General features: G+C 50.7%; 1 protein-coding gene across 3 annotated transcripts; it reads left to right on the forward strand.

Annotated features, from left to right (window-relative positions):
* Positions 1 to 22,306: 22,306 nt before the first annotated feature.
* Irf4 (interferon regulatory factor 4) lies at positions 22,307 to 39,448 on the forward strand. 3 transcript variants are annotated; one of them, XM_023562141.2, is made up of 9 exons: positions 22,307 to 22,721; positions 23,656 to 23,905; positions 24,723 to 24,909; positions 25,638 to 25,726; positions 26,371 to 26,509; positions 28,176 to 28,283; positions 30,719 to 31,072; positions 34,448 to 34,566; positions 36,487 to 39,448. In XM_023562141.2, exons 2-9 carry the CDS (start codon positions 23,690 to 23,692, stop codon positions 36,628 to 36,630), a joined length of 1,356 nt encoding a protein of 451 aa, XP_023417909.1. In that variant the 5' UTR covers positions 22,307 to 22,721; positions 23,656 to 23,689; the 3' UTR covers positions 36,631 to 39,448. The 3 variants fall into 3 exon arrangements, with proteins under 3 accessions (XP_023417909.1, XP_013000547.1, XP_013000546.1); XM_013145092.3 differs by having other exon boundaries at positions 22,312 to 22,721; positions 26,368 to 26,509; XM_013145093.3 differs by lacking the exon at positions 28,176 to 28,283 and having other exon boundaries at positions 22,308 to 22,721; positions 26,368 to 26,509.
* The last annotated feature ends 18,954 nt before the right edge of the window (positions 39,449 to 58,402 follow it).

Below are 58,402 nucleotides of genomic sequence, written 5' to 3' on the forward strand. Positions count from 1 at the left end.
ATACTGTCACCAAAGACTCACGCTGCCCCACTTAAGTGAGTCCCCTGACATTTCTTTGAATAACACCAGCAGCTGTCACTTAAAGCACACCAAAAGAGAGAGAGAAAAAAAATTTTGCTTTGGTAGAGGTTTGAGTGGGCAATGGGGAATTCTGAGTGGTTTTTAACCTTTTTCCTCTTTATATACATATTACACTAAGCATGTCAGCTCACTGATGGGAATTAAAGTATACCCTGACAGAAAAGGCAGACTGTAAGTCACACATACCGGTCACCGGCCTCCTCCTGGCCGGGTTGAACATGAGTGGCCATGCATGCACAGGGCTTTCCATGCAAGCGTGCAGACCAGAGCTGGTTAGGCAGCCCGTTGGGCTGTGTCAGGTGCTAACAGACACTGCAGCTGACTGACCAGCAAAAACACTGTGGGAGTGCTCTAACGGTCACCCGGGGACCGGAGTGAGGGGAATGTGAGCCCTCTGTCCTCAGGAGACCTTCTCATTAAGGAAATGGTCGGGATTAGTTTTCTCTCCTGCTTTGATTCCCTTTTTGCAATACATCCTCTAATGTTTCTTGTTTTTTATTTTTATTTTCTCTTTACAGAGCTAGCCTAGGGCCTGATTCATGCTAGGTACGATTGCATGGAGTGACATGTTTTATTGGCATATCATAAAATTCACTTATCAAAAATGTGCTCTTCAATGACTTTTAGTAAATCCACCAAGTCATATGGCTGGCATCCTAGTCTGGCATCCTAGTCCAGTCCATTCTAGTCCAGACTTTTTCACTCCCCTCCAGCTGGCTCTCGTCCACTCTCAGGCACCCCCATTCCCACCGCCACACTGGCCACACCAGCCTTTCTGTCTGTAGATTTCCTGCGAGCGACACTGCACGTGAACAGAAGCATGGCTTCTTTACCTCAGCAGAATATTTCAGGGATACAGCAACACTGCGGGCTGTATCAGCGTCTCTTCCCTTTTTTACTGAAGAGCCTGGTTTGTTTTTTACAGGGATTAAATGCTGATCACCAGTGGGTTAGACTAGAGGTTCTCAGTGGGCAGCCTGCACCCTCAGGGGACATGTGGCAATGTCTGGGGCCATTTTTGGCTGTCACACCTGGGATGGGGCTGTTACTGGCATCTGGTAGAAAGAGGCCAGGGTGCTGCTGAGCAATCTGAAGGGTGCAGTCCCCACCCCGAGAGGAGCGTGAGGCCCAAGTGTCAGCACTGCCAAGGCTGCAAATGCGCTTTAGTCTTTATTGAATTTCCACTTATCACGGGGTGGGGATGCCCTATAAAATCAGTGGCACACGATGTAAACCCTTCCTGGGACTGCACTGCCTGTCATCACATTGGAATTTCATCTAATCTTTATGTGTGTTTAAAAGACAAACTGCTGTGAAATGGATATTTTTTAACCATTTGGGTCATTCTGGGCTCCCTCAGAATAGTATTTGGTAGCTCGTCCTGGATGCTGGACAGGAAGGTGGGAAACCACAATACTTGTCTCCTAGTTGAGCGCTTAACACAACCTGGTTCTGACCCCGCAGTGGAAGAAAAACTGCACGGGGTGTTGGCTGGGGCGGCCCAGCGGCCAGCGGGCGGGCGTGCGCAGTGTCCTGGGCTCTGGCGATGTTTTTGGTCCCTTATGTTATTCTCAGTGTGGAGAGTAAAGTTTACACGGGGCGGAGTTGGAAGTAGAGTGGATCTAAACAAACAAAACTCAAGAGGTTCTTATCACTCCACGTTTGGCACAGCTTAAAACCTCTCTGGAAGGAAGAAGAAATCAAGCAGAATGAAAATATTTTCTTCTCTCTGAAACCAGGGACTGCTGGCTGCCCTATTTTTAACCCTTTGGTGCACCCCAGACACCGAGAGGCGCAGCTCCATCCCTGGGCACCGGGAGCTGCGCCCGGTGAATTAGCCTCAGAGGGCTCTGTGTGCAGAGAGGAGCCTGACACAGCGGAGCTGGGACCTCTGGACACCTGGCAAATAAACAGCAGCATGTTAGCTTCTCCCAGGGAGGGAGAGAGAAGGCAGAAAGGGCCCGGGGAGGAGGAGGCTGAGGCAGGAGGACGGCACGCTCAGGCCTCAGCTGGAAAATTCGCAAGATCCTGTCTCAAAAAATTTTCAAAGGGTTGGGATAGAGTTCAATATTAAGGCCCCAGAACCATGAAAGAAAGAAAGAAAGAAAGAAAGAAAGAAAGAAAGAAAGAAAGAAAGAAAGAAAGAAAAAATGAAAGAAAGAAAGAAAGAATGAATGAATGAAAGAAAAGAAAAAGAAAAAGAGGAGGAGAGGGGAGAGTTAGAGAAAAAGACAGGGAGACAGGTGAAGCAAATCCAAGCACAATACACATACATCCACTACATATGCAAACACACACAGACTGACACACATCAGTGTTCACGCCCCATTTCCCAGAGTGGCTGTAAGCACTTATACACACTTGTCACCACAGGATGGGCATCGAGTCTGTCCCTGCAGAGGAAGCTCCTACTTAGAGCCTTAGGCTAGTAAGAGAGAGTTCAAATGTTCTCTGGGTCCAGACTTCCAAAGATAGCACAAAAGCAAGTCCTGACTTTAAAGGGACTAACAGTTCACATGTCCCTGCAGCCCTCCGCTTCAGGGCAGCCCAGGCTGCCCCAAATTACAGACACAAAAGTGTGAACCATCTGATCTTTCTCCCTCTCTGCCACTCTGCTGGTTTTAAAATAAAATCAGCAACTTTTTCTGAAAATAAAAACACTATATGCTCATTGCTGGAAAACGATATATGGGATGCAATCAAAAATACAGTGAATGTTTAATTATTTAAACTTTTACAATAAAAAACACAATGCCATTAATCATCCCCAAAACGCTCCCCGCGTCAAGCACACCTCCTTGTTCTGGCCACTTTGTGCAGCAGCTCTGGACGTCCTCTTCCATGCCTTCAGCTGTGCCAGCAAAGCTGCCCTGGCACCCTCCCCCAATTCCAGACATTTACCTCTCATGGTGGTTTTCACTTGTAGGAAGGTCCAGAACCTGCCAGCTCCGGATCAGGTGCGTCAGGTGCTGAGGACACCAAGTCCTGCTGTCACAAGGCTGCCTTGTTGATGGTGCTGGGTGGCAGCTTTCGCTGAATTCCGATAGCCTCATACAGACACACTCGGGAAGGAGGAACCCAGAATCGCTCCTGGGAGCGGCGGAAGCTGAGCTCGCGGTGAAAGCATGGAAGCATTTGAGGAGGAATTCGTGGCAATGTCTTTTTGTCATACTAATTTTCAAAATTTAAACATTCACCCTGTAACTTGATCACACCTTGTATGTATTCAGAAATATAAAGAAGGTAAAGATTGTCCCCACCCCTTACCCCAGATATAAGCAATCTTAATGTCCATCAACAGTGTCCTGCTGTCTGTCCACGCAGCCTGCATGGGTGCACAGACACAGCTGTGCACGGATGATGCTGTCCGCAGTGGGCTGTTTGCACATGGACGACGTCCCTGTCAGCACACCTGCTCTGCCGATGCCACTGAGGTGGTCACTTCGACTCAGAACCAGGACTTCCTCATCTACATCCCTGTGGATGTCACACTAGGAACCATTCTTCAGTGTGTGCGTTATTTCAACAAGTGTTAGCTGCGAGCCTGCTCCTCACCACGCGGTCTCCAAAATTCCTGGCTGTATCCCAGACCCCAGTCTGGGGCACACTTTCTGCTGGAAAAGAGGAGAGGAAGTGAGCGAGGATGAGCCCCGTGAAGAGCCGGGGGCTGGCGTCACTGTGGGCGTCACACACGTCTGTCCTCAAAAGTCGATGTGACTTTTCTTCAGATAATCTCCCCCAGCACCGTGGGGTCACAGGATCAGTGTGTTTAATATTCTCCTGAAACAAAAGTGAGGTCGTGCCCATACATAGGAAGAGGGGCAAGCTTGGCTTCCCACCTGTTTCGCCTGTCTGCCCCGTCTCTGTGTCCCTGCCTCTCTATCTCTCTCTCTCTCTCTCTCTGGAGCCGATGATATCCTCCGCAGTGGGACCCCTCCTGCTATGGGGAGGCCCTGCCCTTAGACTTCTGCTCCAGAGGTGCACTCCTGTCCCCTGCCCTGGGCTGTGCTCCCCAGGGGAGCTAGCCCCAGCCCCAGGCTGCCCTCTGCTTCTCCAGGCTCTCCTCTGTGTTGTGGGCTCACTCTAAGGTCTTCTTTGGGAACACTCTATTTTGTAAACAAGAGGGTTTCAGTTACTATTATGTTTCAACAGGCCACTGGCACTTTGGAAATGTTTGTCCCCTCTTAGGGCACAGTGACGTCAATTTGGGTGGAGAAATCCCTTCGCGCCTCCAGCCCTTGGCAGACACCGGCTTCCCGCAGTGACCGGGACGGCCTGCTGCCCCGTGCGCCAGCACCCGCTCTCCTACCTCACAGAGTGGGACTTTTGGTCCATTTTTATTTGTTTTCAGTTGACAAAGCCAAATTGGACTTATTTACAGTGTCCAGTGTGACGTTTGGACTGAGCCCTGAGCTCGGGAGATGACTACTCGTGGATCTCACAGCCTGCACTGCGTGCTTGAACCACTGGGAGCAGGGGTGAGGGTCTCATCCACAAGACAGCGAGAAGGAAGGGAATGCACTTGTTCTCCAGCTCACCTGAGCACTGCTCGAAGCGTCTGGTGGCGGTTTTTAACCCTCCCTGACCCCTTTGGAGGTGCTGCCGGTGGGCCCTGAAGGCAAAGGTGACCCTTGTGTCTTCACCCCATCAGGGTGAGCATAACTTTTGGGAAGAGGCAGCAACAGCCGCTCCCGTCCTCCTCCTCTTCCCCCTCTCCTGGTCGGGGCTGCCTGCAGGGTCAGCGATATGACCCACACTTCTGTGGCTCACTGGCCCCAAAACATCATCCCTGCAGAAACTTAGAAGCCCGCCATCCCCATCACAGTGTGTGTGCAGGGTGCGTTTGGGGGTCTCCGAAGTTGGGCAGAGCACACCCGAACCCTGGCATGCTGTGTGGCATGGGTGCTACTGAGTAAACCATTCCTTTGGTGAGTGTGAGGTCTGAGTGGAAGCGCAGGTCCTTTGCACACCTCAACGTGCAGTGTGCACCTCCCACCCACGAGACGGCATCGGTGCTGTCAGTGAAGGTGCCCATCACAGCACACTCCGACAGTGAGGTTCAGAGTCCGCCACTAAGGCTGGAAACTCACACTGCAAGCACAGGGCTGAGAACTTCAAATGCAGGGTGGACAGCTTCTCCTTGGGGTGACATGTGCCGCAGGGGTTTGTCCCGAGGGGTCGCTATCGAGGAGCCTGTAGCCTGGAGGGAGCGGCCCAGCTCCAAGTTCCTAGCTCTCATGTACTTTGAATGTTACCTTTCATTCCTGGTTCCCCTGCCAACTATTCATTTTGGGGTTGTGCGCTTAAAATCAGAGCTTGTGGTCTGCAGAAGGCAGCCACCTCCATGAGTCATGGCAGGCGCCTGGAAAAGCTCCAATGCCTCAGCTGGGGGACCCAGGCCCAGAACCCGCTACGGTGGGACACCTGGACCTCACAGACACGGTGAGGCCACTGCCCCTCTTCAGACTGAAGACTTCTCACGCTTGCTTTAGGGTGAACATAAACCATGAGCTGATGAAGAACCAAGCCCCCAGCCACCTCTGCCCACTGCATGCTGAAACAGACTGAATCATGTCCCGCTGGACCACGACAGCAGGTAACAGGTAACCCGTGCCCATGGGAGCCATGGTCCCCAGCTGGGCCATGGGTGTCAGCCCATTGCCTCCAACAGGTCAGAGGCTGTTCATTCAAACTGGCCAGTGTCCCCAGCACTGTGCAGAGGCCAAACAACCTCCCTGTGAATCAGCACAGGGGCACAGGCAGCTGAGATCCAGCCTGGGCTCTGCAGATATGCAAAGAGCTCACTGAAACAGTTTCCCGTGCAGGGCTTCATTGCAAAGGTGCTAACGAGGTAGTAGCGACAGTGAGTATAGCAGTAGGGCAGACCAGGCTGTTGCCATGGAAGCAGCAGCAATGGCAGCAGTCATAGCAGCAGCAGGAGAAGCAGCAGCAGTAACAGTAACCACAGCAACAGTAGCAGTAAAAGCAACAGTAACCGTGATAGTAGCAGTTAACCCAGTGGTAGTCATAGGAGTGGTTACAGAAACAGTAAGCTGGAGCAGTCATGACAGTGGCAGCAGGAGTGAACACTAGAGCCGTCTCGGGGGACACACATGGGTCCTGGCAGTGGCGGGAGCTGTGGGGGCCCTGGCAGCAGCAGCAGCAGCTCCAGGAGCGGCAGAAGCACCCTTACTGAATACCTCCAGCCTGGCGAACACCGTGCTAGTAGGTGTCACCTCCTTGACTCCCACAACCAACTGCACCCCCAACCTCGGTGGCTTTGGTCCCCCCAACACGTGTGAGTGCCTCTGCTTGTCTGAAGCCGCGTGGCAGTGGCGTCTGCCCCACGCACGGCCCCCTCCACCGCACACCCGACAGCGCAGCCAGCACCCTTCTTTCGCTTCCTCAAAGGCAGCCGCCTTCTCCCTTTGCACTTTCCACCTCGCCCAGCTCCTCCCTCTCCATGGCCTGCAGGGTGGAGTCTTCGGAGTCCTGCAGAAGGGCACTCACGAAGGGTGGGGCCCTCTCCGATGGTACCCAACCTACTAAGCTTTGGGGCCAGCAGAATAAATGAGCCAGCACTGGACTCTGTCGGAATAATGAGCATCAGTGAGTCCATACTAACATAAAAAGTGCATGGGCCGGCATGTGGCTGGGTGCTGAGGCACTTGTCTAGCATGTGCAAGGGCCTGGGCTTGGTCGCTGACACCCTAAAAATGTACAGAACCAGTGAGAGAAGGAAATTCCTCTGCCTTGCTCCCCAGGTTCTAGCATCTCTCTGTAGGGCCTGGCATAGACCTGGCCCACTCCAGGTCTCTGGTCAGCAGAGGAACAAAACACCAGCAGCACAGAAATGAGCCCACTTTGCCCCATCCTTAAGCAGGTGTGTAAGGAAGAAGAGTTGAGAGGTAGCAGCATGCTGTTCTCAGGTTTAACAGCTGAGTGCTTTCTGGTCACCTCACAGGGAGCGTGGGGTTCACAACAGGCGGCAGAAACCCCAGCTCTGCCTCTGCCTTTTCACCAGGAACTCCCACAAGCAAGCAGACCCGCCCTGGTTCTGATGACCCGCAGGGACTCAGGAGCCAGTGCTGACCCCTGAGGGCCCTGGAGAGCCTTGAAAGCTCTGAGCTTTCTTGTGACATATGGAGGTCTACTGTTTACACAGTGAATACATCCTTTGAATCCAAGCAGCAAATCTCTTCATTTATTTATCTATTTATTTATAACTGGACCAGGAATTGAACTCAGGACCTTGCACTTGCCAAGCAGACGTTGCTGCTGAGTTATACCCCTGGCCTCTCCTTTTTTAAGAACAATTCAATAATGGCAAATGGAGAGACTGTCCTGGCCTATCTTGGGTCATTCAGACTTTTGGGGAAAAGTTTGATTAGAATATTTTGGCAGTAATGAGAACAATCTGGATGCTTTCTTAAAAGACTTCACTTTGGATGAACTGAGCAGCTGTTTGCAGCAACCCTGACGTTTCCCACCTCGTAGCCAGCCTCAGTCCGAATGTGCTGTCTGCGATAGCCCTGCCTAGCACGGCACTGTCTTGCTCCCAATTCTTTGTTTATAAATTTGACAAATGCATGCTTGGGACTTCTTTGGAATCTCTGCCAGTACTGCGTGTCAAATGCCAAGCTTCTCAGTAAAACCACCATGAAGATGCCCTGTGACCTGGCCCTGTCTCCAGCCAGGTAGGCTCTGGACTTGTTCTCTCCTGGATCCTGTTTCCTAAAAACTGATTTTTAGAAAAATGAGGACAGAGGTTCAACTGCTGATTTCAAGCTCCCCAGGCTGGCAGAAGCTGGAATTGCTTCAGAGCCACCCAGTCCTCCTCTGGCCCCACTCCAGGTCTCAGTTCAGCAGAGGGACAGAGATCCACAACCAGCCACAGGAGCGAGCGCACTTCTCGTCCTGCTGGGCTCTGTGGGCTCCAGGGTGTGCCCGGTGCTGCTCTGGGGGCGAGGGTACAGCTGCACCCTGGCTAGCAAGCTCTCTGTTCCCCAGGGCCAGCATCTCCACCAGAAGGTGAAGACCCAGAGAGTGACAGGGTGAGGATGGATTTCATGGAAAAGCGGGTGATTCCAGGACCTGAGCAGGGAAAACACCAGATGAGCATGAGACATTCTCTGGGCCAGAAAATAAGGAAGTGCTTGAAAAAGAAGGCTGAGGCTTCAGGAGGCTGCGGAGCCGGCCGGGGAGCTCCCAGCGGGCCAAACTGGAACAAACTGAGCACAAAACAAGTAATGAGAAGACCGAATTCTAACCCACCAGCAAACATCTGGAGGTCTGGATTATGGAACTCAGCAGCTGAAGGAAGAGAGAAGGGAGGACCCTTCCTTGTGAAAACAAGTTAAGAAACGCAGCAGGAGTGGAGAATCAGCAACAGGCAAAGCGTACAGCCATCTGCAGGCGGACCTGCTGAGGGGCGCTAAAACCAAGGAAGCGGTTCAGCAGAAGCAGGGCACTTGCGCAGCCTCAGCTGACCTTCCCTGAGAGGCGGTTCTGTGAGAAGAGAACCAGCACCTACTCCACGGAGGAACCCGCAGACATCCCTTACCTGAGTGAGCAGGGCCAAGAGCAGCCCTGGCGGCCCCTGCCCAGGTCACACGCCCTGAGAGGAAGGAACCACACCACTCAGCGGGTTCTGGGAAGGGCGTGCTGACCTCAGTTTAATCAGAGGAAGCATCAAAGGCACACCAAGCACTGCAAAGCAGCAAACTGTCCAGCGCACAAAAGACTCGGCAAGACTGAGAAGCATTAGAAGAGTCAAGGGACCTGCTCTTGGAAAGGCCGACACGGCGCGAGCTGGGGCGAGGGATGCCCTTCCGTCCGGCACAGGTGGGGCACCTGCCTGGAGCTGCAGAGCCCGGGACAGGCACTGCCAGGTCCCTGCAGGGCTAAGGTGACCGGGAAGGAAGCAGCAACAGAACCTGGCTGCCACGACAGTGCAAACCAAAGGTTCTTATTATTCACAAATAGGAGGATACAAGATTTGCCTCACTGGAAAATTTGTGCAAACTTTCCACTTCACCTTGTCTTTTGGGTAGCTTGCTTTTAGAAGAACACCATTTAAGTTGGGGGGAAAATAATAAAAATAATTTTAAAAATAGATCCTTGTCCTTGGGCAAGCCTTGCGCTTGGGAGGAAAGCAAATCTCTGTGCTCTGTGGAGAGGGTGAGTTAATGCAGCCGCTGGGGAAAACAGTGTGCCTGCGCCTCCAGGGCTTGAAACCTGAGCTACCGTGTGACCCAGCGAGCCCGAGACGGGACATACATTGGAAGATGTGACACTGGTATGATAGACGACCTTCATCATGTGCTGATTCAGCTTTATTTGTGGCAGCCATGTCAGAAAATCAAACTCGGTGTCCCTGAGTGAAGTCATGAAGAAAGCACGCGCTCTATCCACAGAGGAATAATATGCAGCCTCTAAAAAGAAACATCATTAATGTGACAAAATAGTTGAACCCGAGGACATTGCTCTAACTAAAACAACCAAGCCCAGAAAGAGGAAGACCCGGGTTCTCACTGACATGGGGACTAGCAGGGAAGGAGCAGAAAGAGGCTGAGGAGAGGGACAGATTTTCTGCTGGGGCGTGAGTTCCGGTTTCTCTTGTGAGTATGACGTGCATTCAAAGGGTAGCAGCCGAGCCCACAGGAAAATGAAATCTTGTCACTTGCGGCAACAAGAACGACGCAGAGGACGTGATGGGACGTGAAATCAGCCAGGCGCAGAAGGATGAACAGCGCAGGGTCCCCCTGGTGCGCGGAACGCAGGGACATCCAGCTCGAGCGGAGCTCACCGGAGTGGACCCGGGGCTGGCCAGGGCCGAAGGACACAGCGTCACAGTTAGATTAAGAACAATGAATCATACATTTGAAAACTGCTTAAAGACCAGACAGAGTGTGCTTACCACAAATACATAAACGAAGATGGGACTCACTGACCAGCTTGACTGAGCCAGTCCACAACCTGCACAGATATTACAACACCGAGAACCCCACGAGTGCTATGGCTTGGATGGGTTCCCCAGCCCACCCTGCAGGCCCGGGCCTGAGTCGGGGCAGCCCTGCGAGGCTGAGGAGCCCCCAGGGAGCAAGGCCTGGGGGAAGGACAGGGGAGCTCTTGGGACGCTCTGTCTCTGTCTGCTTTCTGGCTGCCGTGGGTGCCCAGGCCCCCTCCAACGGGCGCTGCCACCACAAAGGACCCTGACACAAAGCAGCTAAGCCCAGGACCGTGGACTGAAGCCAGGGAAACCATGAGCCGAGGAAGCCTTACTTCCTAAATCTCAGCAATGGGATTGTCCTGGAAATTCAGTGTCAATGGAGAGAGAAGGGGGGGGGTTGATTCTGACCAAAGCAAATAGCTGAGATAATCATTCTGTGCTACTTGAAGGTATTAACTACATTATGGAAAACTATTTTGGTTTGATTAGAAAGTATCTTTTGGGCTGAGTATGGAAGTGCACACCTGTAATCCCAACACTTGGGAGGCTGACACAAGAGGATTGCTGCAATTTTGAGGCTAACCTGGTCTACACAGTGAGTTCAAGATCAGTTTGACCTGCATGGGGAAACCCTATTGCAAAGAAAAACAGAGAGAAAGAAAGAAAGAAAGAGAGAAAGAAAGAGAGAGAGAGAGAGAGAGAGAGAGAAAGAAAGAAAGAAAAAAGAAAAGAAAAGAAAAGAGAAAAGAAAAGATCTTCTGAAAATCCCATAGATGCCGCATGTGGGCTGAGCTCTGTCCTTGGCACAGCCCATGAAGTAAGTGGGCTAGATGGGGCCGTCCAGAAAGAGGACGCTGTGGTCGTGTTAGGGCTGCAGGCACAGCGGCCTGGTTCTTGCTGCTGAAGGACTCGCCTGGATCTTCGGGAGATAAGGCATGCGGGGGCGGAGACGGCAGCGAGGTTCTGGGGCAGTTGAAGAGGGCAGCGTAGGCCACAGGGTCTGAGGTCATGAGAACAATCTGTGTCAGGAAGATAAAAATCTCTCAAGCTTTGCTTCAGATCAGCAGGGCTGATGCAACAGCGCGAGGCCTAGGGACTCTTTGCGCAGGCGTCCAGCCAGACGCCGGCAGTAGGGCGCTGCATGCCCCAAAAGGGACCTGGGGGCGCGGGGTGGGGCCGTCACCTTGCAGTGGCTCAGCCAGAAGGAGGCAGTTGTGTGTCCACGGGAGGAGTGACCCTGGCACTTTGGGGACATGCAGCTCCTCTGAGGCGGAGGCCAAGGCAGGGAACCGGAGCCCTGCGACTGAGCACTGACTGGGGAGGAAGCACGCTCTGGTGAGCCCCGGTGTCCCGGCGCTGCGCCCAGATCTCAGAGTGGGGCTGCTACCACGGACTCCGTGCTTCCCTGCCACGAGCTCCAGCCACAGCCAGCGGCCAAGCAGCCCAGACAAGGGCACCGCGCAAGAACAGATGCGAGGAGCCGCCAAGCCATGTTCAAGGGCTCGGCTCCACCAGGGGACCCCAGGGCAAGGGCCGGGACGAGATGAGCTTGGGTGAAGGACTTGTCTGCAGATCTGCACCGTCCATGGCGTCATTCGGTCTCGCTGTCTGCTTTGGGTTTTTTTTGTTTTTGTTTTTTTTTTTCCTGAGAAAATATCACTATGGTTTTGCTACTGTGTGTTTATTCCCCCAAAAGTGTTCGATTCAGGGGAAAAAATGGAGATAAAACCATGTGTATACTCTGTGGCCCTCCCGCACATTTGGTGACATGTTGGGGATTTCCCTGGCCCTTGGACACTTTTCTCAGAGTTCCACTCAAATCATGCATGCAATTTTGAATCTGTTGCCTTCCCTTCACTTCATAGACTAAATATTTTCCCCAAACTCATGAAAAGTTTCATAAAATAATTTTCCAGTAACGTGGATGCCCCTCATCTAGGTGTTCTCCCGTGGATGAATATTAGGTTATTTCTGAGGTCTGAACGCTGAGGACAGGGTGAGTCTGTGTGTCCACTTGCACTCTGGTAGAGCCACATGTCAGGTGTGTTTAATTCTCGCATTTAAATGGGTCTGGATTTTATTTCCCTGCTCAGTGACCACTGGCTCACTCATTTCCTGGTCCAGAATACACCCACCGAGCACCCAGGATGCGCAGGCTCCATTCCAGTGAGGGTAAACCCAGAGGTCACAAACATGGCTGCTCACCCAGGACCTATGAGAGGTGGAGGCAGGGCGGGGCCTGCAGGCAGTGCCCAGTGTGGGCAGCCATCTAGTGGAGCCGAGGCCTCGGGGCTTCCTTCTGGCGGCTGTGCTGGAAGACGGAAGAGAAATGCTCCAACAGCCTGCATGCATCCTCAGCCTGTACAGCCAGGCATGGTCACAGCCCCACAGGAGTACGCGGTGCAGACAAGCTGGCCTTTCCGTCTCGGCCTGTGCCTGCTGCAGCCTGCCAAAGGGACCGGCCTTGGCCTTCCTGTGCAGGCGGCTCTAGGGCCTCAGGAAAGTGACCCACATCCACATAGGAAATGCCTCCCTGCCCCAGCCTGACAAGTTAGGGGCACAGAAGTATGGATGCTTGGGGTTCACCACAATGTTCGCTGTGCCTAGGACAGGTCACCACCAGTCCTCTGTCTCGGATGTGTCCCAGATCATCATGCCTGGCCAGGCCACCTAACCTGCAGAAGTGCACCTGGTGGCTTCTGGCCAGCAGGACAGCTCCACATCCACAAGCCCTGCAGGCTCAAGTTCCTGGCCAGGCTTCCACTGTCCTGCTCTGAGCTTTCCCCTCTGGCGTCACTTACTGTCTTCATTGGTGGTGGCACTGCCTTCCCCATGTGTGCAGCATTGCTGAGGCCCTGCCTCCATTTGCTGGCTCTGCCCATGTACCCAGGTCTCGTCTCCCACCTTCAAGAACCTTGTCTTCCCCTGGCACCTCCATCTCGCTCTGCTAACACTCAAGATGGGCAGCATCACTTCCCACAGCAGAACCTGGAGGAAGGGGGTGCTGGCTTTGAACTCTGGGCCTTCACATCAAGTCACCTCCCCAGCTCTTTATTATTCTCCATTTTGAGACAAGGCCTTGCTATCTTCTAAGTTGCTCAGGTTGGCCTTGAATCTGTGATCCTCCTGCTTCAGCCTCCCCCACAAAGGCTGGGACTGCAGGCCCCACCACATTGTGCCCAGCTCCAGGACGTTTAGCCTCTCTCACTGCTTCGCTTCCAGCTGTGCTGTTCTAACTGTGTGGGCCTCAGATCCTCCACCCCCGTCAGAACCCCCACCTGTCTGGTGGAAATGCAAATCCCTAGGTCCACGGGCTAAGTCCCAGCCCCTCGGCTGGGGCCCCCAGAAGTATCAGGCCCAGTGAGCTGGAGGAGCAAAGCCCTCCCGCACGGCAGGGCTCCTCGTTTCCATGGAGATGCTGGGGGGGGGGCTTCACACTCCTTCCTGGGCCCTGGGCCCCGAATGGCCAACCCGCACAGAGAGCTCCCTCACAGCAGCTGTTGCACACCAGAACGTTGGCCACGCTCATGTCAGCCTAGAATGATCTTTCCCTTCTCTCACTGTGTAGGACCGCAGGGTACGCCTCAGATGTCACCTTCTTCCCAATACGTTCACTAGCTCCTCGCAGGGCACCAAGGCTCCTCCCATCCCGGAAGCTCCTCTCCACCCGAGGCTCCTCCCCCTCCCCAAGGTTCCTCCCATCCCAGAGGCTCCTCCCCCGCCCCACAGCCCCGCCCCTGTCCAAGGCTCCTCCCATCCCGGGGCTCCTCCCCCTGCCCCGAGGCTCCTCCTCCTGGCCCAAGGCTCCTCTCTCTTCCTTTCCCTAGTGTCCTCACTTTTCTGCTTTGTGTCCCCATTGGATGACTTCCTGTGTCCACAGCACCCAAGGACAGCTGCTCAGGACTTCCTTAGCTGCCTCAGGCTTTGCTATTCTCCGGAGCCGCACAGCGGACACTGAGCTGAGATAAATCACAGACCTCAGAACACCAGGCTTTATTCAGACCCCAGCTGTCCTCTGAGCTTGAAATGATCACAGAGTGGGGCTGCCAACTCAGACTCTGCTTTTGCAAGCCTGGCTCCCAGGACGAGGCCCGGCCTGCGTCAAGACATCCTGATCCAATGCTTGAGCCTCGCGGGGCTGGAGCCACAGCAGAGCAGGAGCTCGAATTCCCAGGCATTGGAGAAGGACTGAAAGCAAATGGACCCACCAGCCCCGCCAGCTCCGAGGTGGACAGCTGCTCACATTCCCTACAGACTTGGTCACACAGGGGTCTCCAGGCCCGGCAAGGTGAAGTCCCCTGGCTGTGGCATGCGGGGACTTCCGCTGGGAAAGTGGAGACAGCAACAGAAGTCTCTCAGCCAGCCAGAAACAGAGTCTGTAACTCCTGAGGGACTCCTGGAACCAACCGCCCACCGTGCCGAGCCCTGAGGGCGAAGCGACAGGCTGCCTTCACCCTCGTCGGAGAAACCAGGTGCAACACCGGAGCAAGGTGCTGCCGCTGCCTGGATCCGTTCTGAAACCATCCCGTGGGCGAGGCAGCAGCACCCACCGGTCTTTCCCACCGAGAGGTCAGACACATCCCAGAACCTCACCTCGCTGATGGGACCCGCACTTGATTTTCAAAAGAAAATGTATTGAAGAGAGAGAAATTTCTGTGGGAAAAATATTGACGATTTCAGAATGTTAGAATGTTCAGTGTCCTTTTGTGGCAATGCTTTTTTTGTTTTAAGCCAGGAAAGAATAAAACTTATCAAATAAAGGAAAGTATATAATTCATAAAATAAAAACTTCCTCATATAAATCACAAGTTGGCAAACTTAAACCTGTTAAGCTTCCCAAAGCTCCAAACAGTTCCCTCCTGCTGGACCTGCTTGAGTGTCACCCCGAGCTCATGAGTGACCCTGACCACATGGGCAGAGGCTGCCGCGCAGGGCCGACTGCTCAAGGTAAAGCCAAAGACATCTGTCCTGGGAACTTAACCAAAACATTCACAACGTCATCATCCTGAGATCTTCTGTATCAACTGAATTTTTTTATTTAATGAATGAATCCAACTAAAAGCCCAGAACTCAATCCAGCAGACAGAAATAACTCCAAGTCCACAGGTTTATCTGAAGCATGCTCCCTCCAGCCTTCCCACGATGACTGTCATGAGCAGGAGGAAGCCTCACAGCAGAGATCTCCTCTGAACCAGCCCAGCCGTGCAGCTTCTGTCCGGGTTGCAAGGACCATCAGCTGTTGCAAGCTGTCCACTGTCCTTCCCTGCAAATGCCAGGGACCTTGTCAAGCTGTCCAACGCCAGAGGGGGGCACAGAGGGATGGCAGGAAAGGCCCTCGGGAGGAGGCCTCCACCCTGCCGATGTCTCCAGGATTCCGGCAGCATGGTCCTCCTGGGACCCTCTGTGGCCAAGCCTTGGGGCTGCCCAGCACACCTCCTGGGCATAGCCTGTCTCAACACATGTTGGAGCCTTGGAGCAGCCGGGGGCCTGGTGCTGTCCCTGGAAGCTGAATGTCCTCAGCATGACACAGCTCTGTGTCTGGCCAGTCATGAGGCCCAGGGCCTATCTTTCCCTGGATTCCCTGGGTTCCCTGGAGGACTCAAAGGTTAGGGATAACTCAGTGACTCCTAAACCTCCACTCTTACTATGCCGGGCTTCCAGGGAGACAGAGGGCCCCTCCAGCTCTCCTTTGTCACCCCTGAGCCATATGACTGGAAGGCAGCAGAGGCCGAGGCCTGAGACAGGAGGAGGGCAGGGAGGAGGGCCAGGGAGGAAGGCCAGGGAGGAGGCGCTGCATGTTGGGCTTCAAGTGTGGTACAGTCTTGTGGAGGTAGAGATGAGAGACAGACCCAAACCAGGGCAGGGAAGAGGAGCACGTGGAGGAGACAGAGGGGACTAGGTGGGGACCCCAGAAAAGCCAGAAGAGCAGTCTGGGCCTGGCGTGCAGGGCATCCTCAAGGCCAGTGGTTGATGCTGCTCTCCCTCCCAGTGGTCCCACTGATCTCGACATGGTCCTCTGTCAAATGGAACCATAACAGCTGGTCACCTCCCCATCTGTTACAGTGAAAATCATGGGGACACTGTGATAAAATTCATTTCAATACCTCTTTCAAATGTCAAGAACAAGGACCTGGCTGTCTCCTGCAATGGTGGCCTGGTGGCAGGTGGGAGGATGTGAGTCCAGCCCACCCTGTGAGGTCAGAAAGAGCAGGAATCCTTATCTGAAATCAGAACACTTCTGTGATCCCCATGAGAGGGCACAAGATTCCCAGAAATTCCCAGGCTTGGATGACTACATGGGCCAGCAGCAGAAGACGAAGAGAGGCTCCCACGGGACTCAAAGTGCAGGCCAGCATCTCAGGGGCCCTTGGGAGAGAGTAGGCACCCTCGGGATGCTGGTGACGCAGCTACAGGGTTGCTTCACAATGTTCCAAAACAAAGCAGCCTCTTGGTTCTTCCTTGCCTGGTGTCGATGGACGTGGTAAGTAGCCATGAAGAACCTGTGGATAAGGAAGGCTCCAGTGACAGGAGTTCAAGCCCTCAGGGATGAAGGCTTGGGTGGCGCTGGTTATCCTAGTCCACTCTCCACCACAAGACACCTGTGGCTGGATGCTGGAAGAAGAAGTTTCTGTAGCTCACGGTTCTGGAGATTCAAGAGCGGGTGCCAACATCAGGGTGGCTCTCATGAGACCGCATGGCTCATGGCATTGCAGTGGCAGCAGGACATGGAAAAGGGGAGACCACACAGGAGACAGGAAGCCAGAAATTGGGTGGCAGTGGGTCTCACACTTTTATTACGGCCTTCTCATGACCCTAGCCAGGCTCCCACGACAACTGCCTTGTCCCTTCCGGGGTGACACCTTTGGGGACCTAGTTCTTTCTCAAAGGGCTCCAACTCTTACAGGTCCCCCCTCAAACACTGTCACCCCAAGGACTGAGCCTCTGATCCAGGGACCCTGGGGGCACACCCCCTGCCCCAATCACGCCAATCGTGAAGAGACTAGCAGGACCATTACGGGGACCCTCGGCGAGCACCACATGGGCCAGGACCAGCTGTTGGGGCCGAGGCTGAGTTTCCTCCAGGACAGCATTGCCAGACCCATCACCTCTGAAGAACAAGAGGCTCTCAGTTCTGAATGCTGAGGCCCAAAATCATGGTGGGGGCACCTGGCAAGGTCTTCTTGACAAAGCAGAAGCTGGTGGTAGCATCCTTGGTGACAGAGTTAGGCCGCACGCTCAAGGCTCTCTTCCCAGGTTTTTGTTTTTTAGGGTTTTTTTTGTTTGTTTTTTTTGGGGTTTTTTTTTTTTTGGTTTTTTTTTGTCTTTTTCCTTTTTATCGGTACCGGGGATCGAACTCACAACTGCCTGCTTAAAAGGCAGGTGCTTATGCCGCTGAGCTCAGTCTTGTGAAGCCTCTATCACCAGCACAGAGCTCTGTCCTCATTCCCTCACTGCACCCTGCTGACTTCCTGAGAGCCCCAACTCCAAACGCCATTGGCATTGTAACCAGAGGAGTCAGTTTCCAGCCTGTGGAACAGACAGTCCCAGATATGCGTGCTAACTATCAAACAGGCAATAAATAGTTTCTGTAGTAAAGCTGTGCTCCAAATATTATTCACGGTTTATTTGAAATGCAAACTTAATTAGAAGGTTCAGGTTTTTATTAGCTAAAACTTGGAACTCCTCTCTGGAGAGAGGCTGCAGCTGACCTGCAGAAGCTGCTCCTGGGAGCTGGATAAGTCAGAGCGGAGCCAGACACCACTTTGGCGGGCTCTGTCATCCACTGCTTGTCTCCCCAGGGACTGGGACTCCTCAAGGAGGCGGCGCCTGCGGAGTAGAACCACTGTGCTCCTGCCCGCCTGTGCCCAGGACACCCCGCACCTGTGCCGGGTCAGCCTGAGGGCAGAGGGACCCTGCCCCTGCCCCTCAGCTTGGGCAGGCTCCGACAAGCTCCGAAAGAAGTCACTGAAGTAACTTACAGTGATGTTCCAAGTCACCTCTGGGCTGTGTGTAAGAGGCAAGGGAAACACATGGATTTGCGTTTAGATTTGGGGCCCGACTCTACAATGTTTCATTTTGTACACCTAAATATTCTAAAGTTTTAAATATCTCAGATCTGAGACACTTCCAGCCCCTGTGAGAGGCCGAAGCAGGTTAGGGTCCCAGCATTCTTACCCCAAAGCACCCCATGTACAGAGGTCCTTGGCATAAACCCCAGGGCACTTTTAGGAGTCACAGGTCAATGACGCCCAGGAGACAGTTGTGTTTCCAAACTTCTGCTGGCTAAGGAATTCAGCACAGCTGCAGACGCGGAGCTCAAATGGTTCCTTTATGCGCCTCCAAAATCTATTCCTGACCTCCGCTCTCACCATCCCCAGCTTCAGAGCCCCGAGCAGCACATCCACCCTGCCCTGGGCCTTCTCCTCGCCTTGTTGTGACACCCACCCGCCTTGCCCACTTACAGAGCCCGGGGCTCCTGCCACACCTGTCCCATGGCCAGACGAGTCCTTTGCTGTGGCTCTCACCTGGCTACAGGGGATGCTGGGTCATAGCAAAACTATTCACTGCCAAGCACCGGGCTCCCGCTGGAGCTTCCCACCAAGTGACCAGAGGGTTCCACATTAGCTCTCCTTTCTCAGCCGAGAGCCTCAGGGAGAACTCAGGCAAGCACAGAACACGTGCGCGCGTGCACACACACACACACACACACACACACACGCATGCAGACACACGCACTATCTCAGGGCCACGTTGTTACCACAGCATGACGTGTCCTCTCCTGAAAATTTCGCTCTTCCTCCCACGTGCCACGGCACCAGCAGTGACACCTTGTGTGTGACAAGCAACACTGCTGTTTCACAACACACAGCCACCAGAGAGCTGAAGTCCAGGTCAGGCCAGCGCTGTGTACTGCTGCGATGAGTATTTGCTTTTCACCTATGTTCCAGTGTCCAGAAAACTGCCCAAGCGATTGCAAACCACTCTTGCTGGCCTGGGCAAGGGAGCTGGCAGGACCCAGGGGTTCCTTTAAAGCCACGTCACCGAGTATGCAGCCAGCAGGTCCAGCTGGACAGAGGGAGAGAGAGCAGCCTGCAAGGAGGCTTCTTAGAATGCTGGCCCAGGAGACAGAGGGAACAGCTATTGTTTGTAAACATGGGGGGAGAGAGTGTTGCCTTCATGCCTTTGACTCTGGGGAACTTCTTAGGTAATCAATTAAAGTGGCGAATCCTGAATCCTGTTTCCGACAAGCCGGGGAGTCCGTGAGCCTCTGCCTGGAGAAAGCTGGGCGTTCACCCAGGCACCAAAGGAGCTCACAAGCTGCTTCCCACAGCCTGCGCTCTGGGACATCAAAGAAAACTCAGAGAATTTTGAAAATTAAATTAAGAAAGTGTACACAGCTCTATACGAACAAGCCCAGTCTGAGCATCATATTAGCGTCAGGGAAGAATGTATCCCCTTAGGAAGAACAACTTGAATCGCTTTTGGGGTGGGGTGGATGCCGGGAACCCAACTCAGGGTAACTGGATTCTCCTACTTACATGCTCGGGGAGAGCATTTCACATACAATTTCATTTCAGGGACCTCCAGGCCAGCTCCCATCTCTGACAAGCTTGTAGGTTGAGATTTTTGTTTCTCCAGAGTATTAATATTAGAGGACACAGCTGAGAATCAGCACCCACCTCCTCCACTTTCCTCAGAGTGAATGTAGTTCCGTGAAGGGCGGACAGTGATTAGGTCAGTGGCTTTAAAATACAGTTTCTTTGACTCCAAATTCATCATAAACAAACAAACAAAAAAAAAGCCCCTGAGAAATCATTAATGGTGGTGAGATCAGAAAGAAGAAAACTGCTTAGGGCTGGGAGAGGGTTCACTGGGCACCTGCAGCCAGCTCCCCCGCCCCCCACACGGGCAAGGGGTGTCCGCCACTCGGCCTTGAGCCAGGAGCACCAGGCCGGGGTGAAACCCACTGAGGACAGCCACAGCAGGCTCCGAGGGTGACCGGAAGCAGACAGAGAGGGGACACTGTGCGGATCTCTCTGACCTCTTACCTCATCTGAACAGTCAGGCCGGATCCTCACTGCCCTCCACACAGCGAGCTGTGGTTGACAGAGTCCGCCACCTTCTCCAAGGATCCGGTGCAACACAAGTGGCCCCAGTTCAGGTTCCCAGAGCAGGAGCATCGAGGACTCTCCAGGCATCACACTGGCCATCCATCACCTACCTCATTCACACCACCAGGAGCCAGAGACACCCCGCCCCTGCGACACACAGCTCCTCCAGGCCTTGGTGGCCTGGTTGAGGTACAGCCAGCGGCAGCACTTCTGCAGCCCGGCACATGGTGGTTGAGTGCAAGGAGCCCCAATGCCCCCCAGTCCAGAGCAGTCCTAAGGGCCTCACATCAGAACTATAGAACACTGCTAGGAGTTTTATAACCACAAGTGGTGTACTAACATTTCTCAAGGATAAAATTCCATTGGTTTTAACAAACTTTAGTCCTCCTCCCTTTTAAAGAATGAATTCATGAGGAAATGGTGCCCAGAGGTGCCCAAGAGCTGTCCACCAAGCTCTGTCCACCCAGCTCTATCCAGCCCGATCGCTTAGGTGTTTCTAATATGGGTTTTAGAGAAAACACTTTTCTTGCATGTGATTGAATGATACAGAATTACAAAAGACTGATCTTTAAATGCTGAACTTAGGTACGTTTAGGTTTTCTTACAGTCTCTTTATGATAAATGTGAACTGAAAATTTAAAGTCTGCATTCAGAGCAGGTCTCATGGGCAACAGCCTTTCGCCTGAAAAACTCACTGGAAAAGTCTCTCTGCAGGGCACGAAGACTGGCTTCTGTCTGGGTAGACACGAATTCACTGATTTTCATCCTCATTTTTGAAGAAGTGGTGACATTTGAAGATAAATGTCTACTATTACAGAAACAATGATTTTCCTCAAGCCTCAGTGAGGGGAGAAAAGAGGAAGTTCCAAAACTGTCATATTTTTGTTTGTTTGTTTCAACCCTGTCTAGGGATGTAAAAGCCCTTTGGTCAGCAGCTGGCAGCACCCGCCTGTCAACCCTGCTCTGGGACATCGGGCACCTGGGGAGTTTCGGTGACTTAGACAGCTCATTCTTTGCATTCATTAGGAAAAAAAAAAAAAAAAACCCTGCTTCTAGTGGCTGCAGATGACAAACAAGTAAACCAGAAGATGGCGTTCAAGGTTAGCCGTGGTTTCCTCACACAAGGTGGCTGTGTAAATTTTTTAAAAATCGTGCAGTGACTGTTGTTTTGAACTTCTAGACAGAGTGTGCATGGGTGAGGAAAATCCTGAACTGACTAACCCCAGTGCAGGGCCCACCTGTAGGGCAGTGCAAACGCTGTCGCCGTCATTTTAGTCCTCCCAGTCTTCTGCGCATACATTTGTGCACATTTAGGAACAAGTAACTCAGGTTGGTGAAGTAAGCGGGTGGGAGGTGCCCAGAAATATATGCTGAATGAATGAAGAAAGGGAAAAACAGGTTGTGGCCAGAATTTTTCTTTGAACGAAACCCTGTTGTTTATAACAGAGACTCATGGAAAACTTACTTAGGTGAACGAGCAACACAGCATCCTGTTACTTTCTGAGAAAGTCCGTTAGGGTTAGGGAAAGCACAGATCTGCCCGTCGCTGCCTCTTTGCTCTGGCCTGGACTCCTTTACTCCTCCAAGATAGAAAATTAAAAGACGAACTGAGAAATAAGTGAAATCAAAAGCTGTTCAAAAGTTGCAAGTTGACCACGCAAGGTGGTGATCTAAAATCATACAGAAACTTGGATTGGAGGGTTTACCTACAAATGCTAAGTAAATAAACACGCCGGCCGGCGCGCCCACGGCAACCCGAGGCAGGCTCTGGGGGTTCACTGTGGAGACTGAAGACGGCTTGGGAAACTGAGCCAGTCTCAGAATTGCTTGATTATTCTATTTTGGACATTAATGCTCCACTAAGAAACTGCTTCCCATAGGACACGGATTAGTGATGCCACTATGAAGTGAACTGCCGTTGGGGAGCAATTGTCTTCAACCCCCCATTTCTCTCGCGTTACCATCATTGAAACTCGGGGCGGGGGCGGGCTGCAGCGTCCCCATCCATTTGCCTAATGGAGCACAGTGTTGGGGCCACAGTTCATAGCGGAAGGGGTCTGGACCACGTCTTGTGTTCTTTTTAGCGAGGGCGATGTGGTCCCCGCGCGGAGAGGCAGGGCTCCCTCTGGCCGGCGACAGTGCCAAAGGCGCCCTGCCCCAAACTGGCTCCCCAGGGACGACCCCGGGATCCCCCGCCGCTCAGCGCGCCAAGTCCCTTGTGGGCCGGATTTCCACTACCCGGGGCCCCACTTCCCGCCCCTCCGTCCGCGCCGCGCCCTTCGCGCACGCAGCCCCTCGTGCAGGTCCGGGGTGGCAGCGCGCCGGGAGGCGCTCTCGGGCAGGTGCGCCAGGCCCCGCGGTTGTCGGGGTCGCTAAGGCTGCTGAGGTCTCCGGGTCCCGCGTCCGCACCCGACGGAGGCACGAGGGCCCCGCCCCGGGGCAGGCGGAGCCGCTCGCCCCGCCCTCCACGCCCTCCCCCTGGTGGCTCCGATATAAAGTTCCTCTTTCTCACCTCGCGCTGTTTCTGCCCTTGAACTGGGGTCCGCACAGCGCCCTGAGCCCCGAGTCCCGGCGAGGTAAGGCGTGGAGTTGGGCGAGACGCGGAGGGACAGGAGGTGACAAGGTCGGGCAAGGCCCGTACCCCGGCTGCGCAGAGTAGCCGCGGGGGCGCACTTGGAGAGGTTGGGGTCGCCGGGTCAGGGTCGCCCTCGAGGGCCCAGGAGGCTCCAGGCGCGTCCCTGACACAGTCCTGGTCGCCCCGCATGCGACGCGCGCACCCGACTGTCCTGGCCAGCGGTGGCCCCAACGGAGCCCGACGCCGGGGCGCAGGGTGCCCGGCCTAGGACCCCGAGCGCGCCCGATGTGGGCATTCAGCGTCCTGCGCGTGGCCGCGGCTTCCACGGGCCGGGCCGGAGCTGGCGTCGCACTCTCCTGCCTCGGCTTCCTCACTGAGCCGGTCCTGTCGCTTAGGGCCTACAGGGTCCTTCGAGCAGACCGCTAAGCATGAGGCAGAGGCCTGCCCTGGATGCAGGGTCAGGACCGGGGTCCCGGACCGGGTGGAAGCAGAGACCCACGCCGCCTCCCCGGGCCGCCTGCCGCTCCCCGATCGCGGGACTCCCTGGCCCCAGGCGCAGCCTCGGATGCGGTTTCCGAAGGACTTTTTAGTCCTCGCTGGCTGGGCCGCTGCGGCTCCCGGGGGCACAGTGAAAAGAGGAGGCGGGCGCTGCCCTCCCGGGCGAGCCCACGTGCGGGGCCCGGTGTGCGCGGGGCGGCGGGGCAGTGCGGCTCGGGGGCGCGAAAGGGGAAACTGAGATGAAGAGGAAACGGGATGCAGAGGCTCGGGAGGGGGCGGAGGGGAGCGGGAACCACCTGAGTGTGCGCCCGGGGCGCGCGGGAAACGGGGCGCTCCTGGCCGCGAGTGCGCGGAGCCCGGCGAGGGTGCACGGCCGGGTGGAGGGGACCCACGGAGGGCGGCCGTCCCCGCCCGGGCTCACGTCCTCCGCCCCGCAGCGCGTGGTGAAGCGGCTCCGGCAGCGCGCTCGGCATGAACCTGGAGGGCGGCGGGCGCGGCGCGGACTTCGGCATGAGCGCGGTGAGCTGCGGCAACGGGAAACTCCGCCAGTGGCTGATCGACCAGATCGACAGCGGCAAGTACCCGGGTCTGGTGTGGGAGAACGAGGAGAAGAGCATCTTCCGCATCCCGTGGAAGCACGCGGGCAAGCAGGACTACAACCGCGAGGAGGACGCCGCCCTCTTCAAGGTCGCCGGCGCGGGCCACGGCGGGCGGGCGGGCCGGGGGCGCCGGGGTCCCAGTTCTCAGCCACTGCGCCTCCAGAGGAAACCTGTACCGTGATACATGGATGCTGAGCCTGGGGCCAGGGAGTCCCGCGATCAGAGATTGGTCAGGCGGCCCGGACGTGGCGCCCGGGGGAGGCGGCGTGGATCTCTTTTTCTACCCAGTCCGGGACTCAGGACCCGGTCCTGCACCCCAGGACCTCAGGCTTAGCTGTCTCTGTGTTTCCTGCTGTTTCCCTGCTTTCCTGTCCTCTCTTCTTGGGATTTTCTCACCCGCATCTCTCTCTAGCTTTTTTCTGCCCTGCTCTGGAGCTCTTCGGCTGCTTCTGTCTCTGCTGTTCCTCACTTTCGGTGCCCCCCCCCACTGTCTCCCTCCTCTGTGCACACCCTGGAGCAGTTTCCCCAGGGAGCTTCAGACCTAGGCAGCACCTGCGTGGCCTAACGGGGACTTCCTCCGGGAATTTGCTGTCCCTACCTCGCCTGTGTGGCCCCACACTTATTCTGCAGGGACCTCCCCCTTGCAAGTCCCAGCCAGGGTGAGCAGAGCCCATTCCAGGCGCCTCCACGCCCCACTCCACCTTTCAGAAACACCCAGAAAATGCTCAAGCCACTCTCTCCCACCTGGCAATCAGAAGCCCTGGAGAATTACTTTACCTAGGAGGCACCTGGTGTCTTTCTGTGCCACATTTTGTGCCTCGGTATGAACTGGAAGCACCATGCTGAGACTGAGTTCCAAAAAGCGCCTGTTTTGACCTTCGCTTTGCTCCGCTCTGTCCTCCCAGGCGTGGGCACTGTTTAAGGGAAAGTTCCGGGAAGGCATCGATAAGCCGGACCCTCCCACCTGGAAGACCCGCTTGCGATGCGCTTTGAACAAGAGCAACGACTTCGAGGAGCTGGTGGAGAGGAGCCAGCTGGACATCTCCGACCCGTACAAAGTGTACAGGATTGTTCCCGAGGGGGCCAAGAAAGGTAGGGGCTTCCTTGGGCAAGGGGGCAGCTGATACTTACAGCCTTCATTTCGTCTGACGGCCACTTTCTAGTTTTGATTTTGTACAGCCCAGCAGGGCCTCTGCCCAAGTTCTGTGGTTTCTGAGTTGATAATATTGTGATCTTGGTGTAGGATTGTTTCATGGAGGCTAAGCCTCTGTGTGTGCGTGTGTGTGTGTGTGTGTGTGTGTGTGTGCGCGCGCGTGTGTGTGTGTCTCCCATTACAGGATGGACTAAATCGCCAAAAGAAATCCTGGAAGACTCATTAAAGCTCTGTATAGTTAATAGCTCTTAGTAACTTTTCTAGACGGGAAAGACTACTCCATACCCACAAAAGTGTTACTACTTATAATAATACAAATGTCAGCTTTTGAGAGGATAGTGGTGCTTGTTACAGTCCAGACCTGTGGTCCTCTCTTTTCAGCAGTGAGACCAGTGCTTCCCTGTCAGAGCTCAGGAGTCTGTGTTTCAGTTAATTAACGCTGCCCCTGGCGCAGCCTTTCGGTAGACACAGGCACATTCACACACCAAGTTTCAGCAGCAGCTTACCTGTCACACCCAGGTCAGACCTTGGGTGGCCAGAAGACGCCTTATTTGTCAGCCTCGTGTTATGCCTTCTAAGAATTAAGCCCTCAGGTATTTTTCCAAGATTTGACATTAAGTCAGTTCCTTTTTTCACTCTGCCATTTCCCTCTTCCGCAAACACACAGGAGCCAAGCAGCTCACTCTGGAGGACCCGCAGGTAGCCATCGGACACCCCTACTCCATGACCACGCCATATGCCTCCCTCCCAGCCCAGGTATGAGGAGGGCAATAGGTTCTGGAGGGCCTGGAGGGCCGGGCCAGGTCTCTGTGCTGGGCACAGCAGAGGACCCAGACACCGTAGAGGACTCAGTGCTGCAGGTGATGCATCCAGCGGCCACACAGTCCCTAGTCACTGTGGTCCGACTTCCCTGGACTGCCACCACCAGGAAAGACGGGGGTTGCTGCTGGCGGAGTAGGGTTCTTCCGGTTCTTCAGATCCTCTGGGAACCTGGCCTCTTGCAGCAGTTGAAGATTTTGGAAGCGAAGAGCACTGTCATGTGAAACCACAGGGCCGCAGATGGCTGCAGGCCTTTCTGATGTGAATGGCAGCTCTGTTGGGCTCACTCTGTGGGAAGAGAAGGCAGATTCTCCTGCAGTATTTTTGGTGCCGAGCTCAACCATCTGACGCTGCTGTTCCCCAGTCAGTGCTGCCCTCCAGGGTCCCCGTTGTGCCGTCCCATCCTGTGTGGCTCCAGCCACCCGCCCAATGAACGGACTGCACAACTCTTTTTTAAAAGACAAAATGATTTGGCTGCTGGCCAAAGGAGGGGTTCTCTGAGGCGTCTGAGAGGATGTGAAAGCACCCCACTTCCCACGCTGATGCTGTTGGGCTCACCGCCTCCTGTGTTCCTTTAGCAGGTCCATAACTACATGATGCCACCCCACGATCGCAGCTGGAGGGACTATGTACCCGACCAGTCACACTCGGACATCTATCAGTACCCCGTGCCATTCAGTCCCCGCAGCCACCACTGGCAAGGCCCAGCTTGTGAAAATGGTAAGGGGCACGCTGGGGCAGGGATGGGGAGTGGATGGGACATGGGCAGGGGGTTCCCCGGCAGTCCCCTGGGCAGCACCACAGGCTTCCTGCTCCTCGGCGGTGCCTATAAAGACCCAGTATACAGAGAAGAAGAGACAGCTGTGTTCTGTCAGTGCTGACCAAGCCCTCAGAGCCAGCCCTACCTTGTGTGGGTCCTTAATTAGATACCCAGACATCATTCCAGCAAGCTACGATTGCCCTTTAACAAACTAGAAGAGTTCTTGGAAGTTCCCAGAATGGGAGTAACCAGCCCGGGTCCCCTGGGAAGAGTGAGGGGCTGGGCTCCATTCTAATCTCCTGGTCCCAACCCCTCTTCCACGTGAGACAGGAGGTGGGCACCCATGTGCTGTTGACATGTTGTTCAAGTTTAATGTGGTAACACTTTTCATCATGGCTGAATCATCTTTATTTGTCATCGTAAGCAAAATGGGATAGATGTTGGCGGTCCCCCTTCCTGAATTTTCTCTTAGTGCTGATGGAGAGCCCCAATCTCAGCAGTCTTTTTCTGTCCACCTGGCCTTCACTCTGGTCCCCACTCTGTGGGGACACCAGGCCAGTCCTGAGCTCACTTCTGTCCCTGGACCAGCCGTGTGTCCAAGCCTCACTGTTCTTGGTGGATAAACACCAAAAAGAAGGGAAGAAAATGTTTCCACCAGACCCTGGCTGTACTGGGTCCTCAAGACCCGCTTCTTCAGAGTTGGGTGTGGTTTGCTGGCCAGCGGGGTCCCCCGGACTCCAGTGGGACCACACAGCAGATCTTGAGTAGCTAAGTGCAAAGAAACTTACAAGCTGCATGCAGTACAGCGAGTGCCTGCTGTTGGGGCTTCTGAACCAGTTGCTGGGGTGCAGGTCCTGAGATGTGTCAGCACCCTGACCCTCTGCTATGCTCTGGGAATGTCCACTCCCTCGTAACGTGACCACTTCCAGTCCTGTCCAAAGCACTCTTGCCTTCTGGCATTGGAGAAGTATATCGCTGTTCAGTGTTGGTACTGAGTGGCATGGTAAGCGGAGAAGTTCAGAAGTCCGTTTCTTGGGCTTTTCAAGGGTGATTTGCGATGAAGGATGCTGTTCCAAATCACAGTGCAGGAAGCAGCTAACATGTCTGGACCCCAGGTCTGTGTCCCAGGATCAGCTGGGGTCAGCAAATGAGCCGGTAGTGGGGAGGCAGTGCTCTGAGCTGTGTGGCATCCTGTTTCCATGCAGGGTCCACACAGTAGGGCTGCAGGCCTGAGCTCTGCTCTGATGTCTCCCAGACCCAAAGGAACCAGGCAGAACAGACCCGGCCTAAACACTTTGTGAGTGTGTCAGAGACACACCAGCCTGAGTTCAGGGCCCTGCTACGGGTTTGCTGGGTGGACAGGAGTGGATCTGCTGGTCTCTCACTGAGCCTCGGTTTCCCTACTCATAAAGTATGGGGAGAGTTGTGAGTTTCCTTGCAGCACTGTGCAGTGGCTCCCTCCCGCTTTGGCCTGGGTTTTCCAACTGGATTTCAGTTTGTCTTTGCCTGCAGAGCTTGTGCCCCCTCTGCCAGCTGGGCTCAGGCTGGAAGGTGACCCGGCTGGGCTCAGTGCATACACGTTCAAGTCCTCTTTAGACTGCTTCTGACTTTTATTTGCAAATGCAGGTTGCCAGGTGACAGGAACCTTTTATGCTTGTGCCCCACCCGAATCCCAGGCTCCCGGAATCCCCATAGAGCCAAGCATAAGGTCTGCCGAAGCCTTGGCCCTCTCAGGTGAGTGCAGCACTCAGGGCTGGATGCCCTGCGGGAGGCCAGCCTCTCCTCAGCTCCTCCGGCCTTTGGGTAGTGTGGGTGGGATGTAGATCCCAGCTCTGCATCCTCGGGTCTGCAGTGGGCTGCATAGATCCCAGCACCTGGGCTGTGTAGTCAGCGCAACGAACAGTGAGGGGTCCTATTTGGAAGCTTCTCAGGGGAGTGGGTAGTTTGCGCCCTGGTAACAGATCCTAGTGCGGGTTGGATGGAGGCACTTTAACCTCGCCACTGATGCCCACCTGAGCCTCCAGGCTGCACAGACACCCTAGTGTCCTGCATCCAGGTCCTTGTGGCCAGCAGTCTCACCGCACAGAACAGTTTCCTACGAAATGATAAAAATTTCCACTCTGAGAAGCCATCTGCCCCTCAGGGTCAGCCTCAGACTGGCTCTTGACTGCCCCAGTATGCTGCCTCTGGCCCCAGGCAGAGCACACTGTTGAGTCTTCCCAGCTCTCTCCAGACTTGCAGACAAATACGGATTCGGGGATTCAGTCTGACTTACACATCTGTTTCTAGAAAAATCCTCACTGGTCCACTTTGAGGAGGGCACTTCCTAAGCATTTGTCCTCCAAGACAATTTAGTCTTTAAATAGTATTTTGCATTGTTCTTAAATGCAAGATAGAATTTGAATCTATAGTAAAAATCAACAGCTTAGGCTTTGGGATTCTCACCCTGCCTCAGCCTCCTTAAAAGTCACTGGCAGAAAACATGAACTAAATTCTGCAGGTTTTAGGGAGAGGAGCTGGGGCCTTGTCTGCTGGCAGGGAGCTGCAGTGTCCCCTCCTTCTGAGGGAGGCATGTGCCTCTCCCTCGAGGCTGCTTACCCATAACTGAGGATCCCTCAGGGGGGGGAGGCGTTTCGGAGCAGAAGGGCTTGTGTTTGTTTTTAGAAACTTTCAAACCCTCTCTTAGCACCTAAGACTTGTGTGCTTGCCTGAAGAATAGGAAATAAACAGCTATTTATATCTCTGCAACCTCGTGATTTCTGACGACATTAAATGAAATGAAACCTGCCCCGAGTGTCACCTCTGATAGCCGACACCCACTCGCGCCGGCTTGCGTCTCACTGGGTTCGCGGAGGCAGAAATGGAAGAGACAGTGGTGTGGGTTAAATCTCAGAACCTGCCCTGAGGAATAAGAGGGTTTTGTGGGTTTCTCTTTTGTTTGCTGTGTATAATGCAGATTAATTATCAACCGTGGGTGCATCTATCCGAGAGCTGCGATTTCCAGCCATTGCGACAGACATCCCATACCAGACGCCGCCGGGTCCCCCGCGCCTCTCCCGAGCCCTCCGCCAGCTTCGCTTGCTCTGTCAGCCTGTGGGTGGGATCCTAAAGAGGTTTCTGAAACCAGTAAAACTTCTATAAATAAGTTCATCTTTTTAAGCTAGTTGTTTAAAAGGTGTAGGAAGCCCAGCCTTAGAGTTACCAGCCTAGTGAGACTGCAGCAGGCTTCCCGCCAGAGGCGGCGTGCAGGGCCCCGGCCCTTCGCTCAGGGAGCCCCCGCCTTCTGGCGCTGGCTTGGGATCCAGGTCCTCGCAGGTCCCAGGCAAACGCTGCACTGCGCATTATGTTCCAGCCTTAATTCCTTGGCTTCCCCTAGAATAAATTTTACGATAAGAGCAGCACATCCCCGTTGTAACAAACTAATTTGAAAACCAGACAAAAACAAAAGGAGAAAACAAAGAAAAGCATCCTATTCTACCGTCCAGCGCTCACCATTTGTAATTAAGGGCTTCATTCCCAGCTTGCCTGCTTGCTTTCTGTCCTCTATCCGTGTGTCATCCAGCTGTCCTGTCATCTGTCTCTCATCCTAACTCCCCAGCTGATGCTAGACTGATACTTTAGGGAGCTTACCCGTGTATGGACATACTTTGCTTTTTTTCTGAAATACCCTTAAATAATTTTTTGCTCATAGAAATTAAACTTAGAGTTCCCCTTTTCCAAAATCAAAAGATTTACTTCAAGAAGAATTTTCACTCAGTGACATCTCACTTCAGATGTAATTATTGTCACCATCATCCCCAATGTGACTCTTTACATTCTTTGACACAGGGGGTCTCTCATTTGACTTAAACGTATTTTGCAGAAAACTAACGAAATATATGCTTCCCCCTTTCTCAAAAAAACAAAGCAACACCCAAAGCACCCATGGCCGCATAATCATGAGCACTGCTGGCTTCTCTAAGTGAGTGTGCCAGGAGTGAGGCTCCAGGCGGAAAGGAGCACCCACCCACAGTGTCTCCCAGACCTCTGGGACCCGGCAGCTGCTCCTCTACTCCCCGAGCCCCTTGGGAAGCCAGAATCCACCACCGCGCTTTGTTCTGGGCAGTTGTGGGGTGTTCTGGGGGCGTCCTGGGCCCCTCAGCACTGACTGCAGAGCTCCATGTTTGCAGACTGCCGGTTGCACATCTGCTTGTACTACCGGGAAATCTTGGTGAAGGAGGTGACCACGTCCAGCCCTGAAGGCTGCCGGATCTCCCATGGACACACCTATGATGCCAGCAACCTGGACCCAGTCTTGTTCCCCTACCCAGAGGACAACGGCCAGAGGAAGAACATCGAGAAGCTGCTGAGCCACCTGGAGCGGGGCGTGGTTCTGTGGATGGCCCCCGATGGGCTTTATGCCAAGAGACTGTGCCAGAGCAGGGTGTACTGGGATGGGCCCCTGGCGCTGTGCAGCGACCGGCCCAACAAGCTGGAGAGGGACCAGACGTGCAAGCTCTTCGACACGCAGCAGTTTCTGTCAGGTAAGCTCGCCGGCGCTGGGAGAGGTGGCGATGGTCATGCTGGGTGCACGGGTCCCTGCTCCCCCAGGCAGCATTCTCCTCCTGTTACCCCCAGGAGGTAACAGGAGCCTGGGCCTTGTCCCAGGAGAGAGGCCCTGCCTGTCCAGTCCACATCTGCTCCTGTCACCTTTTCCTCTTGTGCCCAGCGGCCCAGAGTCCAGATGAGATAACTCTGGCCTAGTACTCTGCTTTCTGGTTCCCACAGCCGCCCTTTGTCACCATTCTGTTTCATTGGCAAAGATCTCATCAAGCCTAGCTGCTGCGACCTCAGCTCTTTTGAGGTTCCTGAAAAGCTAGAGGTTTTAGGTACATTGCTGACCTTCTTGGCTGTGAGCTGCATCACCCCAGATAGATACCACCCTGCAGGGGGACCCAGGGCAGCAGTGTCCTGAATCAGTGTAGCCAAGGGGAACTGATGGGTGGCCTCACCTGGCCTCAGGCCTTGGAATGCTTTCCAGAATCGGTGTGCTGTGTTGTTCTGGTTTTGATTTTAAGACAGTTCAGTTAGCCCTGGTCTGGCATCCGTGAAGTCAGTGGCCATGCGGTGGTGGGGTTTTTTCCACAGCATCCCTTAGCTCCAGGGGGAGGAGAGGCTGCCACCCACCTGCCAGTTCTGTCCCTTCCTTACCCACCCCTGTCCTCTTACAAGTGCCCTGTTCTGAGCACCCTGTCTTGGGTTTTTCACGAGACTCTCTGCCCTGAACATGGGGACAGTCTGTTATTTTGCAGCTTTTACACACCACAAAACAGACGAGTCCAGCTCGTCAGCATGCATTACACACGTGCTGCAATGCTGTGTGGTGAGGCCACCATTGAAAGCCTGCTCTCCGAGCAGTTCTCAAACGTGAAGTGCACCGTCTGCCTCAAAGTAGCTGAACTCATGGAAGCGGCAGGTCACTGTAGCTGTGGCCTGGACGATGCACGCTAGGCGTGTGGGATTTATTCCTCCTACATGGAAGTAGGTGCCTCTGGCCTCCATCTCCCAGTCCCCTTGTCCCAGCCCTGGTGACCACCAGTCTACTCCCTGCCCATGTGAATTCAGCCCTTTGGATTCAGAGATACAGGTTAAAGGCTTTCTAATTGGAACACTCTAGAAAACTGAGGTCATTCAGGATTTGTCTTTGGGCTTCAGGCATCTTTTACTGAAAATATGTCCTCACGGTCCATCTATATTGTTGCAAATGACAGGATTTCCTTTTTTAAAAGCGGAGTGGTGTTCTGTTATGTGTATATCACATTTTCTTTATCAGTTGGTGAATATTTAGGTTGATGTGCTATCTTGATGGTGCACAGTACAGATGCCTCTTAGACATGCTGATTTTGTTTCTGTGGAGTACATACCCAGGAGTGGAGTTGCTGGGTCCTAAACTTGATTCATGGCAGAACTCAGTTCAAGTGAAAATGGAAACCACCTGTGTGTCTGGCACTGCCAGCATTTATTTGGCCATGGCTTACGTGGCCCAGTTTTGCATAGATCCACGGAATTCTCCAGCAGTGCCTAGAACAAATACTCCCTCGGTGCAGCCTTCCCACAGAGGTGGGGAGCAGCAAGAGGCCGCTCTGTGGGACTGTGTGGTAAAGACCACATGTGGGACAGAGGACCTCTGTGGAGGCCGCAGAGCCATCCCTGCACCACTCCCGGGCCATGCAGCCTGTGCTGTGGTCAAGCAGGTGTGGCTGATGAGGAGCAGAGAGGAGTGGGGAGCTCCGAGAGGCCCGTTGCAGCACCTCTGCTGGCCTCTGGGTCTCAGAGCACTCCGTGTCCTGAGAGGGGGCCTCCAGGCTGGTGCTTCATTAGAGACGGTAGATCTTGGTAGCTGTAGCTCAGAGCCCTGATTCAGGCATTCCAGAAAGCCGGCACTGGCTTTTCTGAGTTCCTCTTGCATGTGTGTTGCAGGGAGCCAGCAGGTTCCCGCTGTGACAGATAGGGCTGCCAGATGCGCGATGGCCCAGACAGGCCCAGAGGCAGGTACAGGAGCCCAGCACCTGGGCTCGCCAACTCCCCAGCCTTGCACTGTGTGTTTATCAGTGGGCAGGGGCTCCTCCTTCTCTCTTGCGTCTTTCACCTTCCTCTATAGCTGGCGCCTGCGCTCTGCCTGTACCACAACCCCTGAGGGTCACAGAGGATGCTGTGAGCTTCAAAGCCGCAGCTGTGCACAAGGAGGGATCCTGCCGAACGTTTTCACGCTATCGAGCGTTAGAGGCCTGGCTTTCTCGGGGCGCAGTGCCCGCCTGCCCGCCACTGCCATGTGGGGGACCCCAGGCCACAGCTTGGGAATGTGCTTCACACAGTCTGACTCATTGGTGAGGTTTGATTTGAACTCAGGAAGAAAAAAAAGGTGCAGGAAGTCAAGTGGTCCTGTGAGTTAGCTAGAAACTCTTCAGTTGCACAGAGCAGTGGAAATCTTCGCTGTCTTACCCATTCAGGATTTTCACCCCGCTAGGGACGGTCCCCAGAGGCCTATCTGATGAGGATGTGGCAGTGCAGCTGCTCTGCGGAAGCGCAGAAGCTCCTGTTATTCTCGGGCCTTCTGCAGACAGGACTGACTCTGACAGAGGGACAGGCGTTGGCTCAGGGGATAGACACTGGCCTTTACTGTTTGTTTTCCTTGAGTTCCGGCCCCCACCTCGGGGCGTCTTGCCAGCAGTGTTGCCCTCTGCTTCATACCCATCAGGCAGGAGTAGTGGCCCGGGGCTGGGGGCCATGGGGCCAGGTCAGTGCCCAGCCCATCACTGTTCAGTTCCCAGGACAAGGCCAGAGATCTGCCCAGTCCCGCGCTGTGGTCAAGACGCAGAGCCTAGTGGGGGCAGTTGCCCGTAGCTGGTGCCTGAGAGGTCCCTGGGTTACTGATGTGTCCTCGGCAGCATAAACGCTGGCCTGCTGGCCTCCTGAGTCAGCAGGTGGAGCTTCAGGACGATGCTAGTGTGTGGGCACATTCTGATTTCCTAGTAAAGATGTCTCCGCGCGTCTGTCATGGTTTTGGCTCCATGTGGCCTCCTGCTTATCCTTCTCCTCCCTCTTCACCCCTCTCTGCCACCTCCGCCTGCCTATGGGCCGGTGCTGAGGAGCAGGGACCTCGAGCCTAGGCCCTTCCCTCCCCAGCCCCCGCCCCAGCAGAGGGAACCAAGCTGAGTGCCCGGCGGGCCACATACCAATGGTCTCGTGCACACAAGTGCATATATGTGTGCCTGTGCGTGTGGGATTTGGTATCTGAGGACTGCACAGGAAGGGCTTGCGTTGGTGATCAGGGGTCCACCCGCAAGGAATCACACAGCGCTCTTGCTTCTGTGTCGCCCTGGCCGCTCTGGTCGCTGACACCGGTTCTGTCTTCTTAGAGCTGCAGGCCTTTGCTCACGCTCACCACAGCCGACCCCTGCCGCGCTTCCAGGTGACTCTGTGCTTCGGGGAGGAGTTTCCAGATCCTCAGCGGCAAAGGAAGCTCATCACGGCCCACGTGAGTACTCGGTGCGGTGGGGGCAGGGCTCCGCTGAGAGACGCTCAGGTGACAGTCAAGTGCCAGGTGACCTGGGAAACAGACGTAACCCTGGAGATGTGCAGGAGGAAGCACGTGTGTGACAGCATGGCTCAGGGACGGGGCCACTTCCTGCCCTGAGGTCACCGTCACAGAGCCAGAGCAGACCAGAGACTCAAACCAAGGACTCTGCCTGCCCGTCTTTCTTACACGTCAAATTGCCATGTTCCCATTTCTCAGACTCAGAAGGACTGACCCTAAAAGTTGCCTTTGAAGTTCTTTATGTCTCCTGGCTTTTAAGTGCTGTCACGCTGGCATATGTTCCCTGGGGAGGGAGTCTCTCTCTGACCCGGATGTTACCCATGCAGGTGTGTGTATGATGGGCCATCTCCAGGTATTTCCCAGCCTCTGTTTTCTTCTGGACTTCTGGGAGTTATTTAATAATTGTCTGGAGGCAGCTACATCTGTCAAGGAATCCGCTAAACCAGTGGCTCCTCCTGGGCTCTTGCCGTTTAAGATGCATGCGACTGTGCTCTGTCTACGTCTTTTCATAAAAGAGAAAGCAGACTTACATAAGCATCATTTAGCATTCATTTGTCATTAAAAATGATTTTTGAATTTGAAAATTGTACATTACTACAAACCCAGAGAGTCAGTAGTACCACCAGGTGAAAAGTTACACCCATGTTATCCAAATTCAGATAAGAGTTTAGCTCTGATATCACTTCTTAATTGAAAACTGGAAGCTAAAGGTGGGGATTGTTGGTAGAACTCTGACCTGGCATGCATGAGACCTTGAGTTTTATCTGTAGTATTATGGAAGAAAGAAAAATATTAAAATACGACACTCTTTAAATGCAGACGTACAATTTACCTTTCCTAATGGTAGGAACAAAGCCAGACAACCACTCAACAAAAATATGATCCCAGACTTTAGTCTTCTGTCATAACTTCTTTCTAGTGAATGATATAATTACTGACATCTCATTATGAACAGAGATAGCTCAACAATCAAATAAAACCAGGCTTAATAAGCGCATCTTGTAGCAGGTGGTGAAGTTCAGGTCCACATGGACTGTGGTGAGGATTTCCACACAGCTGCCCGCCAGGTCAGGCAGAAACAGTCCCAAGGCAAGGTGACCCTCCAAATCAAAGTATGGCTTCATAAAGGAAAATGCCCAGGCGTACATGCAGGAGTTCTGTTTTTTATTATGGACTTAATTCACCCAGGTGCTTACAAAAGGATTATGCAAGTCACTTATCAAATAGCACGAAGGCTCAAATGGACAACACAGTTCTTCGGGAAGGGTTCTGCTGGGTTTTGGTGCTGTTGACCTTGGTGAATGTGGTCCGTACTAATAATCAAAACAAACACACCTGGGACCAGTGGACTTCCCCTTCCCCCTAAGAGCAGCTCGGTTGCTGTTTCATTTCATTTCCTTTTCTTTTATCCTTTGGGTTAGAATTCTCTAGACTGCCTGGGGGCCTGAAGTCATTCAGGGTGAGCTTCTCACTGTCAAACTACAGTTGTGGAAAAATAAATTCATTAGTTTAAACTACCCTGAAATTTGCCTGACCTTTTGATTTGATCATTTGATCAGATAATGTTCATTCGGTCTTAGTTAAATGTAAATTTCAAGTGGAAGTTGGTTTTAAAGATCATCTTTATTTGCACCTCAACTGAAATCCAGAACTAAGTAGGTTCTGTCTGTATTCAGGACTAAAAAAAAAAAAATTGACTCTTCAAATGGCTCTAAATATAAATGTTTTGGTGTGTTACAGAATATAATTTGGACTTTACTTAGAATTTAACCCTTAGGATTTGAGGGTTGTCTCATGATGACCCAATTACACAATGTTGAAAAGACTGCCCCAGTAACATTTTGTAATGTCTTGTTCAAGGTGGAACCACTCCTAGCCAGACAGCTGTATTATTTTGCTCAGCAAAACAGTGGACATTTCCTGAGGGGTTACGATTTACCGGAACACATGAGCAGTCCCGAGGACTACCACAGATCCATCCGACATTCCTCCATTCCAGAGTGAAAACTGTCAAGACGCCGCGGGCTTTTTAAATTGTAAGTATTAGACTTTGACCAGCACATCCAGGGACTGCCTTCTCTCAGCCCCAGAGCTGAGGGTAATCACCGCGCACAGTGAGGACAGGGGTAGACGGTCAGCTGCCTCTGAAGGGAGGACGAGCCTGATCCCGAAGGAACGACAGTCTCCATTCCGTCCCGCGGCAGACCACTGCACTGTGCCTCCAATCGCCTGATCGCCTCGGTTTATGCCAGGAAAACTCACCACGCCACGGGTTTACCTTCGCCTAAGCTGAATCTGGAATATGGTTCTTATTTGAAAACTGAGAAACTTGTGTTTTGGCCACTTAAGTGTTTTATCACTTCTCAGGGCAGCGAAGCCTGGATGGCAGGCTCTACTGCACTTCCCAGGGAAATGTCCGAGCTGCTAGGAGCTGTGGTTCACTCCTGTGGAAATATTTGCTGAGTGACAGGAGCTGGTCTCAGGGCAGGCGGCCAGGGTCTCTGCGGAGCCCACCCTGCACCCTGAGTCCTCCCCTTGGCCTGCCTGGAAGCCCGTGGGTGAGCTCTGTGGTCCTTTCCTCCAGCCAGAAGACCTGGACTTACTTTCAGAGAGGAATGTTTATGGTTTTGTTGTTGTTTCTTGTTCTCTAGAAATTATTACTAAGACTTTTTTCTTAAGGAGCAGAAGATGAAAAAAAAAAACAAAAAAACCCAGTCCAAGTACTGAAGATGTGTTTTTAAAGTGTGGCCACATTTCCCCTCTGTTTGTTTTGCTGAGCCGCTGTGGTATCCATGGCGACAGGGAGGGAGGAGCCGGGCTCAGGTTGGGAGCGCTGTCAGAAGACCCAAGCCGGACCCTGCCGATTGTGTAACTGCGCACTCAGGGGCCGTTTCTGCTTATTTTGTATATTAGATGCTTCCTCATGCCAACAGTAGTTTGACAGGGCCTTAAAATGGCTGGACTTTTGCCAGATCTATTTTGGAACAGAATCCCAAAGATCCCCACTTGCCCAGATCCCCAGATCCCTTACCTTCTGTGTCTTGGGAGGATGGGGTCCTGCATGTCAGTATTTTTCCCCCTGCTATGAAATAACTGGTGTTACTTCCAGGCTTGGCAGGAGAATCAATAGTTCTCAAACGTGTAACTCTCTTGTACTAAACTTTGTTCTGTAATTCACTCAGCAAACACACAATAAACGCCTGTGTGTCCTGAGCATTACACAGGTTGCAGCATTTACAACACGTCAGCAGTGAAGCCCTGACTGGAGGGTCACTGTATTTTTACTTTTTAAAAAGGGATTGCCAATACTAAAATATCACATATTGACTGTAGAAAGTGTAAGCAGTCTAGAGTAGAAAATACAAAAGGCGGCTGGGATTGGTTCTTCTTTTTTTTGCAACAAATCCCCTCCCCTCCCAGCCCTGAAGTGCCCACAAGAGGGATTTTGTGCTCCCTGCTGGCACAGACTTACCTCGCAGCAGCCTGCAGGACCCGCTGCCCAGCGCCTTGCAGCATGGGTATCTGTGGGAGGCCATGTGTCCCCCGAGGGCGGTAACTTATACATCTTATAGATGCAGAGTATTTGGGGGTATATTATCCTACGGAAGGTGATGCTAAAATTAGGAACTCTGGCTTCCCAGAACCCCCAGCCCATCGCCTTGCTTGAGTGAGAGCATTTAACCCAGTGCTGGCATCTCACTGAAGCTGTCTCCAGGACATGTCCCTTCCAGGACCTCTAAGCCTTTGTCCTCCAAGGGATGCTTGATGTGTAGTGCGGTATGAACTTTGTAAAACGTATCTGCTGCTTTAACAGTTAACCACGCTTTCTGAAACATGCTTGTTGGTTTGGCCCAGAACTCTGCATACCCACCTGTGCTGATTTTCTAACCATGAATCAGGGTAGAATCGAACCAGACAGTGAGAGGTCTGGTGAAGAATCCTGACCGTCGTCTCAGGACTTTGAAAAGGAGTGGTTTCCTCATTGGTTGTCTCATGGGATGTGCACTCCAGAATTTAGTTTATGTTAAGTTGCAGATGCTGCCAAAGCTTTAAATACAAGTCAGGCTCAAGGGCTCTGGATGGCCAGGGCGGGGCTGTACTAATCTCACAGATGTATGAGATGGGTTGTTTGCTCTTGGAATTTCATGAGCAAGCACATCTGCTAGCGCACTGCAGAAACAAGGCCAAAACCTTGAAGTTCTCCATCCTGAGCAGAACAGAATGGACACGCTACCGGGACTCCACTGGAACAGCTGGGGTTGAGCTGGGACTGCTCCACTGTGAGGAGGAATGTAAGCTGAAAAGGAATCGAAGGACAGGAGGACACCACGGCCAGGAGACTGGGCGTGGGACCATAGGTAGACCTCATGCATCCCTTGCTGCCTGCTGCAGACCAGCCTGACATGTGACAGTGGTGAAGGTCTCTTCTGCCGTGTATTTCCACTGCTCTGAGGAACGTGCCCAGAGCTGTAGTCCAAGTGGAGAGAGGGCAGATGTGGAAAAGCAGAGAGAGACCAACAGGCCAGTCCTGCAAAGGACACTCCTTTTCTGCGTCAGATTTCTTGAGGTGATGGGTCCACTTCTCTCCTTCCCCTGCCCACGTTCCCTTTGAGAGAACCGCAGGGGGGGTGGGGTGGGCAGGACCCTGGCTGACCCGGTGTTCTAGGATTCTCCCCTGTCGGCGGGACCTTGACAGAACATTCTGTGGACATTCTCCACACGTGCCATAGATTGGATGTAAAGTTCTTTCAAAGCGGGCTGATGTTTGTGACAATGTAATGTTTTTAGTTAGTCCATAAATAAAGACTTTTTTAGAAAAGCACTGTCGCGGGATGTGTGCTGCTGAGCGTGCGCTCATCGTGACGGCCCTTCCTTCCTCCTTTGCTCGCCTTGCTCAGTGAGGCTGCTCTGGCGCTCCACTTCCTTCCTGGTCCAGCGTCCCTGAAATCAGATCTCACGGTGCGCAGTTCGTTTAAAAACAAAACAAAAAGAAAACTTCAACTGCTGCACGCTTGCGCTGGGCAGCCCTTCTCAGAGAGAGCGTCCCACAGATGCCGGCGCCCGGTGGCTCCATCACCCTTCACCCCCTGGAGCCCAGCTGCCCCGACCTGTGCTCTGCAGGCTCTGCTAGACCCCAGGAGGTTGTTTGCAGCACCTCCTTTTGTACTCAGGCTCCTCTGATTTTGTTTTTGCTGAAGGCAGAAGGGACATAGACTGAGCAGCAATCTGATATAAAACTGAACAGAGATTTCAGGGTGAAGAAGATAGACTCCCGGGGGGGGGGTCCCCAGCCCGACTGCTGGCCTCAGCTCCCCACTCTGGTGGCCAGTGGAAGATCTCCTTTCCCAGCTCGGTCAGGGGCCATCAACATCCAGCCTGACAGAAAGACTACAAATGGGGTTTAGCCTGGGCGCTCACATCCTCCAGCTGAAGGTTACAGGGAGCTGTCAGAAAGTTGCAGGTGGGGCCTAGGACCCCCCACATACTAGAATGATTTTTAAGTTGGCTCAGTGATAAGCGGAATAATGGAAAAACAAAATCCCCGTGCTGCTTCGTGGGGCTCTTTTGGCTTCACACATACGGACAGCTCGAGTGAGTACACACAGGCAAGACTGGTTTTCAAATCTAACAACTGCTTGTCCCTAAATGAGTGTTTCAAAGACATTTTGAGTCACTGATCTTGCCCCTTAAGTCATTTTACACCTCTCTTGCCCCTTAAGTCATTTTACACCTCCCTCAGGTACCAGGAAGTTGAGCCTTGCTTTATAGAACAAGTGTGACTGTGTGGGGCTCCTTCTTCTAAAATCCGTCATTAACACGACAATTAAGCACATTTGCGTCCAGCAGCACTCCCCTGTGCTGAGCAGGGACTGGGCGCCCCATTGTCGCTTCAGAAAGAACTCTAGTGGGCTTCTTAGGACAGGCTGAACCCAGGTGAAGTTGGGCGGACGGGTGCCTTCCAAGCCAACATCCATGTGTGAATTGAAGCTGATGCGGTCAGTCAGGGCCTCCTTCACTGGCCTTCGCCCTCAACAGCCTGACCACGTGTGGGCAAATGGCTCTGTGCAGATCTTCCTCACGGGCACCTTGCTTCCCCCCTGAGGGCGTCTTCCCCAGGCACTACCTGCTCACCTGGCCACCCTTCCCCATGACATCCCAGCTGGGAGTCCCCTCTTTCCAGAAGCATTCTCTCTCTTCTCCTGTGTACCCTCTTCTGGCTTCTGAGAGGGATGACATCTCTGAGGCATTGAAAGACAGTTTCCTCCCTCCTCCTTCCCCACCCAGATAAGCCTTTGGTACCCAGGTACAAAATCAGCTGGGAATTTGAGAAAGATAAACCACTGCTGTCCACTTGGCCTCCCACCCCAGGCTAGAGAGAGCCGCTCAGCAGTGGGCAGAGAAGTGAGCATGAGACGAAACGACCACGCAGATGCCAGGAGCTCCCTTACAAGGAAACTTATCTTCTACGTCCTGGAAGAGGCTCGGAGACAGTGAAGCTGAGAACTCCTTACTGGAGGGAATGTCAAGAGCTCCGAGTTATGCAGAGGCGGGCACAGGACTGAAGGACTGAAGGCTGCCTGTGAGGACTGGCGACTGTTAGCAGCAGTGATGGGTGTGCCAGGGGGGCTCTGAGGAGAGACTGGAAAGTTGGCCACACTCCCCCATACCAGCATGCACATGCATACACACACGCATACATACACACACATACATGCACACCAGCACTACAGAAGCCTCCCAGTGCATGGGAAGGGGAGATGTCCAAAGTGGACTGAACTTGAGTTTCTACCACGCTAGCAGAGTAAGAGCTTTGGACAAAAATTATATTGTTAAAGACAATATGAATTTTGTTTCTTAAAAACTTGAGCTATTAGTCAGTCTTCTGTTACTGTGACCGAATACCTGAGGCAAACCTCATGGTTTCAAGTTTCAGTGGTTCATTGTTTGGCTCACTGCTTTGGGGACCTGCTAAGTGATGGAGGAAGCTGGGAATAGAGAGGGTGGGCCAGGATTCCTCAGTCCCTTCAGGACATGCTCCCAGTGACATCATTTCCCCCCAGTAGACTCTGCCTTTTAAAGCTAGCGTGACCTCCCAAAACGACCACAGCCTAGGGACCAAGGCTTTATACACATGAGCCTTGGGGACACAAACCATAGCAGGTATGAACGTACATGTGCATCTTCTGTGTCTGTAGTATACACTGGCCACTCTGGTTGTAGCTGCTTGTGTATTAATTTTTCATCCCTACTATAAACTGAATTTTCCAGTACACAGCAGTACAGCAGTGTGTCTGGCCCAGAAGAGACACCATGAGAATGATGGCCTTGGTGAACCTAAACCAGCCTTTTACATCTAGCTGTCTCTGTCAGGGCTCTGACAAAGGATAGTCCGTCTCTAGGATGAATGTTGTGAACCATTTAAAAATTACATGAGCATTTTATGGCATGGAGAAATGGTGGTTAATTTATTAAGCAAAAGGAAAGCTTTTAAAACAATATTGTACCAGCCCACAGGACCAGCAATCAACATGAGAGAAACCGGGACTGGTACTTTTTTCTCAAAATTGTTTTCTCTTTTCTTCTACTTCTCCTTTCTTCTCCTCTTCTTCTTCTCCTTCTCCTCCTCCTTATTTCTTCCCTTTTTCTTCTTTTTTTGTCTCTTTTTTAAAGGGCTGGGGAGAACTCAAACATAAAACTAACCCCATCCCCCAAAACAAATCACCCCTCAAATAATCTTCGTCCTTCCCTTTCTACCGCTTCCTCTCCTTTCCTAAACCTTGCATGACACTCCTTGTTCTCCAGCCTTTTGTCTACTTCATTCCCAGTTGTGTTTGTTTCATAAGCTACCCTGCCTAAAATTTCCCACCACACAGTAAAACCATTCTGCCAAGGAGAAATACTTTGCATAAAAACTCTTAATATACAATCAGTTCTGTTACACTTTGCTCCTATGGTCTAAAGTACAAAATCAATAGTTACACAGTTGGTCTGTTTCTAAACTGTGCCTCAAGCTATTGTTATTGTTAATTTTACTACTTTAGCTAGGATGTCAGAGCTGTTATAACCAGTTTTTATCCCTCCTGTAACAATAGTGGGAAGCTCTATGGTAAAAACGTCACCCAACCCTGCACAAAGGACTGGGGACCGAACATATACCAACATCCACTCTTTTTTTTTTTAAACAGAATACAAGGTAATCAACAATGGTTACCATAATGCCTCTCACTTCCTTAAAATGAATTGCCTATATCATTAGGTATAATAAAATTGAACAAAATAGTACAGAACAAGACCAATAAAACCTAAACATTGTAAACATTACAGGACTTCAAAAGAAGATAATAGTCAAACAAGAATGGGCATCATAGTGAATCTTACTGCCTTCAAAGTAGTTGCCTATACCCTCAAACTTGATACTATCAAACAGAACGGAACAGAGTCTAATCAGTCAAAACAAGATAATGGGAGTAATACGGGCTTCAAATCAAGTTAATAGGAAATCAAAAAAGTTACTATAATATATCCTGCTAATTTTTTTTTATTTTTTCCCTCAATTAAAAAAATAAAATAAATAGATAATTTTTTTTAAAAAGGGGGGAGATTGAGATAAAAAAGGACATAACAACATAACAATACAGGTCAAAGCATAACAATTTCAGCAACCTAGTGCTTCACCACAAGATAACCTGACTTAATAGTAGTTACCATAGTGTCTCTTTCCTTGAAATATTTGAGTATGACCCTGTACTAAATTAAAATCTCATTGGATCAAAGATCTGAATATTAAAACAGAAACACTAAATCTATTGGAAGGCAAATTGGGTAGAAACCTTGAAGACATAGGGGTAGATAGAGAATTCATGAACAGGACTCAAACCGCATAGGAAATACTTCCCAGAATCAATAACCGGGATCACCTCTTATTAAAAAGTTTCTGTATGTCAAAAGAAGTCGCCAGCATAGTAAAAAGAAAACCCACAAACTGGAAAAAAAATCTTAGTGAACTCTCCCTCAGACAAAGGACTTCTGTCTAAAACATATAAAGAATATTTAAAAATTAGACCCCCAAAGTTCAAAGATCCAATCCAAAAATGGGCATCTGAGATGAATACACACTTCTCAGATGAAGAAATACAAATGGCAAATAAATACATGAAAAAATGTTCATCATCATTAGTCATTAGAGAAATGCAAATTAAAATCACACTGAGAGTCCATCTCACTCCTGAAAGAATGGCCAGGATCAAAAAACCATCAACAACAAATGCTGGAGAGGCTGTGGGGAAAAAGGAATTCTCCTGCACTGTTGGTGGGAGTGTAGACTGGTGCAAACATTGTGGAGGTCAGTCTAGAGATTTCTCAAAAAGCTGGGACTGCAAGTCCGATTTGTTCCAGCTCTTCCACTTCTAGGCATATTCCCAGAAGAACTGAAAGCATCATACCACAGTGATATATGCGCACCTATGTTTATAGCAGCACAATTTGTAATTGCCAGATCTTGGAAACAGCCTAAGTGTCCATCAACTGAGGAATGGATAAAAAAGTTGTGGTATTTTTATACAATGGAGTTCTACTCAGCTATAAAGAATGATCACACTGAGATATTTATAAATAAATGGACGCAGCTTGAGACCATACTCATAAGTGAAATAAATCAAACTTACATGTATGAATACCGAATAGTTTCCCTATTGTAAGAAATGATTCAAATATATAAAAGTATGTGGTAATCATGATTCCCCATTATGTGGTTCTGAAGCTTTATAAAGTTTTCACTCATTAATTGGAATGGCTTTATTCTGGGCTGTTTGATATTATTGCCTGTGATGATATGAACAGCTATCTTGAAGAAAACAAGACATCATAATAGCTAGTGCTGATTTAATATTATCTTGTTTTGAAGTCCTACCAAACTGTTGTTCTTCTGTCTCCATTGGTTTTATCATGTTGTATCTTACTGGGTTTTATTATATGTGATAGTATAAACAAAAATTTTTATAGGCAAAGAGATAATATAGAAACTATTGTTCGTTTTCTGTTAGCTGGTTCTAAATACCCTGTAATACTTTCATCCTCTTGAATGGTTTCACACTGCCTTGATATGTTTGAAGCCACAGTATACGAAATTATAACCAACATCCACTCTTAAGTAATTGGGAAGGTAGGATCTTGGGGCAGACATAAACCAGGAATCTCCTACACAAAGAAGACATCCTGAAATACAAATTTCAGGGAGAGGCTTTGATACTAGTGATATAGCTACCTAATACAAAAATGCACGAGGATCACCACAGAAAACCATACAAAACAAAATTTTTGAATAGAAAATGAGAAGCAAAGGGAGCAAAATTCAATCTCAGACCTCCAGCACGTGGAGAACAAGCCCAGGAGACACTGAATAGAATAAATTAGAAGACACATACCTGAAATTTCTCAAATGTAGCAACTGAATTAGAGAAACAACTCCATGAGGCTGTAGAGGAAATCTGATCATAAATAATCTCTCAGATAAAAACTAAATGTCAACACTTATAAAAGAATTGTTCAGCAAATCTAGAGATAGATTAAAAAAATAAAAGATGATAGGAAGTGGGCAGAAACTGTGAATGATCAATATAGGAAAGAAACAGAATGTATAAAATGAATTCAAACAGATATCCAAGAAACTAAAAATTCCATCAAAAGCTGGCAAAATTGCTTGAACCAAACTGAAGACAGACTTTCAGACCTTAAAGACAGGATCATGGCCAATGATCATGAAGAAAGAATCTGAAAATTATGAAAGATCAGAAAATAATAATTCAACAGTTGCAAGATGATGCAAAGAAAAATAATGTAAGACTAATTGGTGTCAATGAAAAAGCAGAAGACAACACACCCATTAAAAAACTATTTGCAAAAGCAATATCAGAAAATTTCCCAAGAATGGGAAAAATATGATTATGCAGGTAAGTGAGGCATATAGAACTCCAGGTAGCCTAACCAAAATAAATCTAAATCCAGACATATAAAAATTAACATCCCAGAAATTCAGCACAAGAGCAAAATACTAAAAGTTGTTAGAGAAAAGAAATAGATCATTTGTAAAAGAAAGCCCATCAGAATCACAGCAGACTTCTCAACTTAAATTCTCAAGTCAAGAAAAGCTTGTAGGGGCTGGGGATTTAGCTCAGCGGCATAAGCACCTGCCTTGCAAGCAGGCAGTCGTGAGTTCGATCCCTGGTACCGATAAAAAGACAAAAAAAAAAAAAAAAAGCTTGATGTGAAGTGTTTCAAGTCTTGAAAGGAAATAACTTCCAATTCAGGCTAAGGTACCCTAAAAAATTATTTTTCAAAATTAATGGAGAAATAAGATATTTTCATGACAAAGAATAACTAAGAAAATTCATGATCACCTAACCAACAAACCTACAAATGGTACTGAAAGATATTCTACACAGGAATAACAGTGACCACAATTGAAAGAACACAAGGGAAAGAAACCACCAAGCAGGTCAAGTAATTAAACAGCGGAGAAAAGTAGGAACCAACGCAGTAAAATAACATGGCAAAGAGAAGCCAATACATATCAGTTATAACCATCAATGTAAATGGCTCAATTCACCAATCAAAAGAAATACATTAGCAGAATGGACCAAGAAACAAGATCCCACAATAGACTATATACAAGAGACACATTTAACTGAAAAGGAAATTTACAGACTGAAAGTCAAAGGATGGAAAACAATACTCAATGCAAGAGGAACTCAGAAAAAGCAGGGGTAGCTATTCTGCTTGCAGATGATGTGAACTTCAAACCTATGTGAATTTCAAAGGAAAGAAAGAAGGTCACCACATATTTCTTAAGGAAAAAAATTAGAGAGGAAGAGATAACAACCATAAATATATTTGCACCAAATATGGGGGCACCCAGCTATATAAGGCAAATATTAATAGATGATAAATCAAACAAGCAATAACACAATTGTGATGGGAGACCTTAACACCCCATTGTTACAAAGAGATAGAGAAAAAATAAGCAAAGAAACAACAGAACTGAACCAAACTTGCGAACAAATGGACACAGTAAATGTTGATAGAGTGTTCCGCCCACCAACTTCAGGCTACACATTCTTCTCAGCTGCACACGGAACATTCTCTAATATAGATCACATATTAGACCATAAAATAGCATAAGTAACTGTAAAGAACTGAAATTATCCCATGCATATTATCTGACCATAGTGCAATGAAATTTGAAATTAATGACAAAAGAAACCACAATAACTCCATGAATGTATGTAAATTAAATAATGCCCTCCTGAACAACCAATGGGTCACAGATGAAATTAAAGAAGAAATCAAACAATATCTACAATCAAAAATGCAAATACAAGGGGCTGGGGATTTAGCTCAGCGGCATAAGCACCTGCCTTGCAAGCAGGCAATCGTGAGTTTGATCCCTGGTACCGATAAAAAACGAAAAAGACAAAAAAAAAAAAAAAAAAAAAAAACGCAAATACAACTCACTAGAATGTATGGGGCCAATGAAAACAGTCCTCAGAGGAAAATTTAAGTGGTGAATTCTCACATTGATTGGGAAAACAGAATAAGCCTAAATAAACTACCTAATGCTGCACATCAAGCTACCAGAAAAGAAGAGCAAGTCAAGCCCAAAGCTCATACAAGGGGAGAAATTACAAAGATCACAGCACATATTAATGTAACCGAAACTAAGAAAACAATACAAAGAATTAATGAATCAAAGAGTTGGTTTTTAGAATAAATAACATTGATAAATCCCTAGCTAACCTTATAAAAAAAGAAAAGCAAAAACTCAAATTCATGAAAAATGTGAAATCACTATAGATCTTGTGGAAATTCAGAAGATCATCAATTCCTACTTCAAAAATGTTTACTCATAGGTTGAAAACACTGAAGAAATGGACATATTCCTAGAAACATAAATTATCAAAACTGAATCCAGAAGATACAAAAATGCTTAATAAACAAATACCAGTTAATAAACTTGAAAATATAATTAAGAACTTAACAACAAGGAAAAGCTCTGGTCCTCATGTATTTACAACTGATATCTATAAGAAATTTAGACAAGATTTAATGCCAATATTCCTCATACTCTTTAATTAAATTGAAAGGGAAACAATTGTCTAACTCATTCTTGGAGGCAGGTATGACCCTGATACCAAAATCAAAAAAAGACCCAATCAAAAAAAGAACTACAGGCCACTCTCCCTAGTGAATATAGAGGCAAAGTCCTCAGTAAAATACTAGTAAACAGATTTCAGCAAGTCATCAAGAAGATTATACACCATGACCGAGTGGGATTCATCCCAGGAATGCAGGGATGGTTCAGCATACGCAAATCAATAAATGTAATTAATATGCCATATCAACAGAGCCAAAGACAAAAATCACATGATCATCTCAATAGATGCAGAAAAAACTTTTGATAAAGTCCAACACTCATTCATGATAAAAACCCTACAGAAAATCAGAATGGCTGCTCTTTACCTCAATCTGATAAAGTCCATCTATGACAAACCAATAGCCAACATCATACTAAAATGGACAAAACTGAAACCTTTCGATCTAAAATCAGGAACAAGGCAAGTATGTCCACTATCACCATTCCTAGTCAATAAAGTTCTGGAAACATTAGCCAGAGCAGTTAGATTAAGAGAGAAATAAAATAAATAAGGATAGGAAAGAAGTGAAATTATTATTTGCAGATGATGTGATGCTCTACATAGAAGACCCCAAAAACTCCACAAAAATCTTCTAAAATTAATAAACAAATTCATAACTGTATACAAAGTCAGTACTGAAAAATCAATAGCACTCCTATATACAAATAACAAACTTACAGAGAATCAGTACTCAAAAATCAATAGCACTCCTATATACATACAAATAACAAACTCACAGAGAATCAGTACTCAAAAATCAATAGCATTCCTATATACAAATAACAAACTCACAGAGAAATTAGGGAAACTACTCCCTTGACAATAGCATCCCCCAAAATGATATACTTAGGAACCAGCCTCCCAAAGGAAGTAGATCTTTACACTGAAAATTATAGCACTCTGAAAAAAAAAAAAAAGACTGAAGAGGATATCAGAAAATGTAAGGATAGCCCTTGCTCATGGATAGGAAGAAACGATTTTGTGAAAATGGCCATACTCCCCAAACTATTATGCAGATTTAATGCAATCTCAATCAAAATACCATTAGCATACCTCACAGAACTAGAGTAAACACTCCTAAAATTCATTTGAAAACAGAAGAGACCTACAATAGCAAAGGCAATCCTGGGTAACAAAGGCAAGGCAGAAGGCATCACAATATCTCACGTGAAACAGTACTACAAAGCTACCGTGATAAAATCTGCACAGTACTGGCAAAGAAACAGACCTGAGGATCTCAGGACAGAAGATGTGGACACAATTACAAAGACACTCAGCCACTTTACCTTTGACAAAGGGTCAAACATGTTCACTGGAAGAAAGATAGCCTCCTTAACAAACGATGCTGGAAAAATTTGCTTTTCACATGCAGAAAACTAAATTAGACCCATGCTTATCATTATGCACTAAACTAAAATCAAAATGGACCAAGCATCTAAATATTAAAACAGTAACACTAAACTATTTGAGAGAAGGAAGGTAGAAACCTTGAGGCCGTAGAGGTGGCACAGAGTCCATGAACAGAAACCAAATTGCACAGAAAGTACTTCAAAGAATCACTAACTGGAATCACATCTTATTTAAGTTTTGCACAACTAAAGAAATCACCAACAGAGTGAGAAGAAAACCCACACAGTGGGGAAAAATTTAGCCAACTGTCCTCAGACGGGGAACTTCTATCTAGGACATATAAAGAATTGAAAAAAATCAAGCCCACCAAATTCAAAGACACAATGCAAAAATGGACATCTGGAATGAAGGCACACTCCTCAGATAAATATCAATGGCAAAAATGATGAAAAAATGTTCAACCTCATTGGTCATTCAAGAAATGCAAATTAAAACAGCACGGATTCTATCTCACCCCAGAAAGACTGCCATTAAGAAATCAACCCAGAACAAATGCTGGCAGGGCTGTGGGGAAAAAGGAGCCCTACCCCACTATTGGGGGTGTAGACTGGGGCAAGCACTATGAAAGTCAGTGTGGAGATTCCTCAAAAAACTAGGATTAGAGGTCCCATTTTACCCAAGTGTCCCTTTTTGGGTATTTTGCCAGAAGAATTAAAATCGTCACACCACAGCAATATATGTGCGCCCATGTTTATAGCAGTGCAATTTGTAATGGCTCACTGCTGGCAACAATTCAAATGCCCATCAACCAAGGAGTGGATAAAGAGATACATATTTCTATACGATGTAGTACTATTCAGCTATAAAGAAGGATAAACTTGAGCCTTTTACAGGTAAATGGATGTAACTAGAAGCCATTCTCATAAATGAAATAAATCAGATTTGTGCATGGAAACATTGTGTTTTCTCCCTAGTGTAAGAAACTGAAAGAATAAATAAGATTCAAAAGGTACAATAGATACATTGAAGGGAGAGAAACTGCTCAAATGAAAGGATGGGGGGAAGGAGAAAAGAAGGAAAGGAAAACATTTTTTATATATTAGCTAAGTTAACTATACTCCTAATTTCTATATGTTCATTGAAAAGAGCAGTTTGTGCTTATATTGTCTGATCTACTCCGCATGCCTATGTTTTATACTCTGAGGAACTACTTTGAAGATAACAACATGCAACATATTAACCAGTTAATTTCCTAATATCTTGTTTTCAAACCATGTATCATTGTTTATATTGTTTTATCTCTTTAAAATAAAAATATATGCTATAAGTTTTATGAAATGATATGGAATTTGTACTAAGGTAGTGTAAAAAGAATAGTCAACAGGGAAACAGTAAATTATATCTGAGTCTTTAGGCGAGGAGACGTCTAGTTCTCTTGTATGCTTTTTTATTTTTCATAATTTTCAAAAATACCCCAGTGACCACAGGTTTTGTCACCAGAGACGGAGAAGAACGATGAATGTAACCTCACTAAATTGGCATGTTCTTTTTCATTTTCTGGTTGGTTTTCCTGTTGTTGGGCTGCTCTGTGGGGTCCCAGAACTCGGGGCCACCCTCCTCCGCAGCAGTGGGCACAGGGCAGCAGGGGCAGGCCTCCTGGGCCTCTCCGCCTGCCCCTGCGTGGTGCCCAGGCTCCTGGTGTGCATTCTCCCCTCTCCTCTCCTCCTGCTGTCTCTCCCCAGGGTGCGGCCTGCACTCTCTGGGCAGCTTGCCTCGGTTTCCTGGCTGGGGCCACACTCTCATGGGGACCTTCCCAACCCTGGCCTGCCCTACACACCCCACTGAGGGCCTCCTTCCCTCATCCCCGCAGGCCCGTACCCCCACCCACTCTTTGCTCCAGCCCTACTGTTCCTCCTGTGCTAAAATCAACACTTGGGGGCTGGGGATTTAGCTCAGCGGCATAAGTGCCTGCCTTGCAAGCAGGCAGTCATGAGTTCGATCCCTGATACCGATAAAAATGAAAAAGACAAAAAAAAAATCAACACTTGGAGTTGCTTGGAGACAGGGAGGACAAGAACATGATTGTTTTCTGTGACAAATATTTAATGATTTAAATGAGTTTATTTACCTAACAATTTAAATAAATATCTATTTGATATACTTCTTAAAATTCTTTTAACAGGATTATTTTCTTGAAACCTTTAAATTGACTCATTTAAATTTAAATGTTTACATCAGCATCATGCTAAGCAATAACAGTATATAAAAGCCACTTATTTCATTACTATCCACTTAAAACAGTTAAGAACTGAAATAAAATACCCACGGACGCACCTTCTGAACACCTCCCTGCCCACCACGGTGGCCTTAATTAGACACCGAACTCCTCTCTGTGTCTCATTGTACCAGCACAGTACTCTGCAGGCAGGGAATTTACCCAGTGAATAGAAATGTTGCATAATTAAGAATATAATGTCCTGACTGAGTGCTGATTTCCTGGGAGATCACCTCTGTCTTTATCCTGTACTTTGTAATGAGCCATGACATCTTCTGCTGCCGAGAGCAGTAGAGCTCATTTAAGATTAAGTTTTCTTGTAAACTTCTCAAGTTTCTTTTTTTTTTAAATTTTATTTAAAAGGAAAAAGAGAAAAACACAAAACAAAACAAAGTGGTGTAAGGGTACAAGTAATACAGAACTACAAAAAAAAAATACAGTAAGAAATCACCAGTTAATAGATTACACATTATCATCTTAGAGATAGTTGCTCAAGTCACAGTATCAAAGCATACAAAGTGGACATTCAAACAGAGAGACTGCAAGCAGTTTTCAATGATCCAACCAAAAACATTAATATGGTCAGCTATTTAACACCCCTAAACACACTTGCAGTTGTATCCTTTAGAGCTCTTTTTTCCCTCTCTTTTTTACAACAAAATTTACACATTTTGGGTTTTATTACTCCTTGGTTCTTATTACTTTTTTTGGAAGAGAATAAAGTCAAATATGGCAAAACAAAGCTGTCAGTCAAAACCAAGGATAGATATAGCAGATGATGTAAAACAGAGTACAAGGTTATCAACAATGGTTATCAACAATGTCTCTTGTTTCCTTAAAAAGAATTGTCTATCTCATTAGATATTATAAAGTTGAACAAAACAGTAGAGAACAAGACCAATAAAACTTAAGCATTGTAAACATTACAGGACTTCCAAAGGAGACAATAGTCAAACCAGAATGGGCATCTTAGTGAATCTTACTGCCTTCAAAGTAGTTGCCTATACCCTCAGACTTGATACTATCATACGGAGTGACTTCTCAAGTTTCAAGGAGATTGACGAAGTGCCAGAGCGCCTGCAGGCTGGAAGAACAGAGTCTCCGGAGCGAACCTTGGATGCCTGGGGACCGGATCCCTCTGCTGGGCTCCCCAGCCCTGTGGAGAACTCCGCCTCGCCCCCGGGAGGGACGTGGAGTGACAGCCCGCCCGCCCACACGTGCGCCAAGCACGACTCCTGTCTGTCGGCGGTGGCAGCCGGCAGCTCTTCGTGACCAAATGAAAGAACAGAAAGAGCAGAGGTGCAGCCCTGCGGCGAGGTTCCCGCTCAGGGGCGCCCAGCGCGATGCAGTCATCCCGGCCGCCGGCCACCTCGCGCAGGCTTACTCACCGCGGTGGCTGTCGCATCACTCCCGCCTGGGCTTAGAGCCCTGTGCAGCCAGCACCAGGAGCCCAGCCGGGTCCCAGCACGTTCACCTGTCATGGCCAGGCAGCCTTGGGGTTTTGACACCTAGGATCTCTCTCATCATACCCAACATTAAAGCTGGAACACATCGAGGTTGAGATACAGAAAAAGACACCTTTATCTCCTGCTTTTGAAGAGAAAGGAGGAGCAGCACGTGTGACACAGGTGGCTCTGTCCAGGCGCAGCGGCCACCTGACGCTGGGTCTTGTCTGCTGCCGCTGCCCGCGTGACCTGACCTTCCAACTGGGGAAGCCCTGAGGGATGATTTCCATCACAACAGACGGGTGGGAACCGGGTCACAAGGACATTTCCTAGCTGAGTTCTTTCCACCCAGGCAGGCAGGATGCCTGGAGGGGAGTGGCCTGCGCCGTCCACAAAAGGCGGGTCCATGGTTGACTCAGCCTCAGTCCTCCAGTACCCATGGATGGCTCTGTTCAGAGACATCCTGGGCCCCCGTGGTAGGGGCACCGGGGGACCTTTGTGCCACTTGCTCCCCATTCTAGAATACTTTGTCTGCCCCGAGAGTGGGCATGTGGCTCAATTTGCCACTCACCAGGGATTAGGAAAGTCCCCTTGGAAAAGCTTAAGGAAAACCCAGCCACAAGGGATTTGGGCAAGCAGAGTTTGCAGGAGAACTTGGTGGATCCCAGCACTCAGGACAAGGTTTTTGCCTGGGATTCACGGGGGAGGAAGATGTGCACACTGGGCCGAGGGCTGAGGCTGGGACGCACTCTGTCCTTGCCACAGTCTGCACCTTGCTCCCCCACACCAGGCACACCCCTCCCCTCAGCCCCAGAGCAGGAAGATGAGGTGAGGGTGGGCTTGTCACGCAGGGCACATGGTACGTGCTGAGCGCTCGTCCTGGATGCTCAGGGCTTGTTCCCAGCGCCCTCCTTGGCTGCAGGCCCAGGCTAGTGCAGGAGCCCCAGCCAGCTGGTTCTGGGTAAGCCCAGCAAAAGTCCCTTCCAGTCCAGGATGATGAATAACCGCTCTGCGATTAGAATATCACACCAGCAGCAAGAGCTCTGGTCAGGGGAAACAACCCTTTCCTCATCTGACATGGGAGGTCTTGGGGCTCTCCTGGCTGGCAGTGTTGAAGCCACTGACTTTGTGTCCCAGGGGCCACTGCTGTAGACGCTGGAGAGTCCTGCAGCGGGAGCCAGCCCCGCCCTTGCCTGGCGGCACAAACACGCCCTCTCCACCGTGATCAGGGTGCAGGGCTCAGCTGGCCCAAGGCAGCACACAGGGGACCCCACAGGCTTCCTCAGCTGCCTGGCCTCCCACTGTGGTGGACCCATTGGTTACTTCCTGTTTCCCTGCGAGCTAAGCAGCAAATGTCACCTCTGAAAGGCTGGGCGCTCAAGGGGTGATGCAGGGCAGGAGGACGGGGAAAGAAAAGGCAGCTCAGAAAAGGGGACTGGAGCCCAGGTCTCTAGCAGCAGCCTCAGACAGGCCTTGGCAGAAGGTGTGGGCTGAGCTTGGCTCTGTGCAGCGGCCAGAGGCTGCTCCTCTCAAAGTCACCACACACAAGGACACCTGGAAGGTGGAACACAGGGAGCGGAGACCAGGGAGCCTCTGGACCTGCTTCCTTGGGCGCATCTCCACATCCGGTCCAGTGCCACCAGGGACTGCTGGCAGGATGCCAGCTGGGTTTCCGGTGACTCAGAAGTCTCTGTGCTGCGGGAAGAGCTCTGGGCTCCGCACAGCGTGTGGCTGTGAGGGCATGAGGAGGGCTCCAGCCCCAGGCAGTGCCCTGCTGAGCTGACAGATGGGCACCACCTCCCGCTCTGCCTGCTGGGGCCCCGGGGAAGGCGCTGTAGTCACCCTGCAGTGCCTCTGACTGCTAGGGACTTCTCTCCCTCTTGCCGGGGAACCCGTTACTCGGCCCTGCCCTCTGGCCCCGTTCCTGTAGAATCAGCTCTTTTAGATCCTGTGCATGCACGGAGCATTAGGTGCCTCTGTGTGCGGCTCATTTCCCTCAGCCTAACGTGCACTGGTGCCCCCCATGCTGGCACCCTGGGCCATGCAGTATGAGCTGCTTCCAGCTCTGTGTGGAGTGGGGTCCTGCAGGCAGCTTTGTGGCTGGCCGTGGCAGGAGCCTCTTCACTGCAGGAACCAGCAGACCACAGCCTGGGTGCCCCTGGGTTTTACCCCTTGTCCTCTCGCCTCCGGTTTTAACTGCTTTGGGAGAGTCAGAGCAGGAGGAGGTGACAGAGAAGGAAAAGGACTTGGTGTCCCGCTGGGGACAGCACAGTGTGACCTTTCCTGGCGCCCCTGGCTAGCTGGTGGCCCTGAGTTCTGGCTCAAGAATGCCCCCACGTGGGGGAGAGGAAGTGCTTGTCCCGTGGCCTCCCTTCCCAAGGGGGCCGATGACTTCCTGCTCCCCACAGCTCCTCCACATCTGCCGGCGCCTCACAGGCCGGTCTCCCCAGTTCTCCAGAATTGGTGGCCATGGAGACACACACACGTCTCGATTCATGCAGGAGCTCTAGCCCTGACATACGTGGCATGCAGCGCCCTCCTTTGGGGTGGCCCAGGCTGAGCAGGTCACCCACACAGTCATCCCACTGGGCATCTTGAGCCCCCTTCTCCCTATAGCCTAGACAAACCAGGAGGAGGAGCCAGGTGTGTGACCCATCAGCTTTAGGCTTCCTTTGAACTCGGGCATCTCCCCATCACTTTGGCTTTGGGCCCAGCCTTGGGTCAAGAAGGCTGTGCTCCTTTACCACCCTGCATGCTGCGCTGAGCACGTGAGAGGGACAGCTGCATGTCAGGGGGCAGTCCTGGCTGTGCCTCCTGGGTGGAGGAGACACCCCCAGCCCTGGGGTGTCGGATGCTTAAGGACCACCTTGCCATGCACCTGCTCCTATTCACTGGATCCCTGGGGCTTCAGAGGTGCAGCCACAGCCCAAGAGAGCCCAAGCTGGTCTCTCTTGCCTCGGGGGGGGGGGGACCCAGGATCCCTGGTGGGCCTGTCAGCAGGAGACACTCAGGGCTGCACCTGTCAGGACACCTGTCTCACCTGGGCAGGAAAACCCGTTGTCCAGCCCAACAGAGCAACTGATCCCCTGCCTCCCAGCAACCCTTCAACCCCAGGCCCCATCCTGCTGCTCCAGCTCAGGTGTCTCCTCTCCAAACCTGACCTCCTTGCCTCACCAAGGGTGGCGTGAAGAGACTCTGCACCCTGCAGGAAAACACACTTCCCTGGCCCCTCCAGCTCTCCCTGTGGCCTCCTCAGTCTTCTCCATGCACTCTAAGTCCCATCTTTCTTCTTTCTCATGCAAGTCACCCAGGCTTGAGAAAAACGCATGGATACCACAGACATCTCACAGAAATAGGACTGAGTTGCCTGCATACTTGTGGGGTGATGACGGTCTCAGGTCCCCAACCTTTGTCTACAAAAGCAGCTGCCATCGAGGGAGGTCTGCTGACCGCAGGAAGGAAACGAGCACTACCACTTCTCTGAATCCCATTCTTCAATCACTGGACATCAGCTGTTGTTTTCTAGGCAACTGCTGTGCAGAGCGGATAGAGGCGTCTCCCCCCACCCACCCCCGACACTAGCTTTACCAAGGCGGCTGACGTGCCATGCCAAGGCTGTGTCCACAGAGTGCACCTGTTTTGGAAGGCAGTTGACTGGCAATGAGTGGAAAATCTTGCAGTGGTTATGATTTGTTTTTCTACATCTTTATTCCAATGATGTTATTCTCTTAACTTAGCCATCAACTGTTATGTCATTATTAGTAATTCCAATTTCTTTCTTAATTTCCATGCAAGATAGGGCTTGCATGTAACATGAATTGATAGAGTGTGTTCTATATTTAGTGAGAGAGATGTTATCTGTCAATTACAGAGAACCGATTACATCAAGATCTCCATTGATGAGATGAACCACAAGAAAGAAAGGAGATAAAACACACTGAACGCTGCTCGGAACTGGAGTTCGGTGATTGTAGTGTGATGAGTCCTTTGTCACCAAGCATCACCCTGGTGCCCAGGCAGTGGGGCGTCCATGCCCTTCAAGACTAAAGGAGGCCGATGACGACAGCATCCATGTCCTTGGCAGTGAGAGCAGAGGGACATCTTCTTCCCTGCAGACGCAGCTCCAAACCACAACCCACAGGCATTGCTGGATGCTTTTGGGAGGGCGAGAAGCAGGACACAGTGTCCCTCTGTCAATGCTGAGCCCGGAAGTTGGGAGAGAGGCTCCTGCACTTAATCAAGCCTGTGCCTTCACTTTTCAATAAAAGGAAACTGAGATAAGGACCAGAAAAGGGGCCATCCTAGGGCCCAACCTAACGGAGGAGTAGAGCTGAGATGACCCTGCCATGTTCTCCTCACTCAGAACCTGGAACTCTCTGACCTTCCAGCAGTTCTGAGCCCTGTAGAAACAGGAACCATTCCTGTGCTGTTACATTGCCTGGTAGCCACATTAGAAAACAGTTACAAGAACTCAATGAGTTTCAAATGTAGCACCATCCAGTGGAATCCTTTCAACATGTGCTCAATGTGAAATGGTAACGGGGTACCTTCCATTCCTTCCTACAGGAATGCAAGTGCTCAAACACAGCCTTTCTCAGATCGTCCTGCAGGGTGGTGCAGGACCACGTGCTGGTGGAGCTCTTCAGTGAGAAACCAGCAAGGACTCAGGTATCTGAAACCTCTTATATGCAGCAGACACTGGGTTGGGGTGGAGCAGCCTACCCAGCCGTGGCTCCTCCTGGGGCGGGGGAGAGAGCAGCGTTCGGAATGCCTCGCACTTCACAGTCTTTCTGTTCTCCAGTTGATTACAGCAGCAGCAGCAGCAGAACCTGACCAGGCTGCTGCACAGATCATCAAAGACCCCTCTTTCTCAAAGCAATTTTCCCTCCAACACATTTACACAGACACATCCAGTGAGCTGGATGTGCATGGGGGCCCTGGAGTGTTGTGTGCAGCCCCACAACAGTGCACGGTGGCCCCTCCGTCCCACCGCGGGGCACACTCACACGAATGAATGGACCCCCAGACTGATGGCAGGATGAGGTGAGTCCAGTCGGGGCGAAAACAAAGACACGGGAAGACAGAGGGGGAAGAACGAGGTGAATCTGGGAAGAAAACAGAACACAGGAGAGGCGGAGACAGACCCGGGGCCCTGGGAAGACAGGAGGAAGAACGTCACCGCATCATCAGAACTGGCCTCGCCTGCTGGCCACCAGGACTCCTGCATGTGGCCCTGGTCCTTTCACATGGCTGGGGCATCTGCCTGTGTGCTGCTGGGCCTGTCCCTAAGAGCCAGGGATGCCCCAGTGTGACATGACATGCAGTCTCATGAAGATGACACAGTGATTTAAGCTTTGGGACTCTCTTGGGACAAGCAAATCTCTCCAGCAGAGACATCGTGCCCATCCTCAGTGGCTCTGAGTCCATGTGGCTCACCCGACTGCAGTGCCATTCACTGTAGGCACTTTCTGGTGGACTCATATCTTAAAGTCACTTTGTCTTCTAAGGAATGTTGT

The sequence above is a fragment of the Cavia porcellus genome, unplaced genomic scaffold (genome assembly GCF_034190915.1).
Source record: "Cavia porcellus strain 051 isolate PalLab524CR breed Dunkin Hartley unplaced genomic scaffold, mCavPor4.1 scaffold_13, whole genome shotgun sequence".
Taxonomy (NCBI): Eukaryota; Metazoa; Chordata; class Mammalia; order Rodentia; family Caviidae; genus Cavia; species Cavia porcellus.

Coding starts and splice junctions, on each gene's coding strand:
- Irf4 (XM_013145092.3), top strand. CDS start 23,690: ATGAACCTGGAGGGCGGCGGGCGCGGCGCGGACTTCGGCATGAGCGCG. Junction 28,284..30,718: donor CGAAGCCTTGGCCCTCTCAG/GTGAGTGCAGCA, acceptor CCATGTTTGCAG/ACTGCCGGTTGCACATCTGC. Junction 34,567..36,486: donor GGAAGCTCATCACGGCCCAC/GTGAGTACTCGG, acceptor GTCTTGTTCAAG/GTGGAACCACTCCTAGCCAG.